Source organism: Asparagus officinalis, chromosome 1 (genome assembly GCF_001876935.1).
Source record: "Asparagus officinalis chromosome 1, Aspof.V1, whole genome shotgun sequence".
NCBI classification, from domain to species: Eukaryota; Viridiplantae; Streptophyta; class Magnoliopsida; order Asparagales; family Asparagaceae; genus Asparagus; species Asparagus officinalis.
In genome coordinates this window covers 32,451,172-32,523,260 of record NC_033794.1, presented here as the reverse complement: position 1 = coordinate 32,523,260, position 72,089 = coordinate 32,451,172, and the positions used below count along the sequence as shown (strand labels likewise).

Here is a 72,089-nt window from a genome sequence, read left to right as displayed (position 1 = left end):
AGTCTTGCTCTGATGCCTCTCTCGGAAGGAAGCAAGAGAAGCCCTCAAAGAAGCTCACGACGGAATGTGCGGAGCTCATCAACCCGGAGCTAAATTAGGGGATCGCCTCCGACGAATCAGCTATTATTGGCCAAAGATATTCTCAGATGCAGTTGACTACGCTAAACGTTGTCACGCATGCCAAATTCATGGGGACTTCATCCATCAAGCTCCTGGGAACTTACACCCCACATCGGCGTCATGGCCCTTCGAAATGTGGGGTATGGATATCGTGATACCAATTTCCCCTCCTACGTCCAAGGGACACCGTTTCATTCTAGCTGTGACCGACTATTTCTCCAAATGGGCGGAGGCAATCCCGTTGAAGAAAGTCAAGACTTCAAATGTAATCAAGTTCATCAAGCATCATGTCATCTACCGTTTTGGAGTCCCGAGGCGAATAGTGCATGATAACGGAACACAATTCGTCAGCTTTGGGTTTCAGAGATTTTGTGACAAATTCAGAATCCAAAGTGTCGCATCTACAGCATACTATCCACCAGCGAATGGTCTTGCAGAAGCTTTCAACAAAACCATTGTGAAGCTTCTCAAAAAATTTGTTTCCAAGAGCCGGTGCGATTGGGATGAAAGACTCGGTGAATGTCTGTGGGCTTACCGCACGACGGTGAGGACCCCTACAAGAGCTATACTATTCTCTTTGGTATACGGCTGCGAACCTGTATTGCCATTAGAAATCTAGACCCCTTCTCTGAGAGTTGCTATTACAACTGGACTAACAGAAGAAGAAAAACATCAACGACGTCTGCAAGAACTTGAAGCCCTAGACGACAAACGACTTCAAGCTCAGCAACAGATTGAACTATATCAAGCCCGTATTTCCAAAGCCTACAACAAAAAGGTTAAGGAACGGATTTTCAAGAAAGGCGACTTAGTTTTGGCCAACAGACGACCCATGGTGATGACACACAAAACCAAAGGGAAGTTCAATTCTAAATGGGAAGGGCCTTTCGTAATAGAATTGGTCTATTCGAATGGAGCGTATCGCCTCATCAATCAAAAAGGAGACAGGCTCATGATGCCAGTCAATGGGAAGTTCCTTAAGAGATATTTCCCATAAATCATGTAGCCCCCTAAACCCCAGCTAAATCAGGAAGTTCCTTAAGAGATATTTCCCATAAATCATGTAGCCCCCTAAACCCCAGCTAAATCAGGCTGGGGGTTGCCTATTTATACCCTAAACCCCAGCTAAATCAGGCTGGGGGTTGCCTATTTATAGTGTAATTCTGTCTTGTATTTCGTCATATTAACACTACACCTCTGACAATGGAAATTTTCTGGAATTATTCTAAATAAGCAATAAAGAGAATTTCGATAGCATTTGCATTATTTTTCATTGTCCTGAAGCAGGTTTCAACAAAAGAGATGATGAAAGCCAAATTGATATCATTTTCATTCAATATTGTTAATTTGAATACAAAATATAGACAATTGAAATGAAAATGATACAAACTTATTCCCTCCACTAAAAGTAATTCAAATCCTAAGCGTTGGGGCCCATCAGCTTAAAAGACTTGAGCTTAGACTTCAAAGCTGATATTTTATCCTCACGAGCCTTTTTCACTTCATCTGTTATCTTTCTCTTGAGCTCCTCTTCATTTGCTGCTACTTCTGCAATCTCTCTCCTAATCTTGTCGGCAACAACAAGTTCATCGCAATAGCCGTTGAGAAGCCCGTCACAGTAAGTAGCTAACCCTTTTAGAACCTCCATATCACCAGCTAACTGAGCATTTATCTGAGATAGCTCAACACCAGCACGAGTAAGTTCTGTTGCAGTATCCCGGAGACCCACGGCAAGATTGCCCATGTCCCCTTATACTTGGAGATGTTCCCCACGCAGGTTGGCGATACGAGATTCTGTCTCAGACAGACTTTTCTGAAGAGCCTCTTGGTGCTGTGCTTTTAAAGCTTTGGCCTGAGATAAAGCCTGATCCACTTCCGGCCCTGTGTCGTCGCGTTGTAGCATTGAAAGGAATTCCAATTCATATTCCAGAATAATGATGCTCTCACGACAATTCTCGGTCCATAATGCATTCCCCTGGTTCCTGATCTTTGCGAGACACTCCAACAGATGAGGTTCAAAAACCTTGAAACTCACGTCCCTGAGACTAACGACGTCGATGGTCATTCGCATCCAATGCTCTAATTGCTCGATGAGCTCCCTCAAAGTTTCTGAGCTTGGGGGTGGAGCAGTCGGATAAATAAAGCAATTCGCATAATCAGTGCGAGTGGAGGTGTGCGCAGCTTCAGATGGTAACCATTCGGCCATACTTGGCGCTAAGCCTGAGGTAGTCGGTTCTTGCCCACCAGTGGTCATTTCAAGACCAGGAGAAGCAGCTTGAGGCATAATATCCTCTCTGTTCTCAGGAGATGCAGCACGCGCCGATTTTATCGCATCCCCCATTAACTTGGCCTTTTTAGAAGTTTTGGCCATGACAGGTGTTCGTTTACGAATTCTCCTGTCATACTCACCTTGCTCAGCAGCAGAAAGAGCCTTCTTACCCGATATTAAAGAACGAGGTTCAGGAACAGGCGCTTCTACAGGAATCTCCTCAGTTGTCTTTTCTTTGGGAAAATCAACAGTTGGTCTTCCCTCTTCAATCCCTATAGGAACCTCTTCCTCAGAAGGTTCTATGGTGGATAAATCTCTAGGGGCTTCAACGGCTCCGGTTGCTTCCTGTTCACAAGATAAATATTCTTCTACCCCAGGTAAACGGGTCCTTATAGAACCTCCCCTCGAACGGTACAATTTTCGAATCTCGTTTATACATGAAGTATAAATGTCATATTCCGGGATTTGAGAAGCCTCGTCAAACCAGCTGCGAAATTCGGCAACGGTGGAGCCGCTGAGCGGCGAATTGGGTAAAGTAATTTGCGCATGGGTTCCCCCGGCGGAAAAGAAGTACCATGCGCGAGCCCCTTCATACAAATTCCCAATTTTAAAAGAAGTACCATGCGCGAGCCCCTTCATACAAATTCCCAATTTTAGCCAAAGCCGGGTTGGGATTGCCAACGTAAAGCTGGTCATAACCAAATTGCCTAGCAAATCTAGAAGGCATGTAAGGCTCGATGATGCACTTCTCGTGCAAGCGATAGATCAGGTAACCCAACCTGATTATAAGAAGTCAGCTAAATGTGCCCTCTTCCAAAGAAGACAAGCCCTCAAAAAGCAAGTCCATGAAGAGAGCATCTTCCACATCAGCTTCGTCAAAATTAGGAGCACAACAGAAAATCTGGTAATTGTCTTCCCGGGATAGAAGTTGTCGAGCCCTGACTATATAAGAATGAGTCCACGTGGCCGACTCCAATCTCTGTATAAAAGGGATATAAGCATCATCGCCCTCATCTACTCCCGTCATCAATGAAGGGCAATGCAACATAAACCAGGCCACTAGATATGTATACGGCACTGGTATACGTGATTGAGGGACTTTCCCAGCCTTCTTCTTGGTAGCTTTAATTCCTGAAGCGCTGAGAAGTTCTGAGGTCAACATCCTCAAGCCATTCTGTATACAGCCAACCATAGCAGTAAGGAGACTCACAGGCCTCCCATGCGCTAGCAAAGTAGCCGGGTACACAACTTCAGCTAGTATTGCCTCAATTGGTTTCGACGGTACTACGCACCGCTTCAACCAGATCATAAAGAAGCCCGCAAGAAGAGCCGTGTCAGAAATAGGAACTGTGGCTTGGTGATGGAAACTTTCAAATTCAACACCAGCCTCAAAATCATCCTCTGCATGCTCTGTCTTATAGTTAGCACTGGAAGCCTTAATTCGAGCTTTAGCGTCCTTAGGAGAGACAGCTACAACACGAGATACGGCTACATCTCTTCGGTTTAAGTTCTGAAAAAGGTATTCCGCCCACGTGGTATGCATAATGCCCCCTCCACGCATCCCAAAGACTTGGGCACATATGTGGAAGTGACACATCAACTCCCAGAAAGTAGCGTAGATTTCCGAGTGCGCCACCTTCAATAGGGAAAGCTCCTCAGTGGTAGGGATGAACTCCTCGTAGGGCGCTTTTCCAAGCGGCAACCCCGACACCGCTTGCATCTCATGAAGAGCAAAACCTAACTCTCCTGTAGGTGTGAAGAATGTGCAACTGTCCGGATTATATCTCTCCAACATAGCGAATAAATTGTGATAACTCTGCACGACACCCCGTCGACTAGCTAACACGGGAACTGTGAGACCTGATTGAGCGAGTGAATCCTTAAGCTCCTCAAGAACAAAGTCAACCATGCGGGTCCACCAGCCTCCTTCTCCAGAACAGACCCATCCAGGGGATCTGAACATCTGGGTAGAGAATTCACCCTGAGTTGCAAGGAATTGACGAATAAAGATGTTCGCTAGACGTGGCATCTCCTGAATCGGATCCTTCTTCTCAAATAAACCGGGTCTCAACCCCTTGAGTTAACCTCCGATTTGTGTACGAGCCCGCCGACCAAATCCAAGCGACACATTCTCTTTCTCTTTGACTATGTCGAAGGTCAAACCCCGACGACCGCTCACATTCAAGAAGTAGGAGAGTGGGTACATCCTCTTCATGTTTGGGAGGAATAAAAAGCGATTATCAACTCTCCGTAGCAACTTTGAATCTTCCACATATGTGAGGTGATCATCGACAGGTATATGATCTCCAAATATGAACACTGGTTTGGGAAACTGAGCATGACCGGTAGGGGTCTCCAAGTCTAAGTCAGTAATCATAATTCTGAGAGTAGAGCATCGATGGAATTTAATCATATCTGCCCTCTCCGGGTCAGGGAAAGTACACAATGGAATTCTATTCTGAAGACTGAATATTTCATTCGCGTTAGGTCCTCCGATATACCCAAAATGATGCTCTTGTGAAAGCGGCACGTTTGGGAGAAGCACTGCACAATCAAAAGCAGAGTTTAGCAGCTAGAAGCAAACTATTGACATAGAGACAAAGTCTGAAACACAGAAAGTTAAAGTCTCGGGTCAAAGTCTCAAACACGATGGTCGAGCCTCGCGTCAGAAATCTCAAACGCGAGAGTCGGACCCCGTGTTGAAGAGACTCAAACACGAGAGTCGAGACCCACATGGAATCCTAACTCCGCGTTTTCATCAGACAAAAACGAGTCATCTTCCTCGTTGTCAAGAACCCATCTAGGGTTATCAAAGAACTTGCCAAGGCAAGTTATTTCGGTCAACACTTACCACGACAGGGAAGCCCCTACGGCGGCAATGACGACAACGATGCCCCTGGACGATGCCCCTGCACGAACAAGAACACCGCCGGCGTCCTCAGCCGACGGCGTTTCGGAAGTCTCTCCAGCGACCTTCTTGGAGCTTGAACCCATTCTCCGAGGCGCCATCAACACAAACGATCGGAGGAATCATTTACGAACGAGGGAGACGGAGTTCGTCAGAGATTTCGCCGAAATCAAACAAGAATTCTCGTTCTTGGAAATAGCCGAAAATTTTGAGAGTCAAGTAACTTTTGTTGTGACCACTCAGGTCTATTTATAATAGCCGTCAAGCTGTTAAGATGGCACGGGATTCTAGGATTGAATCCCAACCATCTTTGAAACGCGAAGTTCACAACCGCATTCAAAATCCCAAGTGTAAGGCTCAAGCCAGCGTCACGAAGGCCTGAACCTCACATTTTGAACCTCAAACGCGAAGGTCACCTTAGCGTTGTAATTCTTCTAAGTGAAGAGCTTACACTTGTGTCTTCAAACACGACACTTATTCCTCAAAGTCATGAGCCCTCTTAACAGAGTGTTAATCAAAACCTCTGTATCTCTTCAGCAGAATCTAAATTCTCATCGGGTTATTATTACGTCCCAGACGATCATCATCCCTACAGAGTCTAAGTTTAGCTGGCATTAATACCAATGCAGCTATAGCTCCTCTGTCAGAATCCACTTATCGATTCTCATTAATAGAACGACAAGTTTCTAAAATCATTCAAATCATTGTCAATTTATTAGCTCTCCTAAGCAGAGTAATAAATAACCAGTTTTTAGTGGGATAATAAAATATCCCAATTTCTTAGCAGTTCTCCCCAGTGAGACGCTACAATATTTCTCTTGTCACGTTAAAATCACACCTCTGACAAAATCAACTTATTGATTCTCGTCAATAGAGCGATAAGTCTTCAAAATTGCTCCGATCGCAATATTTCTCCTGTCACGTTAAAATCACACCTCTGACAAAATCAACTTATCGATTCTCATCAATTGAGCGATAAGTCCTCAAAATTGCTTCGATCGTAATATTTCTCCTGTCACGTTAAAATCACACCTCTGACAAAATCAACTTATTGATTCTCGTAAATAGAGCGTTAAGTCTTCAAAATTGCTCCGATCGCAATATTTCTCCTGTCACGTTAAAATCACACCTCTGACAAAATCAACTTATCGATTCTCGTCAATAGAGCGATAAGTCCTCAAAATTGCTTCGATCGCAATATTTCTCCTGTCACGTTAAAATCACACCTCTGACAAAATCAACTTATCGATTCTCGTCAATAGAACGATAAGTCCTCAAAATTGCCCTGATCGCAATATTCCCCCTGCCAAGTAAAAAAAAAACTATACCTCTGGCGTTTATAGACTTCTCTCAGTGTTCCAAGCAAAAAATAACACAGGAAGAATTCTACTAGTCAACCCCATCATGGGAAAATAATAAAATATTAATCCTCAGCAGTTCGAAACTTTCTGGAGTTATCTTAAATGATAATAAAGAGAGTTTTTCTGCATCAGAACCATTGTGGAGATCTATTCTAAATCGAGAATACATCTCAGGTATTTCTCGTGATTTGTTGCTTAAAATCAAAACACGATAAATGCAAGAAACAATGGGGAATCAATATCACTTTTTATTCAAAAACCAAAAGAAAGTGATACAAGACAAACTTGTTCTTGTCAAAAGAACATTACAAGTGCAAAATTTACTCGTGCATCAAATCAAAAGAAACAAGTTGGGTCCTAACTTTAGTTAGCTCCTCCTCGTGAGTGGTTCGCACCAGGGCTTCAGCCTTTGCCCGGAGTTCTTCCTCACTGGGTGTGATGATAGCCGCTGCTTCATTTCTGGCTTGTTCCAAAGCTCGAGCCTGCATGTGATATTCCAAAGCGCCAGTAGCGTTTTGGGTGCTAAGGATATTGACAACATTTTCTTCGCGGGCAAGTTCAGCCTTTAATCGCATGACTTCAGCCTCGGCTTCAACAAGTCTATCACGAAGCGAATTCATAGAAGTAGTCGAGCGTTCCAACTATTCTCGCTTCCGAATATTACGCTCACGAAGCTCCGTGATTTGACGTTCTCTTTCAGCCAAGTCCCGCTCTATTGCCTCTCGGCGAGCCACTTCTGCAACCTAAAGACTGGCCAAAGTGGACACGATCTCTGGCTGAAGCTCTCTGCGACCCAGGGCCTCGAAATGCTGTAATCGTTCTTCCAAACGAAGGATAATCTCAGCACAGTGCTCGAACCACGGAGTGTTTCCCACACTTCTAACTCCGTTTAAGCCTGCTTCCAGAAGAGGTCGGAAAGAATTAAAAGTTCCCTGACCACTCACCACATATTCAATCACCTTCTTCGCGAGGCTATTCAAATACACCAAGGAGATTTGGAGGAACTCAGGTGAACCCGCGAGACTTGAAGTGACGCTTGAGGATGTTCCCAGAGCCATTGAAATTGGTGCAGGGGATCCGGGCGCTGAAGCTGCAGAAGCGGTAGAGACATTCAATTGTGATGGGCTTGAGGTCAAAGCCATCATTGCCCTTGCCTGAGACGCGCTTGGCCTCACCTCTGTTGGTGTAAGTGAGATCTTCATTAACGCGGTAGGTGAAATAGCTATAGTGGACGAAGCAGGCAGAGGCTTCTCTTACACAGGAGCTGACACCTGTATGACCGGCTGTTCCAAAGGAGGAGTCATGGCAGTAGTTTCAGGCAGTGTTACAGGTGAAGCAGTTGCCGTGGGTGAGCCAGGTAAATGTTGCTCTTGTGGAGGAGCTGACACTTGTGCAGGATCCTGCTCCGAAGTAGTAGCAGCAGTAGTCTTGGTAGGAGGCGAACATGCACGAAAAAAGGGTCGGAACGCGGAAAGAACATGCGGAAGAAGTCGAAGAAAACTAGGCTTACCGGAGATGTGAAAAGGAGTATAACCAGATGCCTTATCGGATGGGACCTTGGGAACATCATCAAAAAGGGTTATGTCATCCATAGAATTATGCTCTTCGTCCCCCGCGTCATCACCTGGCATGTTGCCAACGTCAGCATCATCATCATCATCTCTATCTTCGTCAGCTGCGTCACCGGTTGAGGAGCCTTCATAATCAACTCGCTCCTCATTATCCTAAGCAGCTGAAGGTTCAAGAAGATCTGTGCCAGTAGCTGGTTTTGTCATAAGTCCCGTTGTTAGACTGAGACTTAAACCACCAGCTTGCGATATTAGTACTGAAGGAGAAGGGGATGGATTCTCTTCGAGACCCTCTGGTTCTAATGCAGGAGACTTAGGAAGGTCCGTCACCGGAGCAGATTCTGCATCTGCAGCCATTAATTCACCCTCTTCATCTTGGGGGGGGGGGGGATGGTAAGAAGAAGCTTCGCTCGATAGGGCTGGGCCATGAGAACGAAGTCCAGTTCTATGTGGCAGGCCTGCAACAGAAGATTCCTGTTGTTCTTCATCTTCAGCAGCTCTGATGGCATCAGCCATCAACTTAGATTTTTGTTGGCCTTTGAGGGGAGGGGAATCAACAATCAACTTCCGACGAGTCTGTTTGTCATATTGGCCGGCTTCATCCGCAGAAAGTTTTCTTTTCCCCGCTGCTTTCGTCGCGGGAGGATTGACCACTCATTGTTCTTCTATCGGAACAGGCTCAGCTCTTTGTTCTTCTTCCTGTCCAGCAGGCTGGTCCTCGATAGACAGAAATTCATCAATCCCTCTCAAACGGAATGTCTTTGACCCCCTTCTCGAAGCATACATATGCCTGATGTCTTTTATGCAAGATGTATTCAAGTTGTAATTGGGAGTCTGAGAAGCGGCGAAATACCAATTACAGAAGCTTATGGAATTGTAGGAGTTGGGTGTTTTGTGGGGAAGCCTGAAGATGGCCTTGGTACAACCTGCCACAGAATAATACCAAGCCCTGACTCCTTCATATAAATTTCCCACAACTGAGAGTTGAGGACGAGGGTTCCCGACGTACAACTGATCATACCCAAATTGGCGAGCGAACCTATAGGGTTGGTAGGGCTCAATGAAACAGCTGGTGCCTTGCCGGAAGATCAGGTAGCCTGGCCTGATAGAGAAAAGCCAATGGAAAACACCCCCGCTCAGCTGAGTGAATCCATTAGGACCTGCTGCATCCTGATATTCCGCTCCGTAGACGCCACCCTCAAAATCAGGGAAACAACGGAAGATATGGTAGTGGGTGTCCCATGACAAGAGTTGGCTAATCCTAACCATATAACCTCCTTCCCATTTTGCAGATTCTAATCGTTGCACAAATGGGGTAAATAAGTCTCTCGGGGGAGAGGCTGCACTCATTATGGGAGGGTAGTGAAGCACGTACCAAGCCATCAAATAGGTATATGGCAGTGGCACCCTGGGATTGGGAGTTTTGAAAACCTTATGGCCTCCAGACTCCGTCTCAGTAACATCAATGAAATCCGAGGTCAACTCCCGTAGTCTACTTTGCAAGCAACTCACCATAGCATTGAGGAGGCTTACAGGTCTCCCATGTGCCAAAAGAACAACCGGGTAGACCACCTCAACAGCGAGGGCATCGATCGGCCTGGTAAGAACGACGCAACGCTTGAGCCACATCATCAAGAATCCAGCCAAAAGCGCCGTGTCAGAAATTGGAATCAGAGCTTGATAATGGAAGCTTTCAAACTCCGTATGAGTCGGGAAAACATCTTCCTTGACCTCATTGGTGTAGTGGGAGGTAGCATCATCGATTCGGGCCTGAACTTCCTCCAAAGTGCTTGCAGGCAATCTGGTCACCAAGGCCCCCTTAGTGGTCAAGTTCTGGAATAAATATTCCGCCCAAGACACTTGTTTAATGCCGCTTCCTCGGGCCCCCGTCTGCTGCATACAAATGTGGAAGTGACACAGAACTTCCCAGAGGGTGGCATAAATTTCGGGGCTGGTCTTCTTTAAAATTTTAAGTTCCGCAGATCCCGGAACAAATCCCTCGTACGGTAAGTCTCCAAGAAGAAGACCCGAGACTTCATGCATCTCGTGAAGAGCAAAGCCTAATTCCCCCACAGGGGTGAAGAAAGTACAAGTCTCAGGATTATACTTCTCCAATATGGAGAAGAAATGAAAGTGACTCTGGATAATCCCGAACTTGGTAGCCCGCACGGGAATCTGCAATCCAGCTCGAGCAAGAGGAGCTTCCAATTCCTCCAAAACAAACTTGGTCATCCGGGTCCACCACCCTGTCACCGGAGAATGAACCCAGCCAGGAGTTCTGAATCCTTGCGCGGGAAATTCTCCTTTCTTTGCCAGAAATTTCTTGACAAAGGTGTTCGCCGGACTGGCCACTTCACCGAGGGGATATTCCTTAGCGAATAAACCTGGCCGTAAAGCTGTCACCTACCTATTGTAACCTAGTGTGCGGACCCCTTGAAAAGTTAGGGTCCCGAGAATGACTCCATCCTGATCCTTGACGAGGTTCCAGTCCATGCGCCTGGGGATGGAAGCGCATTGAAAGTAGGACATGGGGAACATCCTCTCCATATTGGGTAAAAAGAGGTTGCGTTCTCCAACTTTTCGCAGCCACTTATAGTCCCCATCATAAGTGTCGCCTGCCTCGAAGTCAACAAAATCCCCGAAGAGGAATCCAGGTTTGACTATTGGCTTACGGCTCGGATTTTCAAGTCGAGCATCCGTAACCAATATCCTAAGGGTCTCAGGAGAAGCTTGGGTGATTAGTTCCACGCGACTCTTTTCCTTAATTCGAAAAACTGGGAGTTCCTGGCGCAGGTTGAAGGTCATATTCTGATCCACACCACCTTCATGCCCAAAATGGTGGCGAAAAGGAAGAGGCTCGCTGGTATGACGCACTGCAAAATGAAGAAAAAAGTTAGACAACTTAAAAGCAAAGCTCAGACGCGAAGGTCGAACCTCGCGTCGAAAATCTCAGACGCGAAGGTCGAACCTCGCCTCGAAAATCTCAGACGCGAAGGTCGAACCTCGCGTCAAAAATCTCGGACGCGAAGGTCGAACCTCGCGTCAAGAATTTAAGACGCGGAGGTCGAACCCCTCGTCAAAAAATACCAAACGATGAAGTCCAGCCCCGCGTTATTGAAACTAGTTTCCTCGTTGATCTAAAGATCAAAACTTGCCGAAGCAAGTTTAAGGGCCACAGAGGTCGTGCTCACCGCCGATCAAAGGAAATTAGAGTGGCACGTTCTCCTGAGCAGCAGCGCCGCCAGCCGGCGCAGAAGGCGCCGACCCCTGAGCCGCGGTGACGTCGGACTTGGAAGGACGAGAGAATGCCTTCTTAGGTGCCATGGAGTCTGGTCGGAGGAGAAGAGGAACAGTTCTCGCCGGAGATGAGAACGAAAATTTTCGTTAGATTTTTGAGAAGAATCGAATGATTCTTGATTCGACCTCCAGCGGTCTATTTATAGACAGCTGTGAGCTGTCAAATCGTAACGGACGGGATTCGAGACCAGAATCCCACCCAAACTCGACCCTAGCGTTCGAGTTGGTTGGAATTCCAAAACGCAAGGCTCACCCACGCGCTCCAATCCTTAAATACAAGAATTATTTGGACAGCTATAATAGCAACTTCTTGACTACCAAGACTACAACAATCGTCAAGGTGACCAAGGCCGAGAAGAAGCAGGCGACTCCGTTGGGGAGTCTATTAGAGGAGTACAAATAGATTATAATCAATAATGTTGAAATCATTTGGCTCGATCAGATGGAGTGAACATTCAAACTCACAAAATTTTAGGATCCAAAGTATTCCGAAAATTCGTCCCAGTCAACCGCGAACTTTTGAAAACTTTGGAGGGGGTTCTGTAGGCTGTCTAAAAATCACAATGGATAGCTGATCCCCATTAAGCCCCGACAATAGGAGTTACAATCAGACGACTTCCTAATCACTGTGTCTGCAACTCTACAACCGCTATAAACACGGCCTCATCTCTGAGATGATTGATCTTGATGGCTGCGACAACAGCATGACTAATATTATATTAGCAACTATTAGAGATATTGATGAGCAGTGTAATGATTTTAGAAATAAAAGGTTGGACTTAGTTGATGAGTTGCTTGGTAGAGAGCTGTGGACAAATATTCGTCTAAAAGTCACTATGGATGATTGATTCTCGTCAAGTTCCAACAATGAAAGCTACAATCAGATAGCTTTCATGCCTACAAACGAAAGCTGTAAATGGAGGACTTTTCACATAGATCGAGAAGAGTTACAATACAACGACGCTTCCGACAACTGATAAAAACTCTATTCAGCAGTCTCCACAATCTACAGTGAAGGTTACAATCTGACGACTTTCACACCCCACAATAGCTAAAGCTAGGATTACTGAACAACGGTCCTTTCAACGCTCTGTAGGAGAGGTTACAAATCAATTAACCCCTTCTAAAACGCGGAAGTCATCCCCGCGTCATAATTTTGGGAATGCAGGCGACCCCCGCGTTTCCAAGCTATAACAAGCCAAACGCGAGCGACCCTCGTGTTCTGGAGGTAAACGCGAGCGACCCTCGTGTTCTGGAGGTTCAACCAACACCGACCCCCGCGTTTCCAAGCTATAACAAGCCAAACGTGAGCAACCCTCGCGTTCATTGATGTTCAGCCAACACCCAACCTCGCGTCTCAATTCTAAGAGGCGACGTTGGGTTCTGAACGCCAGATTGGGCGTTTGACTCGTTCAAATACGAGTCGAACGGTTTCAAAACTGTTTCCCCACGATCTGAGGAAATCACGCCCACTTAGGAGCGGATTTAGAGGGCAGTTACAACCTCTTATCCACCTATAAAAACTCAACAAACTCAACTGAGTTAAAGGCTGGCTTTTTGGAACGGAGAGGCAGTAACAAAGAGAATCCCTGAGGATCTCAACCGCACAGAGAGCAACAGTAAAATCCTTGGAGATAGGATTTTTGAATCAAATTCAGAAGATCAAATCTGAGAGGATTTTTCAACAACAGAATATCTGCTTGGTCATTAACCGAATTTTCGGTTCTAACAACTCTCTTTACAGAGTTCTAACTCGTCCAGAGTTCTTAAACTCGTTAAGAGTTACCCATCAAACTTTCCACAGAAGTTCATTGTTCCCACGAGATAAAAGACGGTCGGATCGTCAACGGAGAGCAAATTCGACGCGAACAATCGAAGGAGGCACTCCATCGCTAACTTGAAGAACCCAGTTTTAAACAAAGGAGAGAACCAAATTTGTTCTATTCTCTTTTGTAATCAAATTGTAATCGGAATCAAAGAAATACAAGTCAATTTTCTTTTGTTCTCTTCATTGTAATTTTTCCAACATACAGGGATTATAAGCCGTGGACGGCAGGTTCTGTATTCTGAATTTGTCACAGAACTGAGTGAAGGCATGACTCATGAATTATGATCCGTTGTTATGAATGATGTGCCTCAAGTTGCCATATCGGTAGATAACGTGATGTTTGATGAACTTGATCACATCGTAGGTCTTTTATTCTCTTAAGGGCATGACTTCAGTTTTTTGGAGAAGTAGTCGGTTATCGTAAGGATGTAACGATGACCTTTGGCTGATCGAGGAGATATCGGTCCGACGACATCCATCCCCACGTTTCAAACAGCCACGAAGTTATTGTCGGATGTAGGCCTTCGAGTGGTTTGTGTATGTAATTAGCGTGAATTTGACACGCGTGGCAACTCTTGGCGTAAGCGACAGCGTCGTTGACCATTTTTTGCCAATAGTAGCCGATTCTTCACAAGTGGTCCCAGAGCTTGGATCCGGGCTGGTGAGCACCACAAGTGCCAACATGGGCTTTCCGTAGGGATTCCTGTGCTTTTTTCGTAGAGAGATATTGAAGCAACATGCCATCGTACGATTTACGATACAATGCCTTTGTGGTTGCATCGTAGTAGAATCTCAGTGCGCGTCTACGAACAGAGTCTCACTCCTTGATGTCTTTAGGTAATATACCATACAAGACATAGTCGATGATCAGGAAGTGCCAATCTCTTAGTTCGGATTGGCCTAAAATTTGGTGAGTTGTATTCACCTCCACAGCATACTCCGGTTGGTAGAGTTGTCGGCTTACGACGGTGACTTGTTGGCTCGTCCCCAGTGGCTGGGCTAGGTTAACTGCCAATGACGCTAATGCATCTGCATGTGTGTTCTTAGAATGGATCACATGCTTGATGTGAAAGCTGTCGAATGATTCGGCTAGCTTGATAGCCGCTTGGTGACATGGGATCAAGTCATCATTTCTGACTTCATATTCTCCCGTCATTTGTCTGACGACGAGCTGAGAGTCACCGAAAGCTTCAAGATGCTTTACCCCTAATTCTTTAGCAAAGTTGAGTCCGATGAGTAGCGCATTGTACTCAGCCATATTATTAATATAGGTCTTTGTTAAATAGAAAGCTCGGGGTAGTACATGGTTTTACGGAGAAACCAGGACTACCGCCATACCTACGACGATAAACCTATTGGTACCCACGTGAGAAGCACCATCGAAGTATAGTCGTCGGGCTTCTTCTTGCAAGGTTGCATTAACCTCGTGGGTTTTGTCTGGCATGTCTTTAAATAGGTCAGTATTCGACTCGAGCGGATGACTGGCCATGAGATCGTAGATCACTTGTCCTTTGACAGACTTCTGCGACATAAAGTAGATGTCGTATTGAGAAAGCAAGAGTGCTCATCGCGCCAGGCACTAGTTCAAGGACCCGGGCTGTGTCATGAAGACTCGAATGGGATTCATCCGGGAGATGACATGAATGGTTTGACTGACCAAGTAGTGTCGTATTTTCTTAATTGCGAACACTCGAGCCAGACATTCCTTTTTGACCATAGGATATCACCGTTCAGCTCCCTACAGGGTCCTACTCAGGTAGTAGATGCCTTACTCATGATCGGCATTGTCATTCTGTGCTAAAAGGGAGCCGAGAGAATGCTCCATTGCTCTTACATAGATTAGGATGGGTTTCCCCGAGACAGGGGCCGCTAAGACAGGTGGATTCAAGAGATAAGTTTTGATCTCATCGAACGCTTGTTGGCAAGGCTCGTCCCATACGAAGGAAACACCTTTCTTCATCATCTTGGAGAAGGGTTGGCATTTGCCCAAAAGATTTGTGATGAATCTTTGGATGTATACCAAATGTCCTTGTAGTCCTCTCAATTCCTTGAGATTTCTGGGCGGTTGGAGCTCTTGGATAGCTCGTACCTTATTTGCGTCCATGTGGATCCCTTTCATCATGACAACGAATCCGAGGAAGTTGCCACTCGTCATGCCTAAATGACTTTGTAGGGTTCATCTTTAGTTGATGGGAGCAAATGATGTCGAACATGACTCTCAGGTCTTGAAGGTGATTGACTTTGTCGCAACTCTTCACAACCAGGTCATTCACGTAGCATTCGACTATCTTCTACAGATGATCTCAAAAAATGGTGCTCTGGCGCGCTGATAGGTTATGTCAGCATTCTTGAGTCCGAAGGGAATGACTGTGTAATAGTATACCCCCACCGGAGTCCTGAACAAAGTGTGTTTCTCGTCCTCAGGGTGCATCTTGATCTGATTATATACTGAGAATCTATCCATGAAGGACATCCTCTCGAAACCACATGTGTTGTCGATGATGACATCCGTGATGGGCAAAGAGAATTCATCCTTAGGACATACAGCGTTAAGGTCTCTAAAGTCGATGCAGATGCAAATTTTTTCGTTTTTCTTCAAGACGAGAATAATGTTAGCCACCCAATAGGGGTATTGTTCCTCCCTGATGAAGCCTGATTCGATTAGCTTCTTCACTTTGGCTTCGATCGCCTTCATGATTTATGGACGAAACCGTCTCTGCTGTTGCTTGACAGGTTTGGCGCCTGAGCCGATGTTGAGACGATGCATGGCGATCTGAGGATCCAGGCCAGGCATGTCCTCATAATTCCATGCGAAGACATCGATATATTCCAGTATGAGGTATATGAGGTCTTTCTTCTCCTGGGAGGTAAGCTGTCGCTGATGAATATGGGTTTAGGGTTTGCCTTATCTCCTACATTAATTTAAAGGATCTTGTCCTCCGTGGGTGGTTCATGCCGTTCGAAGCGACCACTCCACTGGGCACTGACGTGGCGATCCCATACTTCATCATAAAGTGTAATTTGTTCGTCCTCTTGGACTTTAGCGGGATCGATCATAGCCATGTTGACTGTCAGGTTCTTGAACAAGGCTCCGATGCTGACATCTAAATCCCAAGTCGAGGATGTTGATGATTGATTATCTGAGCGAGCATCATCAAATATTCCATCAAAATTGCAGTACAACTCTGAGGAAGAGGAGTAACCTAACCCTCTTCAAGTTTTGACATAGTAATTGTCAGGCTTCCCTCTGGGGACATAGGCAGGTCGAAGGGGCGTCTTCTAGCCTTTGTCATACTTTAAGCCTTCCTTTCGAATGAACTCATAACCCATCCTCTCCATCATGTGTTTTAACATGAGAATTGAGGAGCAAGTTCTTCTTCGTCTGACTCGTCCCATAATGTGCGTGCGGGCTGGTCTATCCTCCCGAAGATAATCTCTTGCTAAGAAATATTTCATGTAGGTATGACAAAGACAGCTTGCAAGGACTCGATCATTTGCTTGTTAGTGACAAATGAGGAGTACACAGGCAAGTGCATGGTAGAGTCGTTATACACCCTTGAGATCGAGTTGCTAAACCCATCATCAATAGGTTCTGAACCGGACGACAAATAAGCAAATGCGAGATTTTCACTTAAGAAAAAATCCATCCACTTCATTAATGTCGGTTACAACAAGGCCTTCATAGCCAATCACAATGAGTTCAATATCGTTAAAAACGAGACTCTTATTGCTCTCTGGCTCACTATCAGGCTCATTGTCGCTACAAGGTTCATCGACCAGAGGCTCGTTGCTTGGCTATGGGTCCTGGTAGAGCAGAGAATCAGTGAAGTAGTTTTCGACTCCCTTGAAAGGCTATTTATCTGCAACCACCGTCTTCACTTGGTCACAATCAGCCACATATTTCAAGCACTGATTTAATATGGATGTGACTATCCTGTTGCTATGGATCCATGGTTGGCCCAACAACATGCTATAGGAGGGTTCTGCGTCAATGACATAGCAAGTCACCTTAGTTTTTATGTCACCCAGTTGACATTTAAGATGAATCTTCCCAAGCGGCCGGGTTCTGGTAGCGTTGAATCCAAAGATGGTGGTGGTCGTCAAAGACAACCGCTTTTGAGGCACCCCCAAGTGCTTGATGTGCTTCAAGGGGACAATGCTTACTGTAGACGCCGAATCGACTTGGATCCTGTCTACTCTCAAGGTTCTATATCACGCTTATGTGTGAACGTTCTCATTTAACATGTTAACATGTTAGCCTTAATTGGTAAATTGATAACTATATTCAGTAAACTATTAACTATAATCCATTATCTGTTAACTGTTATTTGTAATTTATTAACAAACACCATTATCATGTTAACTATTAATCATTATCTATTAATTATTATTAATAAAATATTAACTATAATCCATTATCTGTTAACTGTTATTTGTAATCTGTTAACTAACACCCTTATCTTGTTAACTATTGTTAAATGTTATTTATAAATTGTTAACTGACTGAGAACGTTCACATTAATATGTTAACTGTTAACTATCTTCTTAACTGTGTTTCTTTATATGAGAACAAATTACAAATAACAATTAATAGATAATTAATTATAGTTAACAGTTTACAAATAACAGTTAACAGATAATTGATTATAGTTAACAATTTATAAATAACAGTTAACATATAATGAAAAATAGTTAACAGGATAAGTGTGTTAATTAACAGATTATAAATAACAATTAACATATAATTGATTATAGTTAACAGTTTACCGGATATAGTTATTAATTTTTACCAATTAAGGTTAACATGCTACGTATTATAGTTAACATGTTAAATGAGAACGTTCACACATGAGCATCATATTTATACATCCATTATTTTAAATGAGCATTTTCGTATGTAGGCTTTTATTTCTCAATTATCAACGCATCATGTACAAATTACGTATAATTTTCAAGCTAACAAAAATGGCCTATATATAATAAAATCTTAAACAAAAGCCAATTTACTCAACATTTCGGCTAGATATACACGTAGACCGGTTGCTTCCAATGAATAAAGCATAACCACGCGTTTCCATGGGGCTTGAAGATAGAACGAATTTTTTATAAATTTCTTCGGGTGAGGAGCTAGGGGGAAACTCCAGTATAGTGGAGATTGGAGAGAGTCAGATTTGGGATTGAATGATGGGATTGAGAAAGGAGAGAATGAGAAAAGAGACGAGTAAAAAGGAAGGAGGATGACGGAGGAGAAAATGAGGAAGGAGAAAATGAGGAAGGAGGAAGGAGGATCGCCGGGGAACTGGAGGATCGCCAGGGGAGGAGAGATTGAGTCGATTTCGGTGGAGCCTATGCAGAGTCGGCGACGGACTGGGGGATCGCGGTGATGAAGGAGGAGGAGGATGAGGGAGGAGAGAATGAGAAAGGAGAAGGAGAAGGAGACGAGGAGGAGGATTGCCGGTGGAAGAGGATCGCTAGTGGAGTATCGCCGGGGAGGAAGGAGGATGAGGAAGGAGAAGGAGAAGGAGAAGGAGAAGGAGAAAGAGAAGAGGGATAAAATTGGAATATTAGCTAATCATGTGCTCGAGGGGCTTAGGCATATTTTTTTTTTAAATTTTAGGAGTTGCAACAAATTGCAAAAAGTATGAGGGCACGAGACGCATTGACTTTTCAAATTTGGGGCTACGACACAATTTTTTCCCCAGGAAAAGAGGGAAGTGAAGGTCGCACCGGTTTCGTTCCCGAATCCCAGACCCCTAATTTTGCTTTCCCGCCAACGATACGCCTCTCCCGCCACCTGCCGCCAAGCTCCCCAATCAACCCCCGAATAAAATCAGCCAACAAAGCGCAAAAAAATTGTTACTCAAATCCCCGAACCTCTAAATTACCCCACATTTTCTATTTCTTCTCTCAAATCACGGTAAAAATGGAGGGGGACTTCTCATCGGAGGAACAATTCAAGCTACCGGAGCTCAAATTAGGTCAAAAAACATAGAGTCTACCCCAAAGCCCCTCATTTTTAGCGGATTTTTTTTCCTTTTCCAGTCCGATAATTTATTTTCCCTCTTTTGTCCAGATGCAAAGCAAGCGCAGGGTTTCATATCGTTCTTCAAAACCCTACCCCGCGTTAGTAAACTTTTGAATGATCTTTTATTTATCTGCTAATAATCTGTTCCCTGACCCTAAAAAGGTGCTTATTTTTTTTGGTTTAAATGTTTGTAGGATGCAAGGGCTGTTCGTTTCTTTGATCGCCGGGTGAGTGTTTATCTCTAACTTTATTTCTGGGTTTTAGTTTTGATGATTTGGGTTTCTATTACGTATTTCCCTCAGTTTCGAACTTATTATTTTGATTAATGGTATTGTTTTGTAAGTATGTTGCCGTTTCTTGTGCTGGCATTCTATGTCAGGCAATTCAATTAAAACTTTTTATTATATATGCTAATTGCTTGATGCGTGGAAGCTCATGTGTAACTGAAGTGAAAAAAAAACAAAGTAAAATATATTAGTCGTATGATTAATAAAAATTAAATACAGGAGATGAGTGGGTGACTAACTTAAACTTCTCTCTTTTCCATCACTGGAACACGCAGATTACAGAGGAAAAAATAACATTTCTTTAAATTTAAAACGCATTTATATGCATGGATGTTAATAAAAATAGTTTGTATTTTAGTTATACTTGAGGGGGTGAATTACTGAAGCAAGTATGTGACCAACATCTGGGTTTTCAGATGTTAATCATCATTCAATTAATATGTGGAAATGGTCATTAGGTCCCGATTTTCCTGATAATTGATGCTTCTAAACCTTTTCACATAATTGAAAGTGTTGGGCTTCTGTTTATTTGATTATCAACCTCATATTAGTCGATGTTGCACCTCTTGGTCAGGATTATTATACTGCTCACGGTGAAAATGCCACTTTCATTGCAAAGACATATTATCACACAACATCTGCTCTGCGACAACTGGGTAGTGGTCCAGATGGAATTTCTAGTGTAAGTGTAAGTAAAAATATGTTTGAAACAATAGCTCGTGATATCTTGCTTGAGAGAACAGATCATACTATGGAGGTTTATGAAGGAAGTGGCTCCAAGTGGACGTTGACTAAAACTGGGACTCCTGGCAATATTGGTTGCTTTGAAGATGTTTTGTTTGCCAACACTGACATGCAGGACTCGCCAGTGACAATTGCGCTATTTCCAAACTTTCGGGATAATCAGTATACAGTTGGACTGGGTTTTGTGGATTTGACAAATAAAAGATTGGGCCTGGCAGAATTTCTTGATGATAGCCAGTTTACAAATGTGGAATCTGTTTTGGTTGCTCTTGGATGCAAGGAATGCCTCTTACCTATAGAAAGTGGAAAATCAATTGAATTGGAATCTCTTTGTAATGCACTGACTAGATGTGGTGTTCTCGTGACTGAGAGGAAGAAATCAGAGTTCAAGTCAAGAGATCTGGTACAGGACCTTGGCAGGATCATAAGGGGTCCGATTGAACCGGTTCGAGATTTACTTTCTGAATTTGAATGTGCATTGGGTGCCCTGGGGGCATTATTGTCATATGTGGAATTACTTGCAGATGACAGCAACTATGGAAGTTATACCATCCACAAGTACAATCTGTATAGTTATATGAGATTGGATTCTGCAGCTATGAGGGCATTGAATGTTTTGGAGAGCAAAACAGATGCAAACAAAAATTTTAGCTTGTTTGGTTTGATGAACAGAACCTGCACAGCTGGTATGGGCAAACGATTGCTAAATAGGTGGCTCAAACAACCTTTGTTGGATGTAGAAGAAATCAATTGTAGACTGGATCTTGTTCAGGCATTTGTGGATGATGCAGAACTTCGCCAGGGTCTGAGGCTACACTTGAAAAGAATTTCAGACATAGAGCGATTGATGAATAGTCTGAAGAAACGAACTCCTAGCTTGCTGCCAGTCATAAAGCTTTATCAGGTGATCTCCACCTTGCTTTCATTTCATTAATGTCATAAAGCTTTCTTGCCAGTTGGCTGCTAGAATGACCTAAATATAACAACCAATTTTCTAGTTTTCTGATATTTATATCATGTTCTCAGTTTCTTTTCTTTACTAGCTCATATATGCTATTCAAAATGTACAGACATGGAAAATGTAACTTGATTTTGGGCAACTGCTCCATTCATGTTTGCATGTATATTATTTAAAGATCTACTTTTGCCATGCATATGTTTTTATTAGTCGCTAAATTTTTTTAAGTCGCAAGTGTTTTTTTGATTGAAAATATCATTTATTTCTGACATTTTATCACCTCTTTTGATCCAGTCATGCATTAGACTTCCACATATTAAAGGTGTTCTTGAGTGTTATGAAGGCCAATATTCACCACTGATAAGAAGAAAATATTTGGAGCCGCTGGAAGATTTGATGGATGAGAATAAAGTGAGAAAATTTATAGCTCTTGTCGAGGTTGCGGTAGACCTTGATCAACTTGAGAACGGAGAATACATGATATCACCAAGTTATGATTCCAACTTAGTTGCACTGAGAGATGAACTTAATACGGTTGAGGAACAAATACACAAATTGCACAAACAAATAGCAAATGATCTGGATGTGTCTATTGATAAGGCTCTGAAGTTGGAGAAAGGTACCCAATTTGGACATGTCCTCAGGATCACGAAGAAAGAGGAGCAGAAAGTGAGGAAAAAGCTCACTACCCATTTCATTGTTCTGGAAACTCGTAAGGATGGGGTGAAATTCACCAATTCCAAGCTTAAAAAGTTGGGAGATGAATACCAGAAAATTCTGAATGAGTATACAAGAGTACAAAAAGATATAGTTTGCCGAGTAGTTAAGACTGCTGCTTCCTTTTCTGAGGTATATGAAACACAAGTTTTTTTTCAGATGAATTTTTTTCTGCATGGGAAATTAATAATAGTACAATCTCTTAGGTCTTTGAGACTTGTGCTGTTATTCTTTCTGAGCTTGATGTGTTACTGAGTTTTGCTGATCTTGCTACAAGTTGTCCAATTCCATACATAAGGCCAGATATTACACCTTCGGTAAGTTTTTTTAAATATTTTTTGGTATTTATTGATTTGTAATGATATTAAGTAGTTTACTATATCTAAGTTACGGAGTTTGATTACAGGATAAAGGAGATATTATCCTAGAAGGTAGTCGACATCCTTGTGTTGAGGCTCAGGACGGAGTCAATTTCATACCTAATGATTGTTCTTTAGTAAGTACTATGTAATTTTTCTTTTCAAAGATGATCTTCGCCGAAAAATGAAGATTATTCTTAGTCTTCTCCCTTGATATCTTCTACCGTTTAGGTGCGTGGGAAGAGTTGGTTTCAGATTATCACTGGTCCTAACATGGGTGGTAAATCCACCTTTATACGACAGGTATGTATGTGTTTGTGACAAAAGCATTGATTGACACATCAATCTCTATTAATATGATGAAGTTTCAAGTGTGTATGGTGTTGATCACACGTTTCAGTCTTGATATTTGGAAGAAGGATTGACAAGGTTTTAACTGTCTGTGTTTTCTTATGTTTGTTCCTTCTACACAGTGCTACTCTCGGATTATTCTATGCTGTATGCTGTACTAATACAGCTGCACATTAATAGCCAATATGACGATAAAATTAGTCATATATTAAAACAGGTGTTTAAATACGTAGTTAATTTTTTTTTTCTATATACGTCGATCATCTGGATAATTCTCAATGTAGCTGCTAGATGGCAAATTTCATGCACTTGGAGCTTTGAGCATAGGAAGTGGATATTGTTTTTATTTATTCCATGATAAGTCTCATATAACCCTGAGGTCAATGTGGTATGCTTTGGTGTCATTATTTGCGAACTTCATAATGAAAGGTGAGGTAAATATAGGACACATGTTACTTGAAGAGAAAAATAAGCCTTTTTAAAATGACAGACTACAGAGAACTAGTTTGTCAAAGCTTCAAGTGGGTATGTAACATCCCAACCAAGAAAAGACCTAAAAGTTTAACAAAATTCCCAAATATTTATAAAATTCCAGCATGACACAGCTGTACAATTGAGGCTTAAACCTGTATAATCAATCCTAATCCAAATTACCATATCGTGAACATATATTGATTCTCAGAAATTAAGTGCATACTATTGACATGGTAACTCCCAAAATCTTATTAAGTTGACAGCAGAGTCTATGTAGAATACCTTTATAGCAGAGAGTTGCTAGGGGAATGCTTAACTCCTAGATAGCCATAAGATCTGTTGCTACAATTTGCAAAACACTCTGGGAAATCATTTGAACATGTTCTGCCTAGTGACCCCATGGTTGACCATTATCTTATCTTTTCTCTGGTACCTCCTTGCGAACAAATGCAGCCACACAAAAGGTGGTGAGCGAAAGGATCAGCGGGTAACTTCCTAGAAAATTTGGGATGCATCATCGGTGTGATCAAATATAGAGAGATGGTAAAATATTCAAATATGAGGATGGAAATATGAAAATAACAATCAATCAACAACCATGCTCTCTTTGCAGGATTATGCGTTGTTCCTAATCATGGGACTATATCACATGCATGCCTTCAATTATAAACCACCGGTGAAGTTCGCTTCACGCAGGACACTGGTCTACCGAATAGAGCATGAAAGTAAGATACATCGACAACAATTGTATGGACCCCAATGTCATAGTGAGATGTTATCAAATGATATTGACAAATACTAATAATCATTCGAAAGGAAAATTGTCCATAAGTATAGGATATTGATCAATAGCATTCAGACTTAGACATTCATAAGATCATATTCAAAGCACAAGGCTGCATATGAAAATCCAAGAGAATGAGTGAAAAACAAGGGAGGTGTTACCTACTGAATGACCAAGCAAATCTCACAATCTGATTGCTATGTCCGATACCCCAAGATCCTTCATAATCATATAATATATTGACATTAGCCTTTCACGGTTACCTTTATCCTTCTATCATACACAGAGGATAATCGACTAGACTATTTCCAGTTGGGACATCCCATTTTGTGACTAACAGTTGTACTTAGAATGCTATTTAAAATCAATTTCTTCCAAAATCAAATATTGCACAGGTATGCCTCAGCTGTTATAGGTCTGGACTTGTTTGTGGCCTACAGGGTCAGTGATATCAATTGAAACGTGTTCAAGACTAAGGCATGTAAGGCATGAGGATAGGGGGTTTGTGATTTCCCATTCAGTCATCTTGGATGGCTCCTATTCTGTCATCTCGGATGGCTTTTTCCTACAGTAAACATCAGAATAACACAAGTACATTTTACTGTAAGAAAGATCTATAAGTCTACTTTGCACTGAAGCAAGTTCCATGTAATTTGGACCTCTGTATAGGGAGTTATACCTCTCACAACACAGCCGTGTACAGAATTCTGGGTGCAGGACGTTATCATTTCAGTCAGTTTGTGGGACTATTTCAGGCTACAAATGAACTCCAAACCTATAATTCTTTATATAGACTTGTAGGTCTATAGGTTAAGTTTAAGATTCTGCAACAGATACATCAATCCGGTGTGTGGAATAAAAGTTATGGTGATTTTTCGACAGCTGCGCATCAATTTCTGTGTGAGGGAAGTTTACATCAAACTGATTTTGCAGCCAATCTAAAGTTGCTGCAAACCAAATTTGGTCCAGGAGAAGGGTTTGCTGCTATTATCAGGTCCTTCATACAACTATGTTTTAAACAGTGGTCTTGGTAGGTTCCTAGTTATTTACATTAAGGAGTTTTGAGCCTAATTCACTTGAATACAACATGATCGTTGATCTCGACCAAAACTTCTATTTCTATATCTTCACATTCAGAGTTTAAATATTCACCTTAATATGATCACTTAGGAATATCCTTTTCTCTCCTTTTCCTATTTGAAAGTTTTCATAACAATTTTAACATATAATTTATATAATCAATGAAATTCCTTAAGATCAAAAGGCTGACCTTTGCTTGTTCTTGAATCTTTTGTAGTTGACATAAAAATCCTTCTCTAAGATTTGTCTTGACAAGAATCCTTTAATCCCCTAGTGCTCCATCAAATTTTCTTTCTTTCTTTGTTTCCCTAGCTTGTTCGTAACAGTATCCATTAGCTCTTCAACATCCATCCACATGCTGGTATTAATGGTCTTTTGGCTAATTTCCTTATGCGCTAAATCTTCTAGCAAGATGACACACATGCTTCCTACAAATGACTCATGCTAGCACTTGTCTCAAAACCAATTAGCCACTTAGCGAGACCAATTAGGTGGTAATTATTCCTTTGAGCCCTTGTCCCTTGTCCTGAAGCATTTTTTTAAATGACATCTAGCTTGTTAGAGAATTTTTAGTTTTTTACCTTTGAGCTTATCTCTTTTGAAGCTTAGATGTATGAATCTCTGTAGCTAGCCAAGAGCCTATATTGGTATACTTGTTTATGTAGCTTTGCAAAAGAGGAGGCGTTAATGTAAAATAAACCTGTCAAAGGCACTATGTCACAAGGACACAAAATAAGAATAATATTTGCACTTACATTAAAAAATGTACTTTAGTTCACTAATCATTTTTAATCCCCTAACATTTTGTTCAAGTAGCCAAAAAATGGAATTTTGTAAATAGATAAGCTACTGGAAAATTTGGGATGTTACAGCAAATACTTAAAACGGAATTCTGAGATATCAGAGGACTCATATGCACGCATACTTATCAGTTATGTTAAAAAGGAAGAAAAAAAGAGGCTATCCTTTTTGGTTGAGAAGTTGTCCTCTGTTCTCCATCATTTCCTCATTATTTATGAAGTAAATGATTGTCCTTAAGGTGTCTTTTCACATTATTGTATACATGGCAGGTTGGCGCGAATGTGTTGATGGCACAAGTTGGTTGCTTTGTTCCTTCTGATAGGGCAAGCATTAGCATTCGTGATTGCATATTCGCTCGTGTTGGGGCTGGGGATTGCCAAGTGAGTTTTGCTCAAAAGATAGTGCTTGCTTCAAACTCTGGTCCCATGGTTATGTATCGTCAAGCTGTAGAGAACTAATTATAAATTGTTAGCTTATTTAGTTTTAAAATGCATAAAATTTGAGTAATTTTTACAGTGTGATTTTGCCATATAATCTTTATGATTATGCAAACTATTGGATATGGAATTAGTTTGAAAATAATATTCAGTGTCAAATTTAATTGGCTACCTGACTCATGATAAAGTATTACCATACAAGCTTTACTCATACAGTGCTTAAAGAGCATTCTATTTGTGCGAGCAAGCTATTAGCACAAACCTACACAATCACTGGTCATCTTATTTATAGAGCTTGGCAAGTAAGAATAATTATATCTTGATGTACTCTTCAATTGTCAGAAGATATCCACAAGAGAAAAAGTGGATAGGGTGTTCAAAGTCTCGCTGGAAACAACACATTTTCCCGTTTCAAAATATAGAGACGAAGGAGAAATTTCGTCATCTAGCTTGTGAAATGGACAAGCAAATGATGCTTGATATTACTGTAAGACAATACGACCATGTTCATCTTTATTTGGGATGAGCAATGTTTAAAAAGGCAGAAGGGGAAGGCAACCCTGCAATCTCATGCCCATCAAAGACCAAAATAGTAGTTACCCTTTGGTACCTTTGGAGGCACACCTTTATGCATGTTTCACTGTCATTTTTATTATCTCTATTTTGTAGTATGGCTTATTGCATTTCTTAATTTTGTCGTACAGCTTCGTGGGGTTTCTACCTTCATGCAAGAAATGCTTGAAACTGCATCCATCTTGAAAGGCGCCACTGAGAAGTCGCTGGTAATAATCGATGAGCTGGGCCGTGGTACATCTACCTACGATGGATTTGGTTTGTTCTGCAATCTTATCTTATTTTAGTCAATTGATGAGTTAGTTAATTGTATAAGTTTGACTAACTTCTTGCAATGTAATCGTATTTGTTCTGTGTTCTTAGTAAGACGGAAGGTCATCTCTTTACAGAACTTGTTAAGTGTCTGTGCTAAGTTAAATAATCAAAGGTGATCTGGATGAACTGTCTTTCTCTTTTGAGTTGAAATGTGAATGTTGCTGCTCAAATTATGGTGTTTGTAGGCATCGAAAATTGCCTATAGGTCTCCACAAACGGTTCAGTGTTAACGAGCGACGATGAACAGTTAAGTGTCTGTGCTAAGTTAAATAATCAAAGGTGATCTGGATGAACTGTCTTTCTCTTTTGAGTTGAAATGTGAATGTTGCTGCTCAAATTATGGTGTTTGTAGGCATCGAAAATTGCCTATAGGTCTCCACAAACGGTTCAGTGTTAACGAGCGACGATGAACATCCCCATCCGATCCACATTAGCCTAATCGACGTCGACGAACGACTGAAGTGAATCGACGAGCTACATGAGCGGATAGGACTTCGGAACCACGAAGACCCGGACCAATCGGGGAACCCAGCACTGTTCACAAAAAGGACAACGCCCTTCATACCTCGACCACTCTACAAATAATCCAACCACCAGAGCGGATCGAACTCTTCGTCAAGCATCCAACGCACCCGGAATCACTCAAATCCGAGTACGGACGAAGAATCTACAGGGGAAACAACTGAAACACCTAAACGGAGTCCCGGCACGCCGAAATACCCCGGGGGTGTCTAGGAAAAACCTAGACACCCCAGGGGGGTCTCGGCCAAGCCGAGACACCCTAGGGTGTCTCGGGGGGTGTCCGCACCTTTTGGACCCCCCTAGACCCCCCTTACCTACTCCTAGAGCCTATAAATAGCCCCCTTGGGCCTTGCTTTTGAGGGAGGATTTTTGGAGAGCCTTGGCGAAGCCCTGCTGCAGTGAAGAGTGCCCGTGTGCTTCAACAAGAGGAGGAGAGGTCTTGATCAGAGCCTTCATCACCCGTCCGAGCCTTAGTATTAGCCTTTAGCGTTAAACGAAGCTCTGTCCGATTTATCCGGATCAGAAAGTTTCTAGATCTCACGCGGATCAACGAAACTCTGTCCGATTTATCCGGACCAGATCTGAGTGCCCCGGTGGTCCACGGATATCAACATCCCCGTCACAGGCAAAAGACCCACGCAAGCAAGAGATGACAAACAGATCTTGCGTTTGTTTGAAAAGAGTTGTATTTCTTTTGTTTTCATTGTGTACCGGTCTTATAAAAAGGCTATCTTTTTATTTCATTGTAACGATTGAAGTTGTAATGAATGCAGCAATGAATACAGCAACTTTTTCCGCAAACAAGCTGGCGACCACAGTGGGAGCCAACGGCATCGCAACCGACGCCGTCGTGACGCAACCAGCACTCAAGATCGGGGTGAATGAAGAACACGAGCTCGATCAACAACGGTTCAAAGAAGGCCTCTCTTCCTCCTCCTCCAGATCCGCCTCTCCAAACGGGTACAGAAAGGTAACCTCTTTCATAAATGTTTGCAGGTCCTTCGGTTCGAAAATCCAAGACCCCGTTGCCGCCTCTGCACTTACACCACGTGACGTCCCCGCATCGTCCAACGTGGTCGAGATCGCAGATCCGGACTCCTCTTCCGCCGAGGAGATGGCTTCTGAAGATGCTCCAGCATCATCAAAGAGAGCACGACAAAGACGACGTCAACGTCTTGCTCGTCAGCTGGCCGAGGCTTTGGAGCCAATGGATGGGATCCGCTATAACGTGGATCTAAAATCCAGGCAACGCCAGGAGCAACCACGGCAAACAACCAGCCCCTCCTCCGAAGCAGAAACAAACAAATGGGTTCATGTCAAAAGAACCCGTTCTACTCTCGAGGAGCGAATCCAGAAGCGCCGCGCCTTGCGTGCGCATGCCCGAGCCCTGGTCCAAAAAGCACGAGAAATGCTAAAGGGAGAGGCCGTTAAGAAATCGTCGAGATCCGAACGAGTTTGGATGCGAAGGCCAAAACAACGCCTGAGGTAAAAGCAGGTAATATTGCTCTCCAACCTTCGTCAATTTCAGGTCCCGAACCTTCGGTAAAGCCCCACCGTAGCGTGGATTTTCCCAAGTCTAGGAATCCTCTGAACAACCGTATCGGTGCTCTACCCGAGAATCGAGGAAAAGCGCTTGTCAAGGAAAGCTGGGGATCGTTGAAGGAGCTTCGAGCCAACATCCAGACTGGGGGTCGTGCACGATCTCCTAACAAATCGATTTCTGCAACGGCCAGCTCGGCGGTGCACACAAAAAATCAGGAGCCCGTTAATGTTTCACCCTCACAAAGGTGTGATCCCAAACGTGAGACTCCTGTAAGAGCCAACAAGGCAATGTTTACTTGCGGATGAATCTCGAAAGAGAAACACCCGGGAAGCGGATTCTCACTGTCCGTGTACCAAATTTATCAGGGCAGTATTATCAACCTGTAGCTGCCCCAAGACCGCTCCACAGAGGGTTTCGATATTCGAGGGAATTTCCGATGGAATGATGAAGCCCAAATCAAGGCATTCACACCAAAGAGGATCGGTTGACCGAGATGATGAACTCCTAGAAGTTACCATCAACATGGTCAACAAAGGAAATTCCCCAATCATTTCAAGTAGTTCCGACCCTAATTTCTCTCTAGGAAGCAGGGTCGATTCGGGAATAGCTCAGCTTCAGCTAGAAGCCGTCGGATATAACAACGACCATGGAGTCCATGAAGCCGATGATGAACTCTCGGATTCCTATTCCGCTCTCGCTTCTGACGAGACAACGTCTAGCATAGGACAAGCTCGAGAGGTGCTCATGGTCAATACAGATCAGATAGCCAAAATCATTGAAGAGGCCCTGACTAAGCAGAAGGAAATCTTCAAGTTTGAAATGGAAGTGGCTATGCAAGAGATGAGACAAATGCACGATCAACGAATCCGAGCTTTGTCAAATCAGCTAGTGGAATCCAGCCATCGCATCCAGAACGCCGCAGTTGGCAGCAATCCGGAGGTGGTTGAAATCGTCATGGCCGACGCACCGCCCAAGAATACTGGGGGTGGCCCCACTAAAAATAACAACACTAGGGGTGGACCCACCAGTAATGACAACACTGGGGGTGGCCGTATGATTCCTCTCGAAACTTATCCAAAACAGGATATGGGTGAGGCTAAAAAGATAAAGGAGCTCGAAAGAAAAATCGAAGCCCTAATGTCTGCTCGAGAGGTGAAGAGGACCAGTATTCCGTGTCCTTACCCAAGAAAATGGGATTCGATCCCGTATCCGGCGAAGTTCAACCTGATCAACTTCACGCCGTTCAACGGGAAGGGCTCGCCCACTCAGCATCTGATCTACTTCAAGTCCCACTTGGGGGTGATCTCGGGCAACGAGCCTTTGATGGTTCGGTCATTCGTTGGCACCCTTCGCGGGCCTGCCTTCGATTGGTACCGCCGTCTCAAGCCCGGAAGCATCAACAGCTGGGAGGACTTGGAAGGCATGTTTCTCGCCCATTTCTTCGATGATGACACCGAGGTGTCGATCAGGACACTCTTCGACGAGAAACAAAAAGGCGGAGAGTCGGTGGATACCTTCATCAAACGCTTCCGCAATCAGGCAATGAACTGCAGGGATCCCGTCACGGAGGAATTCCTCTTGCAGACTTGTCAGAACAACTTGTCCATTAACATCTTGGACGTGATGGGAATAGAGCCGCTCAATACCTGGAAAGAGTTGAAGGCTCGAGGAGAACAGGCTGAACGCTTCATCAGAAGGCGAAAGGTCGAGAGAAACCAACCGATGGTTAATCCTCTGGATTCAGATCTCGCACCTCATGATGAAGGGGACGTACCTGCAACGGTTATTGACGATAATCAAACGTCACAACAGCAGTTCTGGGAACAACAAGAGAATTCGGACAAGGAGCTCCAAAACGAGTACTCGTTCAAAGACGAAGACGTTCCAGCTATCTTCGAGACCCTTCTCGAAAACAACAAAATCAAACTCCCGCCCATCACGCATCAGGAGGAAGATGACGATTCTGCGGATCCAACGTACTGCGAGTACCACAGGAGGATCCTCCATCCCACCAAGGATTGCTTTGCTCTCAAGAATAGCATCCAGACCTTGGTTGAAGCCGGCGTTATAACGCTAGGGTAAACCAATTGAAAACGGCATTACTCCAAAGAGTACAAGAGTATAAACTGTTTCTCAACACTCCGACGAGTATATGAGTATAAACTGCTTCTCAAACTCCGACGAGTATACGAGTATAAACTGCTTCTCACAACTCCGACAAGTATAAGAGTATAAACTGCTCCTTGATACTCCAAAGAGTACAAGAGTATAAACTGTTTCTCAACACTCCGACGAGTATACGAGTATAAACTGCTTCTCATCACTCCGATAAGTATAAGAGTATAAACTGCTTCTTACGACTCCAAAGAGTATACGAGTATAAACTGTTTCTCATTCCTCCTACCGGTATAAGAGGTTAAACTGCTCCCTGATACTCCAATAGGTATATGAGTCTAAACTATTTCCTACCATTGACGGGAAGTTCCTGGAGGATATTACGCTAATATTCTTAAGGATAACCCGGTCGGATAACAAAGTCAAGCCCCATTCCAAGAAAGAAGCTGAGGGTGGATAATCCAATGCATCGGGAAGTTCCCGGAAGAATACCACATGGGTATTCTTAGGGATAACCCAATCATTGTGGAATTGGTGAATAAGAAATTCACGTTCGAACCCTGAAGGTCAGAATGTCTCTTCTTATTCTCTAACTCTTATGAGTTATTTTTGTGAGAGGAGATCCAATCTTCTGATAGGTTAATCTTTCCTCACCAAACCATCCGCTGATCAAATCAAACGACAGTGGACCCACCAACATTCCCATCTGCCAGTCATTGGCGTTTCTCAGACTCAACGTGCTAGGTCCTAAACGCCTAACATTAAAGTCCCCCTTTGAGTGGTAATATGGGTTGGTACTTTCTTTGCTACCCGTATTCCACTCTCTTCGCTTTCTGGTCAAACCTATAAAAGTTAGGGCCAAAGCCAAAATCCCCTCTCGATTCCTCCAATGAACGAGAGGTCCACCTTCAAATCGAGCGATCAAACCTTCCGACAGTTAGGTCGTCTCAAACTCCTGCTTGGTCAAACATTCATACAGTTAGGGCCACAGCCAAAATCTCCTCTCGATTCCCCCAATGAACGAGAGGTCCACTTCCAAATTCAGGTAATCAAACCTTCCGACAGTTAGGGTTATCCGAATTGTTACGATTCTCGGAGTGGAGATCCCACTCTTAGTTTCATCCTTCCGGATTCTGGGGGTGGAGATCCCACCTCGAGTTTCCTTTCCAGCTGTAGATAGAATATAAAATTCTTCCTCTTCAGCACCGGGAGATAGAATATAAAATTCTTCCTCTCCTCGGACCTTTCCGATGCTCGGAGTGGAGAACCCACTCCCAGTTCATCATTCCGGATTCTGGGGGTGGGGGATCCCACCTCAAGTTCCCTTTCCGGCCGAAGATAGAATATAAAATTCTTCCTCTTCAGCACCGGGAGATAGAATATAAAATTCTTCCTCTCCCGTTTCTCAATCTGTCTTTGCTTTTAGAAAAGACACGATTGTCAAATCCGGGCACTCGATGCACGGGGAATTTTATCCCGAAGCCTGAGTAGGGATAAGTCAACGCCTAACACGCGTTGCCGGGTAGTCTATTCCCGTGAGAAAGACGAAGTCTATGTATTCAAAATCATAGCATTAAGTCTAAGAGAAGCAATTCTCTTAGCACAACGTTACATGTGAAACGGGTTTTAATAATTCACATGCTAGCCCGATTCAAACGGTAATCGGTAAAGGCACATCAAACCCGTTGATGGCTGGGGGTTTGCCAAAAATCCCAAAGCCTATGTCTAACACACATGGCCGGTTAGTCTTTGACCGTAAAAAGGACAAAAGACCACATATTCAACATTGTGGCAGGTTGTTATTAATAACACCATAATCCGTGCCTCACACGCACGGGGAATTTTATCCTGAATCCTAAGTAAGGATAAGTCAGCGCCTAACACGCGTTGCCGGGTAGTCTATTCCCGTGAGAAAGACGAAGTCTACGTATTCAATATCGTAGCACTAAAAGGGTTAACTCTTTTAGCTTAAACGTCACATAGGAGCGGACTTAAACAATCCGCATGCTAGCCCGACTCAAACGGTAGTCGGTAAAGGCTAATCAAATCCGTTGAAGGCTGGGGATTAGCCAAAAATCCTAAAGTCAACGCCTAACACGCGTCGCCGGGTAGTCTATTCCCGTGAGAAAGACGAAGTCTACGTATTCAATATCGTAGCACTAAGAGCGTTAACTCTCTTAGCACAACGTCACATGCGGAACGGACTTAAACAATCCGCATGCTAGCCCGACTCAAACGGTAGTCGGTAAAGGCTAATCAAATCCGTTGATGGCTGAGGATTTGCCAAAAATTCTATAACTGCGAGTCATTGACGCATCAACTCCCCTAGTTGGTCTCGTGACTCGAGCACCCAACAAATTCGGGACAAAATCCACACATGCAGATGAATCAACTTTAACAGTTGGTCCTGCAACCCCAACATTCGGGACCGCGATGCTCCAATACCTTAAGAGCTTAAACTGTGTATACTCCAGCAAACGTACGAGTATAAACTGTGTTAATGGCGATTTGTAAACCCTAGGGACAACGCCGGTCAACGCGTAACCCTAGGTCAACGCCAAGCAACGCGTTGCAACAAAAGTCAACGTTCGACGATTCAAACCCTAGGGGTGGACGCCGGTCAACGCGTAACCTTAGGTCAACGCCAGTCAACGCGTTGCAAGCGAAAGTCAACGTTCGACGATTCAAAACCCTAGGGTCAACGCCGGTCAACGCGTAACCCTAGGTCAACGCCGGTCAACGCGTTGCGATAAAAAGCCAACACACGGGGATCCGAAACCCTAAGCCAGCACAATGTGGCGGAGGTAGTTCAAAGTCAACTCAATGACACGAGCCAAACTCAATTCATCAGCTGCAGACTCGAGACTCCGACGACGGCCAGACGATAAACGCAGCGCCGGAAGAACCTCGGCTATTCGTCAAAGCATCGGATAGATCGAAAATCGAAAGAGTCAAGAGTTGAAGCTAACTACGCCGACTGAAGGCCAGATCAATCACATCCAAAGTATTCCAGCCTCTTCTATAAAAGAAACGAGTCAGGAACACTTTGGAGGGGGTATCTGTAGGCATCAAAAATTGCCTATAGTTCTCCACAACCGGTTCAGTGTTAACGAGCGACGATGAACGTCACCATCCAATCCACATGAGCCTAATCGACGTCGACGAACGACTGAAGTGAATCGACGAGTTACATGAGCGGATAGGACTTCGGAATCACGAAGACCCGGACCAATCGGGAAGCCCGGCACTGTTCACAAAAAGGACAACGCCCTTCATGCCTCGACCACTCTACAGATAATCCAATCACCAGAGCGGGTCAAACTCTTCGTCGCGCATCCAACGCACCCGGAATCACTCAAATCCGAATCCGGACGAAGAATATACAGGGGAACCAACAAAACACCTAAACGGAGTCTCGGCAAGCTCGAAACACCCGAGGGGTGTCTTGGCAAAACCAAGACACCCTAGGGTGTCTCGGCCATGGCCGAGACACCCAAGGGGTGTCTCGGCCTTGGCCGAGACACCCCCAAGGGGGTGTCTCGCGCATGGCCGAGACCATCCCCAAGGGGTGTCTCGGTTTTGGAGGCCGAGACCAGCGCCGCCACTAAGGGGGTGTCCTGCAACAGCAGCCCCTACCCCTCCCTTTGTTTTTCCCTATAAATAGGCCCCTAGGGCCTGACCATTCTGCTTTGCCTTGGTTTTGGAAGAGAAATTTCAGATGCTAGAGGCTTTAGCCTTTGAGATGCTTGGAAATTCGCAGAGAGGAGCGGGCGAAGCAGCCTGGCCGGAGGAAGGGAGTCGGGGATTTTCTAGAGAGCGGCGAAGCCCCTGGCCGGATCGAGGAGTGAGCGAGCCTGTCTGAGGCAAAGGAGTCCTTCTTCTTCATTCCCCGCATTCTCTTTTCCTTAGTATTAGCCTTTAGCGTTAATACTAAGAAGAGCTATTACCTCGCTTTAGCCGAGGTATACGCTTATAGCTTCTAGATCTCACGCGGATCGACGAAGTTCAGCTTCTATATCCCTCCGCGGATAGACGAAGCTCTGCCCGATTTTCTCGGAACAGATCTGATTGCCCCGGTGGTCCACGGATATCAACGTCCCCGTCACAGGCCAAAGACCCACGCAAGCAAGAGATGACAAACAGCTCTTGCGTTTGTTTGAAAGGAGTTGCATTTCTTTTGTTTTCATTGTGTAAAGGTCTTATAAAAAGACTACCTTTTTATTTCATTGTAACGATCGAAGTTGTAATGAATGCAGCAATGAATACAGCGACTTTTTCCGCAAACAGTGTTTAGAGATATTTGAGCATGGCCGAGCTTGCAAGATCATACCTCTTCGACCTTTGAAGGATTACTGCAAATAGTGTTAGGTTACACCCCGATAATAACACCTCGAACGGAGACGTAATACACAAAATAAGGGCACAATATTAAACACAGTACTCACAGATATACGTGGTTCACTCCTTCGGAGCTACTCCACGGTGCAACGCCGCCGCCAAATTCTTTTATATCCCAAAATAATAGATCAAAGAGAACACCCTCTCTTGATCAGATACACTTCAAGAACTCTCACAAACTCTCTCTGTGTTTTCTCTTTTACTCTTCTATAAGAGGAGTTGTTTCTGGGATGATATTTTCTTAAGAGTTTATGGTCCTATTTATAGTGTTTGGGAAACACCATGCACAAATAAAATATTATTAGTGGGACCCATCACTAATAATAATATATTTGTGGGACTCACATCCTTTTTTTCATTTTCAGAGAAACCGGCCACCGATTTCTCAAACGTCAAAAGGAGTAGGGCCACCTTTTCTCAAATGTCAAGAAAAGGGGTAGGGGCGGCTTGACAATCTCCCACTTGAAGATTTGATTGAGTATCAATCATATCTTCACACCACTCATGGTTGCATAATCCGGATGTCATGTATCTTTGGCGTCTTGCACAGTCTTCAACATTCTCAACGGAGGCCATATGAGGCTGCACACAGCCTTACCTTCTCGAGCGGAACTGGCTTGGTCAGCATATTGGCTGGATTGTACCTCGTATCAATCTTCACAAGCTTGAACTCGTTTCTGCTTTGCCATCTCCGTATGGCATGGTGCTTCACGTCAACATGCTTGGTCCGAGCATGGAATGCGTCGTTCTCTGACAAGTGCATGGCACTCTGATTGTCGTAGTGGATGAAGTATTTCTCAAAGCTTACTCCAAGCTCGAGAAGAAAAGCCTTCAACCATAGCAACTCCTTTGCTGCCTCTGCTGCAGACACGTACTCGGCTTCGGTTGTCGACAAAGCCACAGTATCCTGTAACTTGGATCTCCAACTTATCGCTCCACCACCCAAGATGAAGATGTAGCCGCTCGTGCTCCTTCTTGAGTCTATATCCCCTGCGTAGTCTGCATCACAAAAGCCCTCTAGCTGCAAATCTGTCCCGCCATACTCAAGACAACAGTCGGACTAGCTTCTCAAGTAGCGTAGAAGCCACTTGACCGCACCCCAGTATTATTTCCCTGGATTGCTCATGAAGCGGCTCACAACTCCCACTCATTGTGTAATATTTGGCCTCATGCATATCATCGCATACATGAAACTCCCGACGACAGATGCATATGATATGTTGGCCATGAACTCATGCTCTTCAGCAGTCTCTGGTGCTTGGGTCTTCGATAGCTTGAAATGACTTGCAAACGGCGAGCCCACTGGTTTAGCTTTCTCCATGCCGAACTTTTTAAGAATCTTCTCAATGTAGGCCTTCTGAGACAACCTCAGTCTACGTGCTGATCTCTCTCTGATGATCCTCATTCCCAAAATCTGGTTTGCTGGACCCAGATTCTTCATCTCGAAGCACTCGGAAAGACGCCCCTTGAGTTCCTCAATGCGGGTCAAGTCAGGTCCTGCAATCAATATGTCATCAACATAAATCAAGAGTATCACATAGAATTCGTTGTATCTCTTGATGAAGCAGCAATGGTCTGTGTCGCATTTGAGAAAACCGTTCTCCTCCATAAAGTTCTCGAACTTCATGTACCACTGTCGCGGAGCTTGCTTCAGACCATACAAGTTCTTGAGCAGGCGACACACGAGGCCCTCCCTGCCTCGTTCCTCGAAGCCCACTGGTTGATGCATATAGATCTCCTCCAAATCTCCATGAAGGAATGTTGTCTTCACATCCATCTGTTCTAGATGGAGATCTTGAACTGTCACAATGCTCAGCACAGTTCGGATCGTGGTCAACTTGACGACGGGAGCGAAAACGTCAGAATAGTCTATCTCTGCTTTCTGCTCATAGCCCTTCACTACAAGCATCGCCTTGTAGCGTCTCCGTCCATTGACTTCACCATTGACCCGATAAATCCACCGATTGTGAAGAGTCTTTCTCCCTTTTGGAAGCTTTACGAGCTCCCAAGTCCCATTCTTCATCAAGGACTTCATTTCTTCCTCCATGGCGGAGTCCCACTGGCCCCGAGCTTTGCCAGTCTGATGTACCTCCTCATAGCTCTCTGGCTCACCACTGTCAGTCAGGAGAAGATAATTCATGGTGGAAAGGTACCCTCCTCATAGCTCTCTGGCTCACCACTGTCAGTCAGGAGAAGATAATTCATGGTGGAAAGGTACCTCTGGCACCTTTGAATTTCTTGGAGCTTTGCGAATTGCGATCGGCAACTCTGCTGGATCCTGCTGCTGTGCATCCCGCATGTTCTCTTGGTCTCCGTCTTCTATGCTGATTGGTATCTCACCGTCGTCCTCATTGTCAGCAATATCTGAAAAAAGAGGGGGAGATAGCTGACTCTCACTCACCTCTTTGGTCTTGTACACCGCATTCTCATGGAACACGACGTCACGACTACGCACCACCTTGCGCACATCGTGATCCCAGAAACGATGCCCATACTCATCTCCTCCATAGCCGATGAAAGAGAGCTTCTTTGACTTTGGATCAAGCTTTGACCGATCTGTAGGATTGGTCATGACATAGGCGTCATAACCAAATACTCGTAAGTGTTCTAGCTTCAGCTTCTTTCCGGTCCAAGCCTCTTCAGGTATCCCATAACCTCGTAAGTGTTCTAGCTTCAGCTTCTTTCCGGTCCAAGCCTCTTCAGGTATCCCATAACTAAGAGCCGTGGATGGCCCGCGGTTGATCAAGTATGCAGCAGTATTGACAGTTTCAGCCCAAAAGCTCTTGAGCAATCCGGAATAGATCCTCATGCTTCTGGCGCTCTCCAAAATAGTACGATTCATACGCTCCGCCACTCTGTTGTGCTGAGGTGTGTCTGGGACGGTCTTCAGTCTCCGAATCCCATGGGACGAGCATAAGTTCTCGAACTCCTGGCTGTAATACTCGCCTCCATTATCGGATTTTAGGCACTTCAGCTTATTACCTGTTTCATTTTCCACATAGGCAAGCCACTTCTTGAATATGATGAAAACATCTGACTTGTGCTTCAAGAAGAACACCCACAGCTTTCTAGTAGCATCATCAATAAAAGTGACAAAATAAATAGAGTTGCCAATAGATGGGACTTACGTAGGTCCCCATACGTCGGTGTGCACCAACTCTAATTTCTGCAGTTTTGGAGCCGGTCCGATCTTATTGAACCTCACATTCTTTTGTTTGCCTAGGATGCAGTCCTCACAGAAAGTCAGATCGATTTTGTTCAGATCCGGAAGCCTCTCTCCCGCGGCCATAATCTGCATCCCCTTCTCGCTCATGTGGCCAAGTCGTCGATGCCAAGTCATGCAGTCGACGGATAATGATGATGATGATGCTTGTCCTACGACAAGCAAGTGGTCGATTTTCCCGTTGGCGATGTAGAGAGACCCCTCGCGTTTGTCGTGTGCCACCATCAGGGCACCCTTAGACACCTTCCAGCTTCTCTGCTCGAAGGATACTCTGTAACCGAAGTCAGTCAATTGCCCGACTGATATAAGATTTCTCCTGAGATCCGGTACATGTCGAACATCATTCAGCATCAAGGTGGTCCCGCCCTCCATCTTGAGGGTACAATTTCTCTTTCCGAAAACCTTACAAAGTTGATCGTCGCCAAGATAAACTATCCCTAACTCCTTCACGATCGATGAAAGCAGCTTTTGTTGTGAGGTTGCATGGAAAGATGCGCCAGAGTCGATGACCTACGCATCACTTTTGTCTTCTAAGGATAGGAGAAGTGCATCCGAATCCGTCTCGTGCATGAGATTGGCTGCATCGTCAGCCCGATCATCCCCTGCTGATGCTGGAACAGAAACTCTGCAGTCCCGTGCAAAGTGACACTTCTTTCCGCATCTGAAGCACTTCCCTTCACCGTAACCATTCGGGTTTGGCTCTTTAGACTTCCCTCTGGATTTTGATTGGCCTCATTGTCCCCTACCCTTCTTCTGCACACGCCCTCGTGTCTCGACATGCAGAGCACTCCCATTGCTAGAGGCCTCAGTTCCTGAGACTTTACGGCGAGATTCTTCATCCAGAATTGCCCCAACCACTGTGTCGAGCTTCATCTTGTCATTACCATTAGCGTTGCTCACCGTCATCAGTCATCACCATATTCTCCTATGAATCTGGTAGACAAGAAAGTAGCAGAAGAGCTTGGATCTCATTGTCGAACTTGAGATTTACTGCAGCAAGCTGTTGCACAACAGCCTGAAATTCATTCAAGAAGTTCGCCACGCGAGCTTCTTGCTGCATCTTCAGATTGAATAGCTTCTTCATCACGTACACCTTATTTGAAGCAGACGGCTTCTCATACAGCGCCTCCAAGGCCTCCATCAACTCCTTGGTGGTGGTCGCATGCGAGACGTTGTAAGTCACATGCTGGTGAAGGTTGAGCCTGATGGTAACAAGTGCTTTACGATCGAGCACCTTCCACTTATCGTCGTCCATTTTCTCAGGTTTCCCCGCCTCTCCTTGGAGGGGTAGGAAGAGATCCTTCTGGTACAAATAGTCTTCTATTTGTATCCTCCAATACCTAAAATTTTGGCCGCCGAACTTCTCAATTCGAAGCCTGTTATCTTCAACTGTAGATCCCATTGCGAAAGATTACGTCTTTCACGAACCGTATTTGTGAATAGTATCGTATTCGTGAATAGTACCGTACACGTGAATAGTGTCCAATGCCTTAAAAGAGTAAATAAATCTAACTTATTTTCTGATGTAGAGGATCCACTTTAGTGGCAGCCACAGAGCATACGATAAGCAAATATATATACTCTAAGTCAGGCTCTGATACTAGTTGTTAGGTTACACCCCGATAATAACACCTCGAACGGAGACGTAATACACAAAATAAAGACACAATATTAAACACAGTACTCACAGATATACGTGGTTCACTCTTTCGGAGCTACTCCACGATGCAACGACGACGCCAAATTCTTTTATATCCCAAAATAATAGATCAAAGAGAATACCCTCTCTTGATCAGATACACTCCAAGAACTCTCACAAACTCTCTCTGTGTTTTCTCTCTTACTCTTCTATAAGAGGAGTTGTTTCTGGGATGATATTTTCTTAAGAGTTTAGGACCCTATTTATAGTGTTTGAGAAACACTATGCATAAATAAAATATTATTAGTGGGACCTGCCACTAATAATAATATATTTGTGGGACCCACATCCTTTTTTCATTTTCAAAGAAACCGGCCACCGATTTCTCAAACGTCAAAAGGAGTGGGGCCACCTTTTCTCTAATGTTAAGAAAAGGGGCAGGGGCGGCTTGACAAATAGCCCCTCTCGTTATGGGGTTATTTGCAGATGCACCTCTTGTATTATGAGGGTATTGCCCCTTATCAGCCCTGTTCCATTTTATTAGCGGGTAACCACTGGCCTTTACATCGTTATAGTTTCCTTTAGCTTTTAAACTTCCATGGAAATCACATGATGGCCAGAGCTAGACAGTTGCTAAGAAAACCCCGCCATGATTCCCACGAGAGTTTGAAGACTTACAAAATAATAATGATATTGCAAGAACCAAGGTGTTGTACGTGCCAAAAAAGTAGAACAAGAATGTTAAGTAGTTACATCTTTATAGTACATGGTGTTCATCTGCTAATAACCCTTAATTATATCCTGGTTAACCTTGCATTACAAAATGCATCAGAAAACCTCTGAGCTATTTAAAATGATTCTGGCACTTGAGCAATGTATTAGACATTAGATAAGCAATTTTTATAGAATAGAGAAAAGCAAGTTGCAGTAATACACTTCTGTCTGCCTTTCTTGATCTCTTTTTAACTTATCCCTACCCCTTGATTTCTCTAACAGACTCCTTTCTCTAAATCTCTCTAACCGTATTCTTTCTGTTGATAATTTTTAATCATCTCTCCTGTCTTATCCCAAGTAAACCTGTCCCTCTTAACTCACGTGAAATAATCATATTATCTTCTCTTGCTCGCTATTTGGAGGGGTTTCATGATGAAGTAAGCATGCAACTGCAAAGGTCTTTGTGATCTTTGGATAATGTCATTCTGAAGTATATATATGGCCTATGTTAGATGGCCCATGTAAGATCAGTTACTATAGTTCCACTCTCTTTGCAAATATTTGTACCACTGTTTCAAAAAACTGTAACTCATTGTGTTGCGTATGTAACCTAATAGGCCTTAAATGTTATGTAACCTTATAAATTACCGCAGACACATTATAACTCTACGTTATTACAATATAATATGCATTATTTCAATATAACTTACGTTAATTCAATATAACTTACGTTATTTCAATATAACATGCGTTTTTTCAATATAAGTTCTAGAGACTTGAGAGTATATCACTTTCTTACAACTTGAAGTAGTTAAGTAATTACTTATGAAATGCTTATTAAGTTTTCATGTCCTGTTGTACTGACATCATCATGTGATTTTGAAATTATGAATTTGACTTTTAAAACGAATGTAATTATGAATGAATTATAAGTTTATGATTATATATTTGAGTATCCGATTGTGATACTTCCTAGTAAATCTATTAATGTTGTATTAAATTAAAGAATTTTTATTAAAATATTTTTGTATAATGATATTAGTTCCTAATTCTTAAAATTATTATGAATATCTTTTGTACTTTTTTAAATTAAATTGTAAGAAAATATTTTGTTCCTAATTGAGATGTTATGTTTGAAAATTTTAATAATACTAATTATTAAAGTCTCTATGAGTAGATTGTACTTATAAAATATGTAAATAATTAGTAAACAAAATAACATACGTTATGCATTACATTTTTTTTTACATTTTTTTAACCCTTAACAGGAGGTAGAGCACTACATTATGCGTTATTGTTGTTTTCAACAGTGATTTGCACATTATGGTTCATATATTCAACTGATCTAATCAGTTATCTTAGATTCTTTGGTACATTGCATTAATTATGCCTAATGTTTAAGATAAAAGATAGCATGTAGTGTAACTCTGGAAATCCCGAAAGCTAACTGTATATAGCATAACACCTAGCGTGAGTTATGTGTTCGTTTTTTTGGTTTAAAATAAATATAAAAGAACTCGTAATAACTCAAAAATAGGCATAATTCAAAATATAAAAAATGTTAAAAAGATAAAACAAAAATAGAAGCTGTTCTAAGTTACTTACAAACAAAAAAAGAGAATGAGATGCCTCCTACTACCGAATTTCATATTCTCTTAATGGATATAAACTTTTAGGTATGATTGATGATCTACACAAATCACAAAGCCACACAAACTCTTAAATTTTTTTTTAATCCAACACATAAAGTCATAAACTATAAATTATAAAGTTTATTAAAATAGCATAGGTATATTGAAAAAGTAGGCATTATATTCAAACAACAAAACGCTTTTCTGAAATGCTGATACAACATGGCACCAGATAGTGTATAACCATGGGTTTCTCTGTTACATAGTGCTTTTATATCGCATTATGGAGCTTGTATTTTCAAGATTGATAATGTGTTTCATATTTATGGACGTCATTCAAAAGGGATGAAGTTTAAATGTTGGTCTATCATAATCCTATTAAAACTTGATGGCAAATCCTATGCAGCATGAAAGAGCTTGAGTCAGTTTCTTTCTGTGGCATAAGAGGTTTGCTGCTGACCATTTCATCCATTCTCTGTATATTTTGTGAGTTATCGGAGAGAAATCTTGTCACATTGACTGTGTTTTAGCAAGGATTTTTCTCTCATTACCTACCTCGTTTTCAGGTTTAGCATGGGCTATTTGTGAGCACCTAGTGGAAGTGATAAAAGCTCCTACATTGTTTGCAACTCACTTCCATGAACTGACTGCATTAGCTCATAATGATGAATCTCATGCTATATCTACCAAAGGAGTGTCTAACTATCATGTTGGGGCGCACATAGATCCATCTAATCGCAAATTAACAATGCTCTATAAGGTAAATACTTCTTTTATGAGAATTTGTATCTGTTGCCTTTACACAGTTCGTGGTTTTTATATGTTCTGTTTTCTGCTGTGAGTTAACAGCTTAACCCAGGTGCTTGTGATCAAAGTTTTGGCATTCATGTAGCAGAATTTGCGAATTTTCCTGATGAAGTTATTGCTTTAGCAAAAAGTAAGGCTGCTGAATTGGAAGACTTCTCTAACATCCCTAACATGTCTGGTGATCTGGAAGATGTAAGTAATTTAGGATCTGATCCAGCTTCATCACATCTTTTTATCAGTTTTTATTTGTTTGCAAATTCCTCTTCACATTATTTAAGTTTTATGGACTGGAGAACTTCTGTAACATGCCTAACATCCCACTTCTTTAAATATCAAATTCCTGTTCATATTATTTAGGTTTTATGAATATTGTAAACTAAAGAGTAAGATTGTATGTAGCTATTTTTTGAAAAGAGTGAGGAACCTTCATCTTGCGTTTCGGCCAGACAAATGGTTGATGTAGAAGAAAACAAGTAATATGAACAATGGAGTATAACAGACATCCTTTTTTGTTTTAGAAACTACATCAATTATCGTGTTTATCACGAGAAGTAAATTGTCAAAAAACCTGCTGGAAATCCAGGGCTTTCTTTGGGAGGTGGTGGTGGGGAATGACCAATTTTTGAAGAAAACAAACACTCATCTCAAAACCTGATGATTCTATTTCTTTCACTTATTTTTTGTTTTTTTGTTTAAGAAAATTTTACAAATCAGTTTCTGACATAGAGCTCTTCAGTGTTACTTGTTTTCTTCACCATCCACAACTCAGTTTCTGACAGAGCTCTTATGGAGCTCTACTTAGTCACACCAAGCCTCAAATCAATACAAAATTCTTTTCATCCTAACCATTATGGTGGAACTCTTACTGCATTTGGCATGTAAAGTATCACCGGCTACTAGCACATTGGCTTATAGTGCTTGTATTACTCGTGGCTATTTTTCGAGAATAGAAATTATTCCGTGTATTTGCTTGAGTCAGTTCCAAATTAGCAACTTTAGAGGGCAATTGGAGTTTGTACACAAATCTTATAAATACAAACTTTATGATTGAGATCCATTTATTGCAATAATATTGATCAAGAACTTCTAGATATGTGACTGTGTTTTATAGGAAGTGTATATATATGTATATAATAATAATAATCCTATAAAAGGCTAAGAATGTAACTCGTTAGGAGTAAACACCAAGTTTAATTAAGATCCATTTATTGAAATATTTTTGTAAATGGATATTCTTTTTTTTCTTTTTTTGTATTTTGTATTGTCTTAAATCTGTTCCGACTTAAAGAGTTGGTGTTCTTGTGCACTATTAACATTGAACTTCCCCCCCTTTTTATGAACCTTGATAATTCTTAAATAATTCAACTGTTTCTCTATGATCTGTGTGATAATGACTCAGAAAAAATTGGAGTTGTTCTGAATGATCACCATATGCGGGAGTCCGTTTTGAGGATTTAAAGCAATTCATGTTTTTTCTTTGCCCAGTTACTGTGCATACAACTGTACACATAACTGCACATACACCATTAGCAGGTGCGGTATATATAACCTAAAGCAATTCCAGGTCTGGTCAGATTACATTAGGTCATATTTTAATTATGTGCCTTGCTGTAATTAGTTTTAAGGTGCATCGTGATCCAGACTTGACAGATTTAATCAAACAAGATATTTAACTATCTTGATTTCCTTGACAAATGTAGGAGGTTCAATCCAATAAAAGGAGGAAAACTGAATTCAGTCCTGATGAGGTGGTCAAAGGTCAAGATCGAGCTCATCGTCTCCTACGGGAGATTACTGATATGTCATGGAATCAGTTTGACTTGAAGGAGGCTATGCGACATGCCCATAAACTGAGAAAAGATCTAGAGACTGATGCAGCTCACAACTATCCATGGCTCCAAAAGTTCTTCTGATGTCCATAAATACTCTTAATGCTAATGCAGTATATTGTGTATTTAAGTTCAGTGACAGGTTCTTGTATATCCTGTTGATCAAACTTTTGTTTTGGCCTTGGTTTTTGCTGCTTGTGGCCGAGGGGCCATATTCTACTCTGCGATGATGTAGAGTAGGATTTTCAACATTGTATAAAAACATTTAGGCGCTTATATTTAGTATTTTCGTTTTAGATCTTATAGACGTATCCTTGTTCAATGAGATTTTCCTTGTGCCGTGTTTCAAGAGATATAGGGGATGCAAATTCTTTTTGGCGCGACATTTATTCACGTTTGTTTTTTCAGTTAAGAGTAATTTAGGGATGTTGAAAGCAATGCTCGTAATAGAAGAAATGAATGAGATATTTTTTTTATTATTAACATTCCCTTCATATTGGTCACCTGATCAGAAAGAATGCAATTAGCGTGTTTTCAACTGAAAGAGTTAAACTGAAGAAGACACCTGGAGCGTTTCATGTACCGTAGAGTTGTAATAGTCAAACTACCACAATCTAATCACATGGCCGAGTTGTCTATCTTCCCCTGTCAGAATCGCAAGAAAGCATGCATTCATCCGTTTCTCGCTTGGATGCGATGATAGTTGACAATTGAAGTGGGCGGTTCCATTTACCTACATCCATATGCCTCTCCACTAAGAATTTAGCGTGGAATTAACAATAATAAAAAGCAAAATCCACGGCATATGGAGCCTCATGAAGTGGCAGCCACCACCGCCTTCTCAAAAGTCAACTACGCACGGCCTCGACGCGTTGCGCACATTATCATTCATTCTTCATCTCAACTTATTAGTCAACTCCCCTAATGAAAACACGCTAGCTGGAATTAATAGGTTAATTGACAAATTAGCAAATTTTATTTTGAGAGGAAGCTTAATTAACAACTAATATATGGCTGTTAGTGCTTCCAATGAGCACGTATTTTTGGACGTTAGTGCTACCAAGGAGCACATATTTTTGGTACCGATCCAAGTTTGACCGATCCCTAGCTCAATAATAAGATAAAAGGTTGGGCACGAATTGTTCTGACTTTGATTTCTATCAAACCATTCAACTATTATTTTATTGCAGAAAGAGTAATAACTCCGTTATATCAGGTTCATAAGTACAATTTTATTTGAGCATAAAGAATATGTTCATATCGCTTCAAAAGAGCTGTATTTTCTTTTTTCTTTTTGTTTAATAAAGGCACTTTGGTTGTTTTTGGTTAAACGAGAGGAGAAGTACCGTAGCAAGGAGGTGGAATACTAGCTTTCCTTTCATTTGATCTCAAATTGAAGTAAAATTATGAGAACACATCACCTTTTCTTTATCTGCCAAATAGCGTAAAGTGGGGATGTTTCTGTAGCCTGACAGCCACACAACTATCCCCACTTTACCCCTACCCCTACAAAAACGAGCAAGCAAACAACCTCTTAATCTCTGGAGGATTTATTTGATTTAGCTCTCAATATATATTCTAAAATATAGGAGGTAATGACAATAACCATAAAAAGAAGGGGCGAAAAAAGAAAAGAAAAAAAAAGCTAATCTAGATTCTTGTCTAAGACATCATACCCCTGCTAGATGGTCATCCACGTAATGTTTGGCAAATTATCATATTGAAAGGAAGATACTCATACAACCATAAGACAAACAATGTACGTACTTTCGAGTTTATTCTACAAACCCTTCCATGCAGTTCATTCTAAATACGGAAGTAATATGCAACGATGACAGATTTTCATGGATTAAGGAGATGTAACAAGATGTTCCAATAATAGGAATCTCAAAGTAATGTATTGTTGATGAAAATAGATTGTAGAAATAGTAGGTGAGGATAGACCCCAAATTACTAAGAACAGAAGAGGAAAAAAAAAAGATAATAATCATTGAACTCCGGGTTATTGCTACAAAAGAGATACTCAAGATTATTTGGCAAGTATATATCAACCAGATTATCTAACATATTATGCTATCTCACATGAGAATCTTTCATATTGAGCAGAGCTACCAAGGACCATATATTGATAGGAAGAAAGGTGCCACGTACGTAGATTGTTGTCAAGGCAATAGGAAAGGGGCTTAACAATAAATAAATCTTTTAAATTAAGCTTCCATGTTCTAAATTAGTGTTCCAAAATTTCAGAGTAATTTCTAACGAATCAAGATTCAAAAACAAATATTTATATCATGCTAGACTTTCCAAATTATAAAGCAAAAACAAGAAGAGATTAACTGCCGAACTTATGGTCCCCAACCCCTGATGCTATTAACTAAGTTTTATGAAGGTGAAAGATCCTTGGCGACATTTACCGCGCGCATGCGGTTTCATCAAATGCAGTACCAAGTAATCACAGTCAACACGCATCCGGTAGCGGTTTATTCAATTATTCATCAGGACTTTACATAAGTTCTCGCATCGACGTGCCGTTGCAGTCACTCATACGCTGCAACTTACATTAATATATTTGCTTTCATTTCGACAGGAGAGCGCAGAAATTATGTAACGTAGAATTTAAATAAAGAGTTCAAAATAGCTCCAGACCCGACACACTTTCTCAAAGTGCGCTAGCGATCGAGGCGAATAATGGACAATAATAACAACTCATATGCTTTGTCTTCTCATATCCCTNTCTTTCCCTTTTTCTTTTAATTTATTTTCTTAATTTGCATACTAGGCTTAATTGCAACGAGAACTAAATCCATACCCACCGCGTTTCTTCCTCATCATTTTATGTTAGACCTAACCCATCCCTACAAAATCCTGATAAAATAAGGAGAAATAATTGGGGTCTTTGATATTTATTATTGCCCAAAAATGAATTACATGTTATGCGCGCGATACATTTTAAACAGAAAAACAAAAGACCTATAAATGGCAGTGGAACTTTTATGTATCAAAACTGAAAAAAAAAACACTTTATGGTACCATGAAGTTAAAAAATTATAAACTTAGGATGCAAGAGTGCAAATAATCTTACAGATTATAGTAAGCAATATATATACATATATAATAATAGATGTATATTCCACATGAAATACAATATTTATCAAACAAAACTATTTTTAAAAGAAATCGGATAAATGGGAGAAAAATTTTCAAACAGAAGCCAGAGCCTAACCCGATTAGGCAGTAAAATGTTGCAGATGTAAGGTGAGGGGTTTTCAGATAACCTTTTTGGTCAAGGGGTTCAATCTAAATTCAAGCTCAAATTTGGGGGCTATACGCAATTTCTCCTTACATAATTCGGAACTCAATCAATCCTAGCAAATTGGCCAAACGGGGGAGAATTAAAAACAAAGAAAAAAGGTCAATCCTGGCAACTGAAATATGATAAATACACATGAACATACAATACTCTTCCAACCAATAAAAATACAACAGATTATTGGAATATCGATCATCAATATTTGGTATAAGCTAGCTTCACCTTCTTTCATAAGCTTACTAAGAATGTAACCGAGACACATATGAATGAGATCTCATGCATGGTATATCTCTCTGAACTATACGTGCACGGTGCACCTTTCTCTTCAATTAATGGTGCAAAGGATTTGGGCCCGTGGGCACTAATCTCTTCTCCACACCATACCGTGGATCAATCTCATTGCCTTCATCAACGGGCGGGCTCAAATTCGCACCAGTGGGTAGTCTCATCTCATTGCTATCCGTCGAACTTTGCGGATTCGACTCAATAATTTCAACAGGTGAAGAATTGTGCAATTGGTGGCCATGACGATGGTGTTGGTGATGGTGGTGGTGGTGGTGGTGGTGGTGATGATGGGATTCACTCGCTAACACCCTTCGCGCAACAAAGATATAAGGAGTGTGATTCGTAGCGGTCGTGTTAGGCCTCAGAACACTCCAACCATGAATGAAGAACAAGAGAAAAGCGAGACAAGGAAGAAGATGTCTTATTGCCATGGAAGAGAGAAGAATTGACGAGAATAGGATGAGAGAGTAGGAGTCATGGGGAACCGGATACAAGAGAGAAAATTAAAGAGAGAGGGAGGGAGTTGAAGGGAGTCTGAAGTATTGACAGCTTGAGGCTCGTCGGTTGTATATAGAGCAAAGGGTAGCTTATTTGTTGGTGATAGATTGAATAATTAGTTTAAATAAATGGGGGACTTGGGAGTAATTGGGGCCTTTTTATGCGGAGAAAGAAAGAGAGGGAGCAGAGACCCGCATTGGTCGACCCTTTTCCAATGGGAAGCAAAATCTTGACGTCTAAGAAAGAGGGTAATTAAAGGGAGCAAGGACTTCTACTGCTACTACTGTTCCATCTTCTACTCAAGTGTCAACTCTTAAGCTTTTTTAGGCTTAGTATTTTCTGCAATAATTAAAGAAAGTGGTTGGCCCCTTTCAAATATATATATATATTCCACTTATAAAGGAACAAGGGATTGGTCAGGGAGTTGACTTGTTTTTTAACACAAAGGGGTTCAAGTGTTGAAAATATTTGGGTTGCTGGATTAGTAGATGAAATATAGGATTATTTGAAGATGTACCTCATATGGTATATGGATGTAGCTATTGATCATCCGTTTTCTATTTTACTTGCAAATCCACCGGTGTGGCTTTCGTAACGGTGTTATTTTTCCATTAGTTTTTGAACTTACAGTACATCTCATGGAAATATTGCTACCGAGTGCCGTAACTCTAGCTATCAAATGACTACTATGGGAGCTTAGAAAGTAAAAGGGGCGCAAAAAAGCATTGCGATGGGGGCAGGGGATGCTTGCACTTTTGATGAAATTTTGATAATAAGTGGATATATTCTCATAGTACAAGAGTACACCTACAGATAATTCTAAAATATATTATGAATGCATCTTAAAAATGGTATACGTTTACTCGTTAAAGAAATATGTATGAGTGTGTATATATCATCATATAATAAAAGAAATATGGCAATCTCTGTTGTATCATATAATAAAGGAAAACAACACTGTGATTATGTCATGATTCATTTGTATACTATGTGCATTACACTGAGTAATCTTTCTAAAAATATTGTTAGAAATTGTTTAATCGGCTGAGGGTGTTAATGCCGTCTTAAAGTAGCTAGTAATCCCAAAAAGGAATATAAAAGTTAAATAAGGCTAACATTTTGGGGGTAATGCTCATGTTTCACAATGAGGTTGCTTTAGAAAAACACCATCTTCTTCGCCTACTTTTTCCCGTCGACAAGATTTCAGGGTCCTGGTTATATACATTAATAAGGCATTTACCAACCTAAGGCTCAACAAGTGTCCGGAAAAGTTACAATTAGTTCTATTAAGTATATGGTTGCTAAAGTGAGCAGATGCACAATCAAAATAGCCAGTGGGAAAACTTCATGATTTGTTTCTTTGCTCATTTGTACAATATGTTATGTATGAAACTAGCATTAAGATCTATCAAGATATTGTTAGGAATAGTTTAGTCAGTTAAAGATGCTAATGGTTCCTTCTTTAGAATTATTGCTTTTTCTATAAGAAGCAAGATATAAAGTTTGCATGCTACTTTGTGGTAGTGTATGCTTAAACACAAATGGGAAATTCCTTTTGGAAAAAATGGCTCAATGATCAAGCTACGTTTAGACCGTTAACTAACTTGTATAATTCAAGTCGATGGAGGGATCTGAGCCAAATTTTTGGAGTGAGATGTCATTTCGCTAGTGGTATCTTTATGAATATATACTCTATATGTAATTCTGTTTCTTTGTATACTGTCCACCACTTACAACCACTCAAGAACTCCTGGCTGATCGGAGTTAGTTAGCTTTGAAATGTTGCAGCTGTGTCCAAGGAAGTTGGTGATAACGAACAGGAGATGAATTGTTGCGCCCGACGGAAGCGTGCACAATCTCCAACGAGTCGGTAAGTAACGTAGGAAGAATAACTAATGGGGAGTGATTAGGGTCTTGTGCTAATCTAATTCCGATTTTATGCCAATTAAAACTTATTAATAAATTATTCTTGCAAGATAGATGTACAATATGTTATGAGTAAGAATATGCAATATGAACAAAGAGATATATCCTATATGGTAAAATATATGCAAGCATATATAAACAACACAAGGGTAAACAATCTAAATCAAAGATACAATTGTGATAGGACAAAATAAACAATGCAAACACACAATATGATCACGGAGTTCGGACCTTCCATCCTGCGTCTCCGCTCCCCACTCCCGGGGAGAAATCCACTATCACACTGGGTTTTCAACGATCACCCGAAAACCACACAATATCGGTTTTCAACGCTCACCGATCAACGTTCACAATCTCATAATGTAACTACACTAACTACTACCTCAAGTGTTGGTCTCTAGCCCGTGTCTCCCTCAAGTGTTAGGAATTACAACCTCTCTCTAGGCATTCCACCTACCCCACTCCTCTTGGGATGACCCCGTCTTTCACCACACACTCCTCTTGGTGTACTAGTGTAATACAAGATGAACTTCACAATAAGGCACTCTAATACACTTCACACAATTACAAATATACTTCACACCCTCCAGGGCCGGATCTGAGATTTTAGGGGCCTTGTGAGAAAAGTAAACACAGAGCCTTTTTCTATATACAAAATATCAATAAATTCCAATTCGAATCCCTAAAATGCTAGAGAACAAATGTTGCTGATCAGACATTAAAATGTTACCTAAATTTTTTGCATCTGCATAATCTTTAACATACTTTTCAAGTGCTATTGTCCATTCTTCATCTCTTCGGTCACTGAATAAAATGTCACTGATCAGATAAATGCATGTAATCCCACCTTAATAAAGCTTTCCAATAGAGCAAATAGTCCACAATAAGAAATACTTGCATATTATGTTCCTCTTGTATCTGTGCTTACCTTCATAAGGGATATCGAAGCCTTTAGCATAAAAAAATATCATCGAAAAATTATCCTCCTTGCATTTTTAGCTGCAAAATCACTAATTAAGCCCTTAACATCAATTTTATCTATAAAATAATTTTCAATAGATATCAAAGCTAGTCCATTTAGTCTTTCTAGTAACATGGTCGATCTCAGATAAGATTTTAATAATTTTAATTTTGAAAAACTTCTTTCTGCAGATGCGACTGTAACATGTATAGTCAATAATATTCTATAAACAATACAGGCATCTGAAAAACAATTTCGTATTTTTAAGAAATTCAGTATATCAATAGCCATCTTTGTTTCTTTTGGTAAAATATTTCGTAAGTTTTTTAGTTCTCCAAATAAATCTTTCCCATCAAGATCAGAAAATATTTTATATTTTAGAACAATTTCAAGATTATCACAACATGCTTTCAAATTATTATCATCTAATGAATTTTAACTTTTCTGAACCAAACAAAAATCCAAAACTATCTTCATATTCTTTATATTGCTCAAACCTTTTCTTCAGTGAACCAATAGCTTGATGTATAATATACAAAAAATAATTGATTCTAAAAGATTCTTCAACTGATTGTGTTGTCTCCTCATTAACATTCTCATCAAATTGTCTTTTTCTACGGATTTGACGTAATACAGAATCAATTTCCATTTCAGTAGTAATTTCTTTAGCAATTGTCATAGCTTGTGTGAGCCCAACTTCTCTATAATCCTCAAAAAACCTAATCAATCCTTTTACTTGATCTATAGCAATATCAATAAGCATGTCTTTAGATTGTAAATATTTGCTAATTAAGTTAATAGCAAACAATATATCATACCAAATAATCATACTTAATAAAAATTCAAAATTTTCAATTCCATGTGTTGCTAAAGAATCTGCTTCACTCCTTATTTTGGATTCATTATCAGTTTCTGCTAACTGAAGTAGTGCTTCTCTTATTTTAAGCGTTTGGAATCTAATTGCTTTACTGAAGTAGTGCTTCTCTTATTTTAAGCGTTTGGAATCTAATTGCTTTAACGCTTTCAATATGGCTTTCCCAACGTGTAGCTGACAATGGCTTCACAGTTAAACCTTTTATATTATTTATCAAAATTTGTCATCGCTTTGTTGAGTGAGAAAATAATGTATAAATACGTTGTATCACTCCATAAAAGTCTTTTTCTTTACCACAACAATTTGCCCTATCACAAAGTGTTAAATTAAGACTATGACAACAACAAGGCGTGTATAATGCTCTAGGATTTATATCTAAGTACTTTTTTTGTACACCTTGGTATCTCCCTTTCATATTAGAGCCATTATCATACCCTTGACTTCGTACATTATCAATATCAAGATTAAGAGTTTTTAGCACATTTTGCAATTCTTCAAAAAGTCATTGTCCAGATGTATCATTTACTTTTAAAAATTCTATAAAAAATTCTTCTATTTTTATCGGGCTTGTAGAAATATCGACACATCGTAATATTAAAGTCATTTGTTCTTGGTGACTTGCATCCGGAATACAATCAAGTATTACTGAAAAATATTTAGCTTCTTTAATTTTTGAACTATTGCACATTTGATTTTAGAAGCTAACATACTTATCAATTCATTTTGAATGCTATGACCAAGATAATGATAATGAATTTCACCATGGTCAATACGTCGAACATGTTCTTGCTTTACCGGATCCCATTCTGCAATCATTTCAATTAGTCCTAAAAAATTTCCATTATTATTTTGATAAATTCTCTCATTTGTTCCTCGAAATGCCAAGTTATGTTTTGCAAGATATTTAACAACAGAAATTATTCTTTATAATACATTCTTCCAATGTTCCTTCTCTTTATTAATTTGCTCTTGAATATTTTTATCGATTGTTTTATTTTTCTTTAATCTTATGCGTAAATCAAGCTAAGTACTCATGTTAATGATGTGCTCATTAGTTGTTTCATGTTCTTTAAGCCTAGCACTAAGATGCATCCAATCATTAAATCCTTCATTTATTAAAAAACTTTTCTTAAAACTATTTTTAAACAATTTACAACAAAAACAAAATACTTTATCGATATCCTTTGAATAAACTAACCATTCTCTATCGCATTTCTCTCCATTTGATAAATGCCTAGTGTAAAATACTGAAGAAAAACATCTTCCTAATTTATCTTTAGGATCTTTTTCGAATAATAGATCTCTTATATGGCCATTTTCTACTAATATATCTCTATATTTTGTGTCCAAATTATCCTAAGTTCTTGGATCATAAATATTCAAATTCATAAGCATAGACCGACTAGGTTGTTCATTGTCTAAAATATTTTCACTCTCATTTTTATTTTCATTGTTAATATCAATTTTATTTTGATTCTGATTCTCATTTTTACTTTCATTTTTATTTTCATTTCCGTTTTCATTTTGATTCTCATTTTTATTTTTATTATGATTCTCATTTTCATTATTATTTTTATTTTTACTTTGATCATCAACATTTTCATTCTCATACTCATTCAAGCCGAAATCATTAATGTTATCATTTTTAATTGAATTTTCAACTAAATCTTGTGTTTCTCTAACAATAAATTTATCAAGCGCTCCACTTTGAGCTTGGAAAAATTATTCATTTTTTCTTTTTTTCTTGCATTTATCATATCCAGAAGGATACTTTCTTGGAGGCATTTCTATAATAAAATAAAAAATATTATAATCAAATTGAAAGAAGTCAAAAGATTAGGAAGAATACAACCTAATTTGAAGACTTAAATCAAGTGGAAGAAGTACTCGAGTAGTCTGCAAAAGATAGTTGACACCATAATAAACCTGTCTATAACCTATTCATAAACCTGAGTACTCGAGTAGTCTGCAAAAGATAGTTGACACCATAATAAACCTGTCTATAACCTATTCATAAACCTGTTCAAAACAGAAAAGAAATAATAATAGTTGACACCATAATAAACCTGTCTATAACCTATTCATAAACCTGTTCAAAACAGAAAAGAAATAATACAGGTCTCATCAGCAGAAATATAATTGCATGACACCATAAGCTCAAAAAAAGATGAACAGAACTATAAAGGAAAAGAGAATTATAGATGTCTATAAGCTAACATAATCAACAAAGTATTAATCTTTTATTTACACAAGACATTACATAGGGCCAATAACATGACAAGAGTATCCATAAATTTCAAAGCTAATGTTCTAAACTATGTTAAATATATGTTCACTCAAAGCTAGCATCCTTGCTCACTGAACTAAAAGTCTAAAAATAAAAATGCAAGCATCCTTGCTCTGAACTTTCATCTTAGAGTTTGATATACTTTATGTCTTTGAAGTCCAATGTCCATTGCTTGCATTAGATTTACAACACAAACTAAGAAATGGGTTGTCATCAAAATCTTAAATTTATAACTCACCAGCGAGAGCTCACTCAGCAAGTAACGAAAAGAAAGAGAAGGGGAACAATGAATTACTTCAAGAAACCCAACCTCGCAGTTCAATGTTTGGACCTCAAGCTGCAGCCTCCTCCTCCTGCAGAAATCAGGGTACTTCAACAACGGACAGTTAATAAAACCAAGATCTAAACTAGTTCCCCTCAAATTTCCCCCAAAAAATGGTAAAATAGAACGTTATCCATATCAGATCCAACAATTCCTCCAATCCTAGGGCAAATATTGGCGATTTCTTACCTTTGATTTGAGAATTTAGATAAAAAATTAATTTTTTTCGCCCCCTTTTGAATTGGGGAGAGACCGGAAGAGAGAGCTCAGAGAGGCTGAGTTTGAACTTGGAATGAAATGTGGGTTAGGAACTTAGGAACTTAGGAACTTAGGTGAGGTGGTTTATTATATACATATAAATATAAATAAATTCTTTTTTTGGGGCCCTCAAAAAATTAGGCCCTGTGCGGTCGCTCACCCCGCGCAAGCCCAAAGCCAGCCCTGACACCCTCTAAGTGTGAGCCTAGCCTGTGTCATCTTCCTCAAGTGTTCGGAATTATCACCTCTCACTAGGCTTTACTACCGACCCCACTCCTCTTGAAACCGACCCCGTCTCTCACCAACCACTTTTCTCGATGTCCAAGTGTAATACAATGTACAACTCATAATTAGGCTCACAAATCAAATGAATGTTCTCTAAACAAGGTGAGAACTCAATTAAGTATAACTCAATGTTATAATCTCTCACAACCCTAATATACTATGGATGTAAATACTAAAAGCTCGAGTCGGTATGTGTAACAATGAGATTCAATAAAACAAAATCGAACTAAACTCAATTATAAAAATCTAGCTTATAGAGATGATAATTAACAAACAAGGTAAATACAAAGATAGAAATTGAGTTTAGAAAACTTCTCTATAGATAACAAGAGAGAGGGAGAAGAGTGAATGCTCAAACACCAAAGGATGATCTCCACTTGTTCTTGTGAAAGTTTCTTCACAAACAAAACTTAAAAACAAGGGTTTAAACACCCATAAAAAAACTTTAAACACTTGTTAAACTCTTTAAACTTGATTAACAAACTTTCTTAATTTTCCTCAGAAGTTAGAGGGTATGGGGTATATATATAGGTACCCCAAGAAACCAAAGAAAAAGACCAAAAACCCAAAAGAAAACAAAGCTGGAAAATAGCCGTTACTGTGCAACGAACATTTATGGGTCGACTCATAAAAATCATGGGTCGACTCATAACCTAGTTGTTATAGGCTAAAAACAGCTTATGGGTCGACTCATAAAATTCATGAGTCGACTCATCATGCATGGGTCGACTCATGAAGTCATGGGTCGACTCATTAGAAACAAAACACACTTTCCAGCACAGTTTATGAGTCGACTTATGACAGACATGAGTCGACTCAACCTGTCTGGGTTGACTCATGATGTTATGAGTCGACTCATCAAAAACAAAATATAAACTATATAACAGTTTATGAGTCGACTCAACACTGTTCATGAGTCGACTCAAGACATGCACACAGCCTGTTTTAAACAGTACATGACAACTTAAAACAGGGTTTGAAAATATCAAATAAATTCTAAAAAAATATAAAAATTTGGAGAATGCTTGTAAACATGAAAATGAGCATGTTACAAAAACTGGTTTCCAAAAATCATTCCCTATTTGTGAAAACTCATTGTTTTTTAAAATAGTCCAAAATATAAAAATACAAAACATATGTTTTTGATATTTTAGCTAAACCATATTTTAAAACTTCTTGTATGGCTTTATAGACTTGGTAAAAGGTATAAACTATAGTTATTAAGTCTATAAACCAAAAACACAATAATAAATATAAAATATGTAATTTAAAATTTATAAACATGAAAACCCAAAAACATGTATGTATATATATAACTATATATACATAGAAACCAAAACTTATTATATATATAACTATATATATACAAAGAAACCAATAAAATGTGTGTGTATATTATATTGAGCTTAGAGTACTTAACACACATAATATAAAACCTAAACTAAATTACCCAAGCTTGATGAAGGTCTTAAATGAGCTCAACTTGGTAATCTTGCAGATGAAGCTTGAAGTTGGATCTTTAACTTAAAATGCATTGCTTCATACTGATATTCTACCAACCTCCATTGGATATGATCGTTGAGGCTCTATTCCATCCATTCTCTAACATATTGTTTGTTAATAAATAGAAAATCACAAACACTAGACAAACAACATTAGTCGTAAATTGTTTGTTAAACATCATCAAAATAAGAAGGCCAACACAAAACCAATCACAAACACAGAGAATTTACGTGGTTCAGCAATTTGCCTACGTTCACGGGGAGAGGATGAGGAGATTTCACTATATGAGGAGAAATACAATGAGTTATAACTCTCTCAAACACTCAAAATAATCCTAACCAAAGGATCTCACTCACCAACAAATAATCTCCCTCTCAAGTGCTCAAAACAACCAATTTTCTCTAATTAACGCCTCTCACTCAACCCTAGAAAACGTGTTTCTATTTATATAAACACCCAAACCAAAACAGGCTAGGAATCCAAATCAGTTCAGTAACCTACTATCAGTCGACCGAAAAACTCTATTGGTTGACCGATAAGTCTCCATCAGTCAGCTGATTGGTGGGTTGGTCGACTGATATTGTTCATCAGTCGATTGACCAAAGGAATTTCCTGTAGCTTTGAATTTTCCTTTATTCGGTCGACTGAGTTGCATTTTTGGTCCACTGACCATGCCATTTTCACAATTCTCCACCTCGGTGAAGTGTTCCTAAAACTGAGCCGACACCAACATGAGCACTAATGCGTCGTCTCTCCAACCCTGGCTGCACTAATGTGGTTGCCTACGTACCCCCTCTCCCAAGAGATCAAGCCATCCGTAGTTCATCCAAATGGCATCGAAAGGCTTCAACAAGTACAAATCCATAACAAGCTTCTACAATGATCGAACTTGTTGCTAGGGACTACCTTCGTGAGCATATCTGCTGGATTATCTTTTGTGTGGATCTTCACGAGCTCTACATCCCCATCTTCAAGAACATCTCTGACGAAGTAATAACGAACATCAATGTGCTTCGTCCTCACATGGAAAACCTAATTCTTTGCCAAATAGACAGCACCCATGCTATCACAATAAATAGTGATAGACTGCTACGAAACACCAAGGTCCTCCAAAATTCTTCGAAGCCAAATTACCTCCTTAACAGCCTCTGTAAATCACCATGTACTCTGCCTCTATTGTCAATAAAGCCATTGTAGACTGCGAGGTTCATCTCCAGCACACCAGCACATGGGTCAAAGTGAATACATATCACGTCATCGACCGATGCTTATCCAAATCTCCAACATAGTTTGAATTGATGTAACCAATACACAATTTCCCACCACTAGTATCCCACTCAAACGACAAACCAACGTTAAGAGTACCTCAAATGTACCTCAATATCCACCTCACAGCATTCCAATGACCCAGACCCAGGTAGTACATGTATCGTGAAACCATGCTAACTGCCTGTGATAAATCCGACCTCGTACATACCATGACGTACATCAAACTTCCCACTACACTCGCATAAGGAGTCTTCGACATCAACTCTCTTTTTTCAACTGACTTTGGTAAAAGATTAGCTGAAAGCTTCAAATGGACTCCCAAAGGTATACTGACTGGCTTCGTCTCCATACTAAAATTAAATCGCTGTAGCACCTTCTTCAAATAAGCCTTCTTCTAATAAGCCAGTTGTGTCAAACAAATTCTCTCCTTATCTCTGTCTCTGCCGATCTCCTTCCCTAAAATGTGCTTTGCTTCACCCAAATCCTTCATCTCAAACTCACTCAAAAGCTGTATCTTCAATTCATCTATGGCGGATCTAGAAATAGAAGCAACCAATATATCATCGATATAAAGCAACAAATAAATGTACGCACCTCCATGCAACTTATGATAGTACATGAAAGGATCAAACTGGCTCCTAATGTATGACTTGCCAAGTATAAACCCATCAAATTGTCCATACCACTATCTTGGAGATTGCTTCAACCCGTATAGAGATTTTTTCAATCTACAAACAATATTTTCCTTTCATGCAGCTCGAAACCCCAATGGCTGAGTCATATAAATTTCTTCATCAAGATCACCATGAAGAAAAGTTGTTTTCACATCCAAGTGATCCAATTTCAAACCATATTGTGCCACCAAAGCTAGTAAGATCTAAATCAAAGAATGCTTCACCACCAGAGAGAAGACCTCATTATAATCAATACATTCTTCCTATGCATAGTCCTTCGCTACCAACCTAGCTTTGAACCTCACTGGAGTGCCTTTAATGCCTTCCTTCTTTGTATACACCCATTTACAACCAATTTCCTTCTGCCATTTTAGAAGCTCAATAAGTTCTCATGTTTCGTTCTTGTGAAGAGACTCCATCTCCTCCTACATAGCAACCTGCCAAAAATCAGCCTCCGAACTCTGCTCGGCCTCTCTAAATGTAGTAGGAACCATCTCATTAACACTCTCCACCGGAAGTGCATAAGCAACCACTGTATTCATATACCTCACTGGCAACTGTATGTCTCTCCTGAGTCTCCGAACTGTAATAAAATTCTGAACCTGAGCTATCGGTTCCTGATCCTGCTCTGTTGTACCTATATCCTTCAAATCATCACTGTGCTCGTCTGGCGTCATCTTAGTCGGCACTCTAATGAATACAGTCCTATTTGGATACTGTGAAGCTGTATTAATCTCTACCACCTGCGATATCTCCTCTGTCGGGGTGCTCTCCACCTGATGAGAGCTGGGAGACTACAAGAGCGAAGCCTCATCAAATGTGACGTCTCTGCTCAGTACAATCTTCTTATCAACTGGATTCCAAAGCTTGTATCATTTTACTCCACGCTTGAAGCCCACAAATATGGCCTTTCTATCTCGAGGTTCCGATTTATCAGTTTTAACATGATAAAATACAGGGCACCCACAAATCTTAAGATGATCATAATCATGTGCTGGTTCTCCCGACCACATCTCCATAGGAGTCTTTCCCTCTATCGCAGATGAAGGCAACCTATTAATCAGATGGCTCGCATACATAAGTGTCTCAGCCCAAAAGATCTTCTCTAAACTATTCTGCGATAACAAACATTGGACCTTCTCCTGTAAAGACCAATTCAACCTCTCTATCACCCCATTTTGCTACGGTGTATGACTAATTGTGAAGTATCTCTCTATGACCTCGTCTTAACATAGTTGCTGAAAGGGGTCTGATGTGTACTCTCCACTGTTAGATCTTAATGTCTTAATCTTTCTCCCTGTCTGTAGTTCTAATCTTCTCTTCCACTCCACAAATATATCTAGAACTTCACTCTTCTGCTTTATGGTGTACACCCAACAACACCTATAATAGTTATCTACAAAAGTGATGAACCAATGTCGACCACCAAGTGTGTCGTCTTAGTGGAACCCCAAACATCCGTGTGTATGTAGTCCAAGATACCCATCGTCCTATGAATGGCTATCCTGAACTTTATTTTAGTCTTCTTGCCAAGAATACAGTGCTTACAAAATTTAACTTTTTCATTCTTGGCTCCCTTCAACAGTCCCTGCTTGCACAATGCCTACAGTGACTTTTTCCCTACGTGCCCAAGTCTGAAGTGCCAAAGTTTGCTCGCATCCGCCTCTGAAACTATGGAAGCTACCTGACCAATCTCGATACTTCCCTTCAGATAATAGAGATTTCTATCGTGTACTCCTTTCATCACTACCAAATATCCCTTAGTAGCTTTAGCTACAGCGTTCTCAAAAGTTACATTGAATCTCTTTGCCTCCAAAGCTCCAATGAAAATAAGATATTTCTTTAGCTGAGAAACAAACCTTACTTCATTCAACTCTCTAACAACTTCATCGTGTATCCGAATCCTGACGGTACATATCCTACAAATGCCACAAGATTGATTATTTGTCATGACCACCACACCCCCATCGAGCTCCTCAAACGATGCAAACCAATCTCTCCAGGGGGTCACATGATAAGTAGCACCAGAATCCAGCATCCAATCCGATGCCTCCGCATGGTTAATCTCTAGAGTAATCAATAGAGAAAAGAACGAATCATCAGAATCATTACCACTCTTAGCAACATTCACCTCACTGGCCTTCGGGCCCTTCTTCTTACTATTCTCCTTCTCTCTAAGCTTTGGGCAATCTCTCTTCTAATGTCCTTGTTCTCTACAAAAAGCACATTGGCTCTTCGCAATTTGGTAGTGTCCTCTTGACTTTTACCTTCCCCGATTGCCACCTCTCGGATAGGGACTCTTTCCTCCTGTCGACAAGGCTTCTCCTGAAGTACTCACTCTGGAAGATTCATTATCCTTCCTCCTCAAATTGAAATTCGTTAATGCATTAGTCACTTCACTATTGGTGATAGAAGATCTACCATTCAACAATGTGAGCACAAATATATCAAAATCCTCATCGGGTAATGAGCCTAACAAAATGATCACATTGTACTCATCCAATATCTTCTCATCCACATTTTTCAAGTTCGGCAATAACTTTGTGTAGTTATTCACATGATCTGTAAGTGAGGTACCCCTGGATATCTAGAATCTGAATAACCTTTGCAGCAAGAGCAACCGATTCTTAATACTCTTAGTAAGATACTTGTTGTTGAGAATATCCTACATCTTCATCGCAGACGTCACGCCGATAACATCGTACTTCAACTCTTATTCTAAATAAGATCTAATTACCCCACAAGCATTTTTATTCATCTTGTCCCATATCGCCTCATCATACTTCAGTGGCCTCTCATGAGTCATGATCGTCTCTTCCAAGTTTTGAGCATTCAATGCATCCTGTACATCACTCATCCACAACTCAAAGTTGATTTTGCCATTATACTTCACAACACTGATCTTCGTATTCTGAAGTATAACCTGAACTGTACTCGTCGAAGCCTTGCTACTTTCACCACTTTCTCTTGCCATTGCTTGCTAACTCCAAAATTATAGAGAAAAGATTCAAACTTGATAGACTTGAGAAATTACCCAAATTGAACCCTAGATTGGATTCCAACATGATCTCCTAACTACACGAGGAAAGCGAGATCTCCAACAGTAACTCCATAAGCTATCTCCACCGTAACCAAGATCTCCAAGATCCAAGCTTCCAACACCAAATTTTCCTCCGCCCAAAACAAACCCTAGATCTAAAACCCTAGGCTTTGATACTAATTGTTGCGCCGGCGGAAGCGTACACAATCTCCAACCAGTAAGTAAGCAACACAAGAAGAATCACAAACGAGTGCAGTCCATAATAGAACAACCAAAACCAATCACAAACATAGAAAATTTACGTGGTTTGGTAATTTGTCTACGTCCACGGGGAGAGGATGGAGAGATTTTACTATATGAAGAGAAATACAATGGGTTACAACTCTCTCAACCCTTAAAATTGAAATTATCCTAGAGGGGGTGAATAGGGTATATGCTAATCTAATCCGATATTAATGCCAAATTAAAAGTTATTAATAATATCCTAGCAAATATGATATACAACAAGATATATGAGCAATGATATGCAATTAAACTAAGGACGATATAAACATTAGATAATATAAAAGAGCACAATAGGCGATATAAGATGAACACAATAATAAGTACGCTAATGAAAAACACAAACACACACTATGATCACGGAGTTCGGTCACCCTCGACCTACGTCTCCACTCCTCACTCATGAGGAGAATCTCTACTATCACAACCGGTTATTAACGTTCACCGAAAACGTTTATAACTCACACAATCGGTTTTCTTGCTCACCGAAAACTTTTACAACTCACACAATTGCAATCACACAATACACCCTCTAAGTGTTGGCCTAGCCTGTGTCAACTTCCTCAAGTGCTTGGATTTACCACCTCATACTAGACTTTCTTACCAATGCCATTCCTCTTGGAATTGACCTCGTCTCTCACCATACACTCCTCTCAGTATCCTTGTGTATTACAATGTGTTCTCACAAATTAAGCACAATTACAAGAGTTTGTTCTCTACAATGGATGAGAACTCAATATAAGCTCACTCTCAATGATACATTCACTACAACCCAAATTATACTCAATGTGATAATACAAAATCTCATGGGATGTGTGTGTAAACAATAAGAAAAATAAAATGCAATCTCAACATAAAATCTAGCTTAATGAAATTGATAAATAACAACAAATATATATAAAGCTAGAGATAAGTTTAATATAAAGTTCTCTAAAATTCAAGAGAGAGAGAGAGAGAGAGATGAGATTGAAGCCCAAAAAGAATAATCTTCTCCTCTTGTGAACACTTCTTCACAAAACAAACTTGAAACAAACCCAAAAACACACTTAAAAAACCTTTGTAAACTTGTTTAAAGCTTTTCTTAAGTATGCTCAGAAGTTAGAGGGTAAGGGGTACAAATAGGAGCCCTGTAGGCTGTCTAAAAATCACAATAGATAGTTGATCCCCCATCAAACACCGATGATGGAAGTTACAATCTGACGACTTCCAGAAGACTACAATTTGAGGACTTTCACTTAGAAGGCTACAATCTGACGACCTTCACGACAACTAATGAAAGTCCCAATTCAACAGCCTTCACAATCAACATCAGGAGTTACAATCTGATGACTCTCATATTTTCAAGGAGCCGAGACGAAGATTACAAGAGGACGATCTGTGCAACGCTCTAGCAAAAGAGACTACAAATCGACGGTCTCTTCATATTAGAACACAGATATCTCCCAAACCGTAAGGAATTTGGCAAAATAGAGGAAGCGAACCGAAGCCTTTGACTTAGTTCGGATGGATCCATCTCGTCGAGATAGCCGATTTTCATATATAATTCGTCCAATTCCGACGTACGGTTTGAAAGTTATGACCTGTTCTTCGTAGCAAGTTATGTTCTGAAGTCCGTCTGCAAGATCGGACTTCGTCAGAACATTGGACTTAGCCTGAAGTTCGCCAAGCCCGCCTAAGGTTTGCCTCTGCATTACAGAGCCAAAACGCACAGGGCGAACTCTGCGTTTTCAACATCAAAACGCAGAGTTAATCTCTAAAACAGCACGAACTGTGCGTTTTCAGCCTAAAACAGGCTTAACTCTGCGTTTTCAACATCAAAACGCATAGTTAATCGCTAAAACAGCACAACTGTGCGTTTTCAGCCTTTAAACAGGCTCAACTCTGCGTTTTCAGTCTAGAAACGCAGAGTTAATCTCTAAAACAGCACAACTGTGCATTTTCAGCCTTTAAACAGGCTCAACTCTACGTTTTCAACATCAAACGCAGAGTTAATCTCCAAAACAGCACGAACTGTGCATTTTCAGCCTTTAAACAGGCCAAACTCTGCGTTTTCAGCCTAAAACGCAGAGTTAATCTCCAAAACAGCACGAACTGTGCGTTTTCAACCTTTAAACAGGCCCAACTCTGCGTTTTCAGTCTAAAACGCAGAGTTCATCTCCGAAACAGCACGAACTGTGCGTTTTCAGCCTTTAAACAGGCCCAACTGTGCGTTTTCAGGCCTAACTCTGCGTTTCAGGTCCAGAAACGCACAGTTCGGGCCCAGAACGCTGTTTTCAGCGTTTTGACTCGTTCAAAGGACTAACAGAACGGTTTCAAAACCGTTTTCCCCACTATTTGGGGAGCTGTTTAAGAGGGGGGTGGTTACACCCCACTCAGCCCATTGAGGAGCAAATTAAGGGGGCAGTTACCACCCGCAACCCCCTATAAATACCAGAAACTCAATTGAGTTAAGGGATCGAATTTTTTCTCATCAACAGAGAGAGATTCGGTCAAGAACAAGCTTGGTAGCAAAGAAGAAGAGCCTTCATCCTTCGGCTGGGATTTTGGAGATCGACAACAGGAGCATTCCCTTGGCTGATTAACCGAATTTTCGGTTTAAATCAACTCTTTTTCAAGAGTTCAAACTCGTCCAGAGTTATCAACTCGATCAGAGTTCAAAACTTGCTCTGCAAGTTCTTCTAAAACTCGTTCAGAGTTATCAACTCGTTAAGAGTTATTTTCAAACTTGCTTTGCAAGTTCTCCACAGCGTCAAATCGTGAGGAGAAGACCACGTTCCAGTGAATCAAGACATTCGGATCGTCAACGAGAAGCAAACTCGACGCGAGCATTCGAGGGAGGCATCTCACCGCTACCAAGAAGAACCCAGTTTTAAACAAAGGGGAGAATCAAATTCATTCTCCTCTCTTTTGTAATCGGAATCCAAATTGTAATTGATTTTGAGAGGAATACAAGTCAAATTTTTCTTTCATTGTCTTTTTACTGCAAATTTCCAACAAACAAGCCCCAAGGAACCAGCAAAAACTACTAAAAACATTAAAAATAACAAAATCTAGAAAATAGCTGTTATTACGCAACAGTCATATTATGAGTCGACGTATGACAGACATGAGTCGACTTATGTAGTATAAGTTGACTTGTTATATTATGAGTCGACTTATGACAGGCATGAGTCGACTTATATAGTATAACTTGACTTGTTATTTTATGAGTTGACTCAGCAGATTGAAAATAACATTTGCGCAACACTTTATAAGTCGACTTGGTATTGTAGCAAGTCGACTTAAAACGTGCATATGACCTGATATAAACAATAAATATCAACTTTAAATCTTGTTTAAAAATATCAAACAAATTCCAAAAAATATAAAATTTGGAGAATTATTTATAAACATATAAATGAACATGTTACAAAAGAAAAATTTTCAAATATCATTCACTGTTTGTGAAAATTCTTTATTTTGCAAAATAGTCCAAAACACGAAGTTTCAACAACACATAATTTTGACACAATATTTTCAAACAAGTTTGAAACTTCTCTTAAGTAGATTAATAGACTTTATAAAAGATGTAAAATAGTATAATCAAGTCTTTAATCCATAGATACATTATTTTGGAAACTTACAAAAGTATGAAAACGAAAAACATGATTTTATTAATTTGAATATGTCAAAGCTTTATTTTAATGAAATCATTTCAAGCATGTATAAACATGAAACAAATGTGTGTGTATATAACTATTTTCATTTATTTCATATTTATGTGGATAAACTTGAAAGTAAATAAAATGAAAATGATGTTTGTGTGTATAATATTGAGCTCTAAGTATTAACAAACATAATATAAACACATAAACTAATGTACCCAAGATGAAAATCTTCGCTAAGCTCAATCTTGGACAATCCTCCATCTTGACAAAAGGTATGAAGCACGAACTCGTATTTGACTTGAATAGCGACGACTTCATTCCTATTCTCATTCTAACCTCCAATAGATATGATCGTGTAGGCGCAATTCCATCCAACCTCTAATAGGAGGATCTTTGTGTAGAATACCTAACAATCAAATAAATACTCGACAAATATTGTTAGGAATTATTTGCTAATCATCAAAACTAGATTAGATAGTAGGCTCATAAACATGAGACCTAACAATCTCCTCTTTTTTTATGATGACAAACAATCTACACAAAGAATATAAAATATGCATGATACTAAATAAATATACAAATTATAATCCTCATGCATAAAAGCAATAAAAGAAATACTCATAATTGACTTGTTTCTCCCCCCCCCCCCCCCCCCCCCCCCCCCTTGTCAACATCAAAATGAGGAAAATAATAAGCGAGAAAGAGAGTGTTAAGCTCGCCTTACAAATAAGCATGGGTGAGTATAAAATAAATATAGGAAAAAATCTTCTCCTATCAAAATGCCACATAGAATGTATGAAATAAAATACTAAGGTATTCATATGTGAGTAAAAAAAAAATATAGAGATGCACTAATATCAACACACATACAAAAGATACCAAGTGAACACTTACATATGTATCATTAAGACAAAGTGTTACAAGGATCTTAAACTAAAATAAAAAATATTCCAAAATGAAAATCAAATATTCAAAAATCAAAAAATTCAAATGTTTGATCAATATATCAAAAGTTCACAAATCATTAAACATACATCATGATTGATTGAGCACACAATAGATATATTATCATTAAAATTGTATATCAATACACAAATATGTATAGATTTATGAAATCAAAAGACTGAAAAATATGAGAATCATGAAAGATATTTTTAAATGAAAACAAATCATGAGAACCATGAAAAATCATGACAATCATAAAAGTCCAAATGAAAATCAAATCAATCAAATAAAATCATAAATCAGTCAAATAAAACCACATATGTAATTACAAATCATAATAAAAGAAACTATGAATTATGATCTAAACATTAATAACATTAAAACATGTTTGATCTACAAATTATCATTTTTTATGAACAAGTGATCAAGAAAATAGTAATATCAAAACATTTATATGTTTTATCTAAAAAGATCAAAAAGAGTAAGCTCTAGGATAAAACAAATGAAATCAATATTTGTCATATCCAACAAGAAAAACAAGAGAGGCAACTATATCAAGCTCTTAGAGCTTGTTTCAACCTATATAAACTTTTAGCACCCGGTAAATAATATTTAAAAATAAATACCCAATAAACCGGGGGGTTGCTCAAACACAAACCTCTCATCAAAATCAAAGCCAATAAAAATGAAAACAAAAGTATTGACTTAAAACAATTTGTTTTAATTTCAAAAATTTGAAAACACATTTTCTGAAAACAAGAAATGAAAAGGAAAATGCTAAAAAGTGTTTTGAAATCAAACATGCTTAGGTACCCAATTACTCTTGGTACCGAAAAATTTAGGGACATGACCCTTATCAATAAAGCTCAAAACCCTAGGGTTATGATTCTATTTGGGCGCATTTGTATACGGACTCGGTCAAAACAATATTCATGCAAATGACCATTCCTATTACAATAAGTGCAATGAAATAGATGCACTTGTTTATGTTGACAATTAACTTGTGCACGTGAAACATTTGCAAACAAAGATGGTCTTTTAAAATTATTTTATAAATGTGAAACTCTTTTCAAATCAAAATAAAATTTGGCCAAATGGCCAAAGTGACTACAAAAATTACACTTATACACATTAACATGCTTATGATGATTATTGTGTGTATATATTTGAGTATGTGTATATGATGATGAAACTTGATGGGATGCACAAGGAGTAATAATATTAGCATTATTGTTTTGTTGTGCAATATAGCAAAATTTAGCTAAATAGACTTTACGACCGCAAATAGAGCACTTATAAACTTTGCTATACATGTGTGCATAGTGTATTGGTGATTTGGAAACATTTGTACAAGGCTTAGCACACATATCCATAAGTTTCTTATTATTATCAATGCAATTGTTTAAAGTTGAATCTAAAGATGAAATATGGTTTTTCACATTATTCAACTTATCATTAAGCATATTTGCATTGACATTAGAAATAGAGCAAATATGATCATTTTTAAAAGACTTTAGTTCATCTCTAATAGTCTCTACTTCTAACATGGTATTATTCTTTTTATGAGACAAGCTAGCTTTATCCAATTTCAATTTATCATTATTATCTTTAAGAGCCTTATTTTTTTAACAATAATATCAAATTTGGATTCTAGCTTCTCATGATCAGATTTTAAAATAACATACATGCTTTTTAAATTAATAAAATTATGATGTAATTTTGTGTAGGCATGCATTAATTTATCATATGCACATGCAAGTTCATTAATAAATTGTTTATTTTCGGAGTCCGAATCGCATACCTCACTAGGGCTATCGCCTAGTGGTCATGTACATGAAGATGCTCCATTTGAGCTTGAAGTGGAATCCGTCAAAGCTCGTCGGATCTCCTCCAAACTCCCTTGATGTGCTTCTATAAATTTCCACAATGTGTAAGCACTATCAAAATAATCAAGCTTGTTAGATGTGGATGAGTCAAAAGCATTAAATAAAAATTCTAACAGGAGCTTGTTCATAATAAACATTCTTTGGTCATTTTTACTCAACTTGGATTTCTCCGTAGTGGGTACAATGTAAGCACCATCAATAATTTTCCATAAATCAAAGTTTCTAGATCTAACAAAAAGTTTAAATCTAACACACCATTGAGCATAAGAAAAATTATCAATTCTGGGAGCAATATTAATGGTATAACCTAAGCTAGGTGCACCATGCATATCCATGATATATAAATGCAAGCAATAAAAAATTATCAAAACTAGATTAGCAAAATCAAAGTGATGATCTTTGATTAAGCCATAAATCAAAGAGCACCAAGCTCTGATACCAAATAAAATTACCCTAGTGAGGGTTGAATACTGTATATGCTAATCTAATCCGATATTAATACCAAATTAAAACCTATTAAAAATATCCTAACAAATATGATATACAACAAGATATGTGAGCAATGATATGCAATTAAACTAAGGACCATATAAACAAGAGACAATATAAATGAGCATAATATGTGATATAAGATTAACACAATAATAAGTGCACCAATGACAAACACAAACACACAATATGATCACGGAGTTCGATCACCCTCGACCTACGTCTCTTCTCCTCACTCACGAGGAGAATCTCCACTATCGCAACCGGTTTTCAACGTTCACCGAAAATGTTTACAACTCACACAATCGGTTTTCTAGCTCACCGAAAACTTTTATAACTCACACAATTGTAATCACACAATACACCCTCTAAGTATTAGCCTAGCCTGTTTTAACTTCCTCAAGTGCTTGGATTTACCACCTCTCCCTAGGCTTTACTACTAATGCTACTCCTCTTGGAATTGACCCCGTCTCTCACCACACACTCCTCTCGGTGTCCTTATGTATTACAATGTATTCTCACAAATTAAGCACAAGTACAAGGGTTTGTTCTCTACAATGAGCGAGAACTCAATATAATCTCACTCTCAATGATACACTCACCACAGCCCAAATTATACTCAATGTGATAATACAAAAGCTCATGGGATGTGTGTGTAAACAATGTGAAAAATAAAATGCAAACTCAACATAAAATCTAGCTTAATGAAATTGATAAACAACAACAAATATATATAAAGCTAGAGATCAGTTTAACATAAACTTCTTTGAAATTCAAGAGAGAGAGAGAGATGAGATTGAAGCCCAAACACGAAAAGAATAATCTCATCCTCTTGTGAAAACTTCTTCACAAAACAAACTTGAAACAAACTCAAAAACACCCTTAAAACCTTTGTAAACTTGTTTAAAACTTTTCTTAAGTATGCTCAAAAGTTAGAGGATAAGGGGTATATATAGGAGCCCCAAGGAACCAGCAAAAACCACTAAAAATATTAAAAATAATAAAATCGGGAAAATAGTTATTACTGTGCAACGATCATATTATGAGTTGACTTACGACAGGCATGAGTCGACTTATGTAGTATAAGTTGACTTGTTATATTATGAGTCGACTCAGCAGATTAAGAACACCATCTGTGCAACACTATATAAGTCGACTTGGTACTGTAGTAAGTCGACTTAAAATGTGCACATGACCTGATATGAATAATAAACATCAAATTTAAACATTATTTAAAAATGTCAAACAAATTCTAAAAAATGTAAAATTTAGGGAATTATTTATAAACATGTTACAAAGGAAAATTTTCAAATATCATTCCCTATTTGTGAAAACTTTTTATTTTGCAAAATAGTCCAAAACACGAAGTTTCATCAACACATGATTTTGACACAATGTTTTCAAACAAGTTTAAAACTTCTCTTAAGTGGATTTAATAGACTTTATAAAAGATATAAAATAGTATAATCAAGTCTTTAATCCAAAGATACATTATTTTGGAAACTTACAAAAGTATGAAAACAAAAAACATGATTTTATTGATTTGAATATGTCAAAGCTTGATTTTAATGAAATCATTTCAAGCACGTATAAACATGAAACAAATATGTGTGTATATAACTATTTTCATTTGTTTCATATTTATGTGGCTAAACTTGAAAGTAAATAAAA

At 40.0% G+C, this 72,089-nt stretch overlaps 1 protein-coding gene across 1 annotated transcript; it reads left to right on the top strand.

The window, feature by feature from the left end:
- Positions 19,077-45,982, top strand: LOC109822519 (DNA mismatch repair protein MSH2). Its single transcript, XM_020388740.1, has 13 exons — positions 19,077-19,329; positions 19,425-19,474; positions 19,571-19,603; positions 20,238-21,311; positions 21,660-22,214; positions 22,289-22,399; positions 22,489-22,578; positions 22,673-22,744; positions 26,201-26,311; positions 27,073-27,199; positions 43,608-43,801; positions 43,891-44,040; positions 45,549-45,982. Exons 1-13 carry the CDS (start codon positions 19,275-19,277, stop codon positions 45,759-45,761), a joined length of 2,835 nt encoding a protein of 944 aa, XP_020244329.1. The 5' UTR covers positions 19,077-19,274; the 3' UTR covers positions 45,762-45,982.

Bases quoted from the DNA above. Each gene is read 5' to 3' on its own strand.
- LOC109822519 (XM_020388740.1), top strand. From the start codon at position 19,275: ATGGAGGGGGACTTCTCATCGGAGGAACAATTCAAGCTACCGGAGCTC. The intron at 19,330-19,424 runs GTCAAAAAACAT...TCTTTTGTCCAG, and splicing joins GCTACCGGAGCTCAAATTAG to ATGCAAAGCAAGCGCAGGGT. The intron at 22,215-22,288 runs GTATATGAAACA...ACAATCTCTTAG, and splicing joins CTGCTGCTTCCTTTTCTGAG to GTCTTTGAGACTTGTGCTGT.